Raw genomic sequence first — 66,720 nt, 5'->3', positions numbered from 1 at the left:
GGTGACCCCGCCTCTCGCTCGGAACGTTAGCTGGAGATGGGCACCAGCAACCCTCCCGACCCCACTGAGGGACAAGGGTGAAAGAAAATGGATGGATGGATATATATACTGCTCAAAAAAATAAAGGGAACAATTAAACAGCACAATATAACTCCAAGTAAATCAAACTTCTGTGAAATCAATCTGTCCACTTAGGAAGCAACACTGCTTGACCCGACGAGGGTCCCCGTTGTGTTGCTTCCTAAGTGGACAGATTGATTTCACAGAAGTTKGATTTACTTGGAGTTATATATATATATATTTTTTTTTGTTTGCAAAAGACATTTGCCATGCCCTTTTGGAAATCTGCAAGTTTCATATATTTTGGAAAACATTGTTTTTGGAGCAGTTGCTTTTCATCTGACATCTCCTCATGTTAAACTCAGTTCAGTGACACCAGAGTCCCATCATCTCACAGCTGCTTTCACACATCCTGGCCATTTTTTTTCCTTCCAAAGCAGGCTGATATTAAGCTTCTAAAATGTCCTTGATATAAACCCTTTTTAGATAGTTTCTGATTAAGCATAAGCAAGAAAGCTTTACAGATGGATCAAACTCCTGGAGGAGAACTATTGGAGCTGGGAAACTAGTTCAGAAAATCTAACTCTTTTAACCTGGGTGAACTGAATTTAGAACCGGGTCTCGATACGTGAACTGGAACAACACCGTCCATAATGAATAATTTGCCGCATATTGGGCAGCCCTGGTGGAAATGTATGGTAGCCTATCTGTATAATTTTAACCAGGTGTGGATTGGAGAAGATCCACAATAAATTCAAACATGGATGTAGAGTCACAAGTCAAAAAGAATGGTCCCAGTGCCTCACTAAAATCCTAAAATCTTGAATATAAAAATCATACTGGTAGCAAGAGAATTTATGTGAAACTTTAGCAAGAGGTCGGCCTCTTATCTGCAAAATTATTGCAAAATCATTGCAAATTGTGCAAAATCAGACATGTGCAGCAGCTGGAAGACATCTTATTAACAACCTCAGAAATCACAACTTTCTCAACGAATGTGTTCTGTTCTTCATGTTTATTGCACAAAACTGCACAAACATGTTACAAAGACAAAAGAAATCACATTTCTCAAACAAGACAGTTTCATTCGCCATCCCTACATAATTAAAAAAAATACAAAATAAATGCATTCTATTATTGCCATAAATGTGAGTAACATAAAGAAGACATAAAAGCTCAACAGAAGTCACCTCAGTGTGCATCATTACATCTCAATGTGGAATACATCAGCACAAACAACGTCAGTGCAGGTTAAGACTTCCTAAAACTTTAAGTAAATTGCATTATAAATATTAACCAACGGTTTTAAAAATGCACAACATATTAGTATTCCTTCCATATTTTAGTGCTCGTAAAGAGTGATGACACTGCAAAAAGAGTGTCATCTGTTCATGTTTGAATCAACCTGCTTGAATTAAATATCAGGAAAACTTTTTACATAAAATGTGCTTTTTTTATTGCAACCAATTCCATCATCTTTTTTTTTTTATCATCCCCAGGGCGAATCACTTTCACTTTTTGCCAGCATTGCAGTAGAGAACCATGGAAACCACCATGGCAGCGATCTGTAAACAAAGAAAATTCATTATTGGTTGATCAAATTCAGTAGCATTCCAAACATTTTTTTAAAAATCTCTACTCGGTACATTTAGAATAAAAAAAAATAGTCACACATTAATCAAATTAAATACTGTAATACTGTACCTCAAGGGCAGCTACTCCTATAGCTACACCAGCAATTATCACAGAGTTTTCCTCCAACAGGTCCACCAGCTTAACAAAGCAACCTTTAATGTTCTGAAAGGGAAACATTGGGTTTCACATGAGGAACAGACCTGAGAGGTAGATCTCCTTTGTATTTGAATAAGAAGCTGAAACAGAAATGAGTTGGTCTCATACCAAGAGTTTTGCAGCAGGTGCAATGCATGGTGATTTGCCAGAACAGCATGGTGGGGGGTAAATATCTCCTCCATTGATGTTAAAAGGGGAGCCATAAAAATCTGTGTAGTTCTTGTAACCACAGCAACGAAACTGAAGATACATAAAAAATTTAAAAAAATTACACATCTCCTTCATTGCCTCAGTGGAACATATTTTACCATAATAAATACATGGCTGATTAAAGGAATAAATTCAGTACCTGCTCCATGGTTGAATCCCAGATTTCGGTTATTTCTGTATCTTGTCCATAGTGTGCTTGAATGTCTGTCCTTACGTCATTCTCTAAATTGTTGAAGATTTCATCAACCTGAGAATGAAAGATAAAAAGTAACACATTGTTGTTATTTGCTTTAAAAAAAAAGATCTGATCTGTAAAACGTAAGACCAGGAACGTCCTGGTTTACGTTCCACAATCTCTTACCTCGTCGTTGAAGACGAACAGCACCACACCCCCTGCAACCTCCACGATGAAGATGATCAGCACAAGACTGAAGAACTAAAAGGGGGGCAAACAATATAACATGTTTTAGAGAAATTAGCGAATATGATTTGTTTTACATATTATAAATCTTTTTCTTTACAGCAGTTACATTTAAATTCTATGTTAGTGTGATAACAGTAAGGATTACCCACCGTCAGCAGCATACACTTGCTCTCTCTGATGGCGCCGCAGCATCCCAGAAAGCCAATGATCACAAGCACGGCGCCCACTCCGATCAGCATATAGCCTATATAGTTCAGCTTGAAGATCTCATCTGGCAACTTGACCACTTTCTCCACCAAACTCATCAAAGAGTCGCTGTCCACCGTCACCCATATACCAACTCCCAAAATGGCCGCACCTGCCAACTGAACGAGCAAAGAGAAGCAAGAGCATTAGAGGAGCAGAAACAAGCAAACAGTGAGAGAACATGTAAATGATGATCATCCTCCTGGACATGCTGGGAAAAACAAACTATTTTAAATTATTACTCAATAATTATTCTTATCAAATGTGGTATTTGTTTGAGGATTTTAATGGCAGGATTTGTCATGTTTTCTCTTCAGCATACCACCTCATTTTGTGGAAAAGCACATTTTTAACTTCTCAACCAGATCAGATTACGATGAATATCTTCCACAGGATGAAATACGAAAACGATGGTAAAATGATGCTGTATAATAGTGTTGGTGTCATTCGCTACAGTTTACACAAGAGAAGAAGTTTCACAGAAAAGAAGTAAGAATTTTCTCTTTTCCCAACTTACAAAGATGCCACCGTTGAAGATGAACATCATGACTTTAAGGAAACCTTTGCAACACATCTTGGCTGATTTTGGCTGGTGAAAAGAAGAGGAAAACAAAAACAAAAAAAGATTAGTATGAACAGAACAGATATATATATATTTTTACTTGAAATGAACAGAGTGAGGCACAGGTGGAAACAGAAAGCGTCAAATAGGATTACACTCTGTCAAACATTAATCCCGACAAACTACAAAAAAACAGAGAGGGGTGTTCTAATCTTCTTTAAATATTGCAAGTTTTTCCTTCTCGCATGGGGCACGGTTTCGGTTTAAGCATTAAGCTGAATAATCAATGCTTTATTTTAAGTCACTTGACTGTAAATGGTGCACGTTAAGCCTGGATTTACCACAGCATGTAAAATTTACCTGCAGCCCTTTATGTCTAAACACATTCTCCATATTGCATATATAACTTCCTAGTGTGCCAGTGTAATTTATGGAAGCATATAAAGGTGACGGCTCATTTTCTCTTCAGTGTAGAAAGCGTTGCCATGATTTCTCAGAGTTGATGACTGACATTAACTTTGTCTAATTAACTGTTTCCAAGGGTTTATGGGTCTAAATGGCACTTTGTTCTAACAAAAAAAGCTTTGATATCTTCCCGGAACAAAAGCACCATAAAAAGAAAAACGCACATTCACCTTTGAACCTAACATTGCCCAATTTATTCCTCTGCCTATTCCCGGTTGAGCTTAGTTTTATGGTTGTTGTAGTTTTTTTTTTTTTTGCCCTTCCTTATCAAAACAGGCAATAAAATGCTCAGGTGACAGCAGGAAAACCAAAGCTTGCCTGACTGCCTTCAGTGGAGACAAGAGGACAGTTTTATCCAGTGTACATACTATATTATTATCATTTCTTTTTAACATAAATGTAAAAGTTTGATAATTCTCTTGTTTTTTTTCTTGTGTTTTCTATTAAGAGAACAGCATTGGACTTTGGATCTTCAGTTGGTTGGGACTAAATAGCATAAAAAAAAGAGAGAAAATAATAAAAAGAACAACTACGACTGAAAAGCACAATCTTGCATCAAATGATCAAACTATGGGACAAAATATTGGCTACGGCTAAAATATTGGTAGAATTCTTCACTTCTTTGACTTTTTAGACAAAAATGTACCTACATTTTCTTAAAAATGTCAAATCTGTCCAGGTTCTGCCCAGATAAGTATTTTGGCAAAAGGTGCAATAAAGCATAAGATCGTACCTGTACTGCTGAGATGACTGTGTGTCCGTTGAGGTCTGATACTTCAGGAGTGTGTACTCAGCGAGGCTTGTGGTCGTCCTTTTATCGTTCACACGGACACACGTAAGCTGGAGTTCGTGCCCTATATGTCATCAGGAAATGTTTTTAATCTGATAGGATGACAAAGATTGAGGATGGACCAAAGTCCATCCTCAATATGCTTTTATGATCAAACTAACTTCAAACAGCATGTTGAGCAACTCTAACATTTAAGACAACTTGATTTCGACTTAAAACTTAATGTTGACATAAACTCCAATGAATGAAAACTAGAGACCCTTTAGGAAAAAGTCATATGACTTGACAACTTGTTTTATCAGAAGTTAATTAGTGATGTGGATACGTCATGGAAACATTTGGTAATAAATGAAGGGCTCGATTGATTGTTTTATTTCACGCAAAGATAAACGATAAATGAAACTGCAACCAGAGCAGTGAACAAAGTGGAGAAATGAGACCGAGATATCTCACAGAAGTATAACGCTTACGACTGTTTGACCGAACACGTTTAGTGTTGGTAAAATGCCTCAAACTAAAACAAATAAGACAATATGCAATTGTGAAGTGGAAGGAAAATTTATCACAAAATAAAAATCTGAAATGTGTGACGTACGTTCATATTTGCTCTGATAGCTCTAAATGAAATCTAGAGAAATCCACCGTCTTCAGAAATCACCTGAACGGAGTCTGACTGTCAATAATTTCATCCCTGTATAAACGTGGCTGTTCTGTGAAGGCCTCAGAGTTTTGATCATGAAGACCACAAAGTTCTGGAGACGTTCAGAGCAAAGTTATGTCATAAAACATTGGCCCAAGCTAAGAGCATCTAGTGGAGTATTGTTCAAACAAATGCAAACCTGTATTTAACACACATGGCCTTTAAAGAAGAACATGTCGGAGAAAGCCATTGTTGAGAGAAAGTCAAAAGAGATGGTGTTTACAGTTTATCACAAGACATGTAGAGGACACGGCAAACACGTGGAAGAAGGAGCTCTGCTCAGATGAGGCCAGTATTAAATCTCATGCTGCGTGGTGGAAATCTAACACTGTAAATCTCCTTGAACACACCATGATGCTTTTCTTAAGCTGGGGCAAGAAGTCTGACTAGACGTAAAGAAAAGATGGAGGGAGATTAATACAGATTGATTTTGGAAGAAAACCTTTAAGTCTCACTGTCACTAATCTGGAAGTGAAATTAAATGACTTTAAATTTGACACAAAAGTCAAATCTGTAGTAAAGAAAAAAAATCTCAATTGCTAAAATCTACAGACAAAATTTTGAAAACATGATTTATGCTTTTATTCACACATTGTATTTTGGTGACAGAAAGGATTTCCTCTCTTGTCTTCAGCTTGTCCAAAAGGCAGGTCAGTCACACGTCCCTTCTGTCCTGCTCTGTACTAGCTTCCTGCGTACTACAAAGCTCATTTTAAAATCTGTTGCTTTGTTTTTAGATGTGCTTCAAGGTCTCCAACGTCAGCAGACCAGCTGCTCTAGATTGTTCCAAAGACATTACTGAAGTTCAGAGGCGACTGGGTTTTTGCCGTTGGTTGTTAAAAAAAACTAGTTTCAATGTAGTACAGGTTCCTTCACTGTCTTTTCTTACATTTGTTTTGAACACTTATGTTTTCACACTGTTGTTCACCACAGCATGAATCATTTACGAGTTGTGCCGTCGACCAGTTTTACACCCGTTTGCACTTATTTAGTAATTTTATTTATTCTTAATGTACAGCATCAGTTCAGAAAATGTTGCGTAATTTCTCTATGCATTACAAGGTCTTCTTAGACAACTAGCAGCTTCAGAATATATTTTTTTCCCTGGTTTGGGGGTCAATTTTAAACTATTTCAGATCATTTTAGCCACTTTCCTGTTGACAAAAAGTATGGCAGTACTTCACAAAAGTAAAACTAAGACATGATGCACAGATAGATTTTTTTAATGTCAACTTTAGGAGGCTACAAACCCGACAAATGAAACAGTAGAGTGGAAATTATTAAACACACATGACAAAAATAAGTTAGAGGCAGATGATGGCATCTTTTCAAAGCAAAGAGTTACATGCTTTTTACACAACGAGCACACCTGTTATAATGACATCCATATACAAGTTTGACCTCAACTTTCAGGAATGTTGGGGCTTTTCAGTGATGCATTTACACAAAACGGCCACAGGAGGGCAACGCAACACAACTAAATCCATGCTGATCTGGTTCGCTTCCTCCACTGCAACAGGTGCCGTCACCTACAGGAAACTGTTAAAGCAGGGATGTTATGAACAAAGGCAGAGAGGAAGCTCTTTGGCTTTATTGGATAACAGTCTGAGGAAATTATGAGGGATCTCTCGAACCGCCTCAAGGAGGAGGAGAAAAATCCAGTGAAGTTCATCTGCTTGGGTGTGTGAAGTGGAACCGGTCGAGAGGACTGCTCCTGTTAGCGCCGATCGGCTATCAGCAAGCACAGCCTCTCTGACTCGTGTCAGGCTTATCCTTCAAGGTGTCCCCCTTCTGAGTGACTGGCTGGCTGGTGTAACCGTTGACACTCTCGTTCATCTTCTCACAGATAAGGTCCACCAGCTTGTCGAAGACCTGCTTCACGTTGATGTTGTCTTTGGCGCTGGCTTCGAAGAACTGAAAACCTGTGGACAAATAAAGACAAAGGGGCGATGAATCAAAACTCATCAAGCGACAGACGGGTGATCTGAGTGCTCTTGCAAGATTAGATAAAAACAAATACAACGTGTGTGTGCGCGCATGTTTGCGTGTGTGTGTGTGTTATTACCAAGCTCTGTAGCCACTCTTTGGGCATCTGCTTTGGGGACTTGTCTGTCGTCTTCCAAGTCCAGCTTGTTGCCCACCATCACGACCTGAGCGCTGTCCCAGGAGTAGGTCTTGATCTGGGTTGCCCTGGGAAACAGCCAGAACATTTTCACAATTATTCTACTGCTGACCCAACATGGACACTCAAGAAAAGCGGATTTCAAACAATGAGACAATGTGGTTTTATTTGAGAACTATTTAAATCTGCCAATGAACAGAGTAACTAAGGGTCGCTAATCATTTATTTAGGAAGTAAGGCCCAATTTAATAGCACTTGCACCGATATCTGCTTCACCTACCTTAAAATTAATTTAACACCAGCTAGAAGGAAAAGTTACTGCAGACATATATTGGCATTTATGTATAAAAAGTCTGAAAATAAATTTGTTAATTCATTTAAAGTCATCAGTGTCACCATTGTTGGTACCTGTGATGTTAATACAAAGTACTGTTACTAAGAAATCATCATAGTCTTTTGTAGCATTTTACAAGGTTGGAGCGTGCAGAGAAATTGACCTTTGACCCTTCCTCTATGCCCGTAGTGTTTCTCAAAAGGATTTAGGCAATGAAAAAAAGAAGTTTTTGTCTGTCAAAACATTTTCAGTGTTCTGGAAATGTCAGTCAGTTTGTTTTTTATTTTAATCTGCTGGTATTTTAAAGAGTTTGCAATGCTATGATCTGCTGCAGGTTTCCAAGGGCTTTGGAAGAAAAACGGTCCCACAGCATCACAGAACCTCCACTGTATTTAACAGTGGGAATGAAACAAACATCCAAAACAAACATCCTTTGTTTTGTTTCCTCTGTCCATTTAAAATCAAATCTTATTTTTACACATCTGTAAAACATATGTGGGTGTTACTAATTTATTTATTTTCCATACCCAAAATCTGACATCCCAAGAAGACTCGTTATAAACCGAACATAAAATGAGTGATTGTAACCGGATTTAAGTGGGCAAATGCTAACAAGTTATGTTCATAAACATACAGGGATGTGTTCATTTTGAAACATTTCATTAGTTTCCTTAAAAATACCTTTGGACAATTACAAGGGGCCAACAGAATTGGGGACTGAAGTAAAAGTTAAAAAATCTAACAACCTAAGCTGCCGGTAACTCAGAACATAACGAGACATGTTGTGATTTTTAGCTCCATTTAATCACACTAATTTGTGTACAATAAATTTCTATTGCTATTTTTAGCACAATTTGACATCAACTAGGATGAGTTAACTGTGAACAGTCGTTTCACTTTTTTTTTTTTTTAGAAGGCATGGGGTTAATCAAAGAGTCGCTGTTTTAGCTTTAGACTATTATTGGTCTTCAATTTATAACAACCCTACGTTCTAAATTAATGAGATTAGAAGACTTTTGAGATAAGTTAGCAGAAGGTGAGTTATCAGTGACAGTGGAGCTGAATTTCCTTGGTAGGGTGGAAATACAGGGTACTTCTGCACATCTGTGCAAACTCAGTTACAGCTGGTTGATTTATAAAGTTATAGAAAAACTGTAGGTTTCCATCTTTTTCCATCTGTTCATCTGGAAATAACATTTCAAACCAGATTTTGTATGCATTATAGCTGCCTGTCGAACTGCTTTTCACTCGCCAAAAACAACAGGAGCATTTCCAAACAGCAGCAGCTGAGCAGCTGTAATCATTTATCAGTCTAGCATGGAACATAAACTCTGGTGTCCAGGCATTATTGGGAGCCTTGCACCTGCACCAATAAGCATGTTGTTATTAATGTCAATACAAGCAGGTGTTTGTTTCAAGATTGTTTTTTTATTTATTTTTTTTTAATGAAAATTATTACTCGGTCGATTTCTCTCTTGGTATTGTTAACGTGGCATAATTTCAACGAGTTATAAACATCAATTTAAAAAAAATAAAATAACTGAACTTTAATTTTTGAGATGCATTTCACTTAACGTCAATTTGCGTGATACATGTCGTACATAAAGGTACAAAAGGTGTGTGTGCAAAGCAAAGAAATTAATTATCCCAAAGGTCATCTAACTTGAAAAACATGTTCATCAGCAGAAACTAATGTACCCAGTGGCGCAACTACACATTATTCAGGTGGACGCAAAAACATAGATCGGCAATAAAATGCTGTGGTCTCATGTGAAAGTATAGTGTGTTAGTATTGTTTCTTTTGGCTAGAAACATGGCTGGTTTGAGTTGTTTTATATCGTTAAATTCAGCTAAAACAGGGGTTTTACCTGTCAATTTAAAAAAATTAAGAAAAATCTAACTATCCCGGAAAGAAGTCCTTACCAGTCCTGAACGGCACAGAAGGACTCCTGGCTCGTGATGTCATACATGAGCAGGAATCCCATGGCTCCCCTGTAGTACGCTGTGGTGATGGTCCTGTAGCGCTCCTGACCCGCCGTGTCCTGCAAACACAGGGTTTATTGGTAAGAATCGAGAATTTCATTTAAATAAAATACCAACAATCGCACCATCGCATCCCTCTGATTTCAGGACAAAAATACAATAAAAGCGACACAGAAAACAACGGTTAGCTGGTAAATAAAAGTTTGGATATTGATTTGGTGTTGCGTCACTGCTGCAAAAAGCGTTATTTCTGCTGAACTTTCCTTTTGTCAGAGGAAAGTATAACACCCAGAACAGAAGATTTAGCGCAGTTATCAGACGGGAGTCCTTGCCTTCCGCTAGCATTCAGTAATAGATCTGTCCCCGGTGTCAGTCTGCGCAGTAAGCACATTGGGCTCCGGCAGCTCAAACCCATGCATCTTTCATGAAGCCTGCCGTCTGGGGACAATGTTAAACATCAACTGTCATTAGCTCTGGAGCGCGAGAAATTACTTTAAATTCATGACAGGCAGCGACACACAAGAGGGCAAACAATGGGAAGCTCTACTTGTTCTGCTATTCCGTCTGCAGAGACTGACGAATAAAAAAAAGAAAAACTTCTCACCCACAGGTAAGTGCCATTAATTATCTCAAGTAAATTACAGTTTTGACACTCCAGAGACAGCTGCTTTTTGTGTCCCGTTTTGCTGACACAGAGACTGACAATCTTGTTGTCTTTTAAACAAGATATTTTTATGTCATAAATAAGAAGAAAAAAAAACGCTTTCTGAGAATCCAAGCCGCAGCTGTTCTTTCAGGGCTCATTGCTTAGCCTAATGTGAACATGAAATGCACATTTACACAGTAAAATATACACCAAACATGTAAAATAATCTCTTTCTAATGTAGACAGCAATGTTTTAATGGGCAGCATAATTGCAAAAATAAATTCAGAGTCCAGACTTCAGGAATAGTTTTTTTTTTGGCAATTCATATAAAAGCTCAACAATATTGAAGAATTAATCTAACACTAGGAGACAGTGGAATTGCTTGACATGCACTTGATGCATATAAAGAAATGATGATGAAGTAATCAAGTACATCACCTGATGTTCATTTGTCATAGATGTAGTTTACCCTTATCTACAGAAAAGAAAAGGCAAAGAGACACAGAACTGAAGAAAAATGGAGAAATGTTTGGCTGGGCCTGGAAAGCACTTCTAGACAGAGAATAAAATATTGGTTTAATATTTCCAGTTACTACCTGCAGGATCCAAGTCTCTTCACAAAATGATCCAAACAAATCCACTATAGTCATTAAACTGTCATTCTTCTTTTATGTTGTTTGAGAACCTCGCTACAAAATGCCCTCACTGCCTCAAACTTGTCAATGCCCACTTGCCATCAAAGGTACAAACTGGTAGAAAATGGCACAGTTGCGCTTTAATTTGTCAAGCTACCGGGTCGGTGCGGCTCAGTAAGCTGCAATATTGTCCGGTTTATTCGGGAGTTAATTAATTAAACTCTGTCTGGCCAGGCGGGGTTAAACCCAAACCTTAAAGGCGGCAATTTGGTAGTGCGGTGACAAAAGTGACGCGCCAGGACGTCAAACCTGCTTGTCGCAAGCACAACTGAAGGGGGTCCAGGATGGCGCCATAGGGATCGGCTGTTCGACGCGCTTTATACATGGGCCAACCTGTGTCACAATGCCGAGCGCAGTTACAACACTCTTCAGTGCAGAGCTTGTAACTGGGTGAAGAAGGCTTTAGTTAGCCATTTTCAGTGTTAGTACAGTGTTTAAAATCAATTCAGAGGAAGCATTGATATTTGAGAAGCTATTAAATAAAAAGATACTGTTTTCCACAGCATGTCCACAGTTCACTCTGGCAGGAAAAAAAAAAAAAACGAGAAACAGCAAAGAGACGGGAAGAAGAAAAAGGTGCTCTTTGTTACCCTTTTCAGCTTTCAGTCTCTGTTAGGGATCATGCTGGAAAACTCAGTTTTGACAAAGATCTACATTTTCTAGGGAAGAGTTGAAGTGTTTAGTACTATTAGTCGCGCCCAATTCTAATAAAATAGAATTTGTCACATTAACTCCATAATCATTTTGTTTTAAAATGACAGAAAACTCCCCCATTACAGCAAATGCTCTCTCGCTCAGCAGGTGACGACGCCTCTGCCCTGAATGTAAATCTTTAATGAGGATTCGCAGCAGGAGGACTAGGAAAAACATTATTTTATCTTGTATGCTGTATTTTTATACCTTGTTATATTATAGTTCATAAAGAGAAATTGAGTAACATATCTACAAAGCTTTGCAAAAATGAAAATTACCCCCCCCAAAAAAAGAAAAATTAAATAATACTGCTTTGACAGTATAAACTAGACCACAAAATTTGTGTCACTGTCTATATAAAAACCCATCCGTACACGTTGTTAAAATAAAGTTGTTCACTTTTTCTCAGAACTAAAACTGAAGTGAATGCAACAGGAGGGGAAAAAACCAAGAGAAACATTCCCCAGGAAAACCAATATTTTTTCCTGAAACCGTTTCTAGCATGTCAAAATCTTGAAGCAGCATTCTTGTTTTGTTGAGTTTTGACTCTTACCTCTAATGTCAGTGCATCAGCTTCGTACATGTTTTAGTTGATGTACTTTAGGTTTGCATTCTGCGTTTTTGCTTGGATGAGATATTTTAGAAACACTGCTGAATAAATGTTTTCACAACACATCTAATAAAAAGCAGTGTTCAGTCTCTATTTGAATTTTTCTTTTTAATTTCTGCAGGGAAGAAAAAAGAAAAAAAAAACACTTTCCCTTGAAATGAAACAATGTAAAACGGGATTTGGTGTTCCAACATTTAATTAATTTGAAATAGTTTGAATCAAATCCTCTTCAAACTTGAAGAGGAAAAAAATAAACATTTATTTGTCGTTTCTTCGTGCAGTTACTCAAGAGCTTCTGCACCTGGTTTTGTAAATAGTATGAAGGGATCGACAAGGAGGTGAAGCATTGAAAAGGAGAAAGAAATTAAAAATGTAGCAAAATGGATGTGTAATTTTTTTTTTGCACGTTAAAATGAGTCGTCCTACTATTCCTTCTAACACATAACAGGCAACTGATAACCAAAGGCAATTTCTAGGGCCTTTACTTCATCATCTCACCCAGATCTGGAGCTTGACCCTCTTGTCGTTCCTGTAAATTGTCTTGACTTTAAAGTCGATGCCCACTGTGCTCACAAACGCCGAGGTGAAGGAGTCGTCTGCATAGCGAAACAGGAAGGAGGTCTTTCCCACGCTGCTGTTGCCGATGATCAGCACCTTGAACATGTAGTCAAAGTTCTGGTCGGCCGCGTCCCCCTGCTCCTGGCCGACCCCGGGGTCCCGGGCTAGCGCCATCTGCTGAACGACAGCAAAATGAGGACAATCCCACATTTGCCAGCAGGATACAGATATGTTCATGGTCACCTTGGTTAAGTTTCCATGGCTCGTCAGCTGCAAAACAAGCCCTAATCAACACTTACACAACTCTCTGCAAGACGGCTGAAATGAGAAAAAATTTTCAGCTGCTGCACCGTTTGTTTTTGCACCACAAGCTGTCAAAACGTCTTACCTAGCGGGGCTCAAACCTGCTGATGATCAGGTAATCAAGTGCTTTTAATTGGCAGCACCTGTCAGCTACTTGCCTTATTAATTACTCTGAAAGCCTTTGTTCCCATTTTTTTTTTTACCTTTTTGGAAATTTTTGTCACATAAAAGACAGATTTTGGCATGTTTTGGCAGAATTTAATGTAATAGAGCGACACAAATTGCAGTTGGTGAGTAAGAGTAAAATACTGTTTTTTTTGTGTTTTTTTTGCTTTTATATAAAATAAAATCTGAAAAGAGAAGACGGCATTTGTATTAGGAATGCACCAATGTAGACATTTGACCTAATATCGATACTAAAAATTACTATTGCCTTTAGAGCCAATAACAGATATTTAAAGATATTATATACATTTCCCTACCCTTCTGAGATCATGGAAAAAAAAAAACACATCTAACATTTCACAGAGCTCCGTTTAATCTAAAAAAATGACACTGCTCAACTATAAACCTACCAAGATGTTGCTGTGAACCTGAACTCACCGGTCAGATAAAAGGATCATTAATAAGTGCAGCTGCAAAGAGACCCATGCTAACTCTGAAGGATCTCCAGCAATCAACAACTCAAGTGGATTGAGGATTGCTGGTGAAAGGAGACGTGCGCTCCACAAATTTGGCCTTCATTGAACAGTGCCAGGAAAAAGCTTTTTTTTTTTTTTTTTTTTTTAAAGCTGTAAGAAATCTCATTTGCAGTTTGTCACAGCAAACATGTGCTCTGGTCAAATGAAACTAACATGAAACATTTTCTTCTATATGAAAAACAGCATGTTCACACCATCCCCAAATTAAAACCTGGGGGTGGCAGCATCATGCTGTGAGGATGCCTTTCTTTAGGAAGAACAGAGAAACTAGTCATTTATTAATGACAACAGCTGGATCTAGATCCAGATTTGCTCCATAAAGAAAAGACAAGAATTGTGAAAATGTCCTTAAAAGTCTTGATTCGTTATCCTTTATAGCTGATATGTTGTGCGCTGAGGTTTCGGCAATCTTCTATTTGAGAATCACCTTGCTGGTGGCAAGAAGGCGTTTCATATCTACCCAACTGTTCTTTGGTATTTTTCCAGATTTAGCTAAAGCAATTGGAGCAAACTGAGACAGGTCGTTAGTGAAAAAGATCCTTTTAAGATAGCCTATCTGACTGGCTGTCAGTTATGCGTAGACAACACTGGATCATCTCTCTGTGGCGTTGTAATGTGTAAGGGATCCATAGTGCAAAAAACTCCTCTAGAAAAGATGTTATACTGGTGTAAAAATGGGAGAAACTGGAGCGAGTGTTAAAAGAAAAACTTTGAGAGATCTTCAGAAAATCTGAAGGAACATCGTTAATAGTTTTCTAAAAAAAAAGAAGACAAAAGCACACTGTAAGCATAGCAGTAAAATAACAGCATTAAATTATCATGGTATTTTGCTGTATAGAAATACTAAACATGACATAACATTTAGGAGAAAAACTACTAAAAGTCTCACATTTCCATTGTCAATGGGAGAAAAATAAGCCAGAGGAATCCCAAAAACTATGGGAGTACTGAAAAAAACCATTTTCCACTGAGCCACATGTCAGCAGATCAAAAGCTGAGGAGTTTTTGAGGTTATACATTCAGGTTTATCCAATAGGAACAGCTTGTTTCTGCAGCAGAGCTGTGTCATTCTTTCTCACTCATACATTGTGATGCAGCTTCTGGCTCTTTAATAAATAATCAAACACATTTTTTGTTTTTTACTTTTTCAAAATATATTTTAAATATTAACTGTCAAAGACGCACTGATTTAAATTTATGACACGCCCAAAAAGTTTCTTTTTAAAAACACAATGACAAAATGTAGGAACAATATTTAGAAAAATTTAAAGCCAACCTTCTTTGCGACCTCATTAGTAAGTTAAAGGGGTAGTATGTATTTTCCCATTTCATAGAATGACCAAGTAACTATGCTACTTTCAGTTAGTATAAAAAATGCTGCATGAATCAAACTTTTAAAAAAATGACTTTACAATTTGATGCCTTGAAATTGGCCTCTGTCTCTTTAAGAAGCTCCTACTCTTACCGACACTCCGCTTTAGCACATCACCACGACAATGCTTCTCATTATACCGTTAACAGCTGCTCTTAGAGCTAGACCGAGAAGCAGTTTGTACGCTGAGCTCAGCAGACTCACAGTTCCACCAGGTGTTTTCTAGTGCTGCTGCTGCTAGTCTGATGGAGCTGAGCAGGGAAGTGCTCAGCTCAGCTGGGTACTGCAGCTCCAAGGAGGAGCTTTGTGATAGCAAGCATTTAGGCAATCTTGAACATAATACCCTCCCTTTAAGAGGAGAGATAAAGTCAGTTGTGGTCAGCGCCCCCTGGAAGTAACTTTCGTAAAATATGCTCATTGATCAGAATGACATCAGAGTTTTCAGTTTCCAACAAATAGCTCACCGGTCAAAGCCTATCAAGAAGAAAATTGCCTACACAAGCTGATTTTCTCTAAAAAAAATGACTGGAATTGCAAACTTTTATATCTGCAGTTCCAAAGCATTACCAAAAAACAGAGATTTGCCAAGAAACACTGGACATTTGAAAGTCTGTGCATTGAGGAAGAGCTCTCTGAGAAGTTTTTTTTTTTTTTTTTTGGATGCGAGTAACAAGTCTTGTTTGGCAGTGCCCACTTTGCGGCTTTGGACCGACTCGATACGGGCAAAGTTAATGACTGGTGGAATAAATGTCTGTCTGTCTTCCTGCTTTTCCTTTCTGAGAGATCATCACTGGGCTGTAAATCACATCCAGGGCGTGCTCCCTCCACAGTACCTCTCATTATCAGTCACCCGCCGCTCCCTCCGTCCATTTGTCACATGAAGTCACCACATAAACTTATAGCATCTGTAGGCACTGAGTGGTGTGCTGTGGGCAACACATCCTCTTAACCTCTGTGTGCATTTCATCCATCACCCACTGACATTCCCACTCAAACCTATACACAAACACACACCCACTGTCATCCATCTCCCTTAACTTGGCCATATTCATCCATCTATGCATCCCCTCCTTGTCATAAGCCACCCATATCTCACCCACTCTCTCCTCCCCTCATCCCTCTGCATCATAATGAGGCTGAACCATCCATTCATCAGCAGCCCACCCCCTCCTTCGTCCCAGAGGAACAGGATGCTAGTGCTCCTCCCTGGCTGGCTGCTGATGGGATCTCTGGAGACCAGCTCAGCATTACCACTTCCAAGATCCTGGAGGAGGCGGATGGGCAGCGTGCTGCTGCTGCTGCGCACACACACTCAGCAAAACACCCCGTGCCCACGCATGCGCCTACACATCAATGAGCAGCAAACTGTTGGAAGGACGGTTTTTGCAGTTAGTTTAGTACAAAGAAGGCAAGTCTTTCCGCATGAAAGCAAACATGCCACACCGAAGCCGCTTTAGATGGTAAATCTAAAGAAACTGCTCTAACGAGAGCAACTTATCCCACTTTCTAACTTTTAAACGACTACAAATGTCCCCGATTTTCTACAAGTTAAATCCGCAAAAAGTTATCATTAAGTCGAAACACGTCTCGTGGCTATGCTTCATCTAGTCTGGCTGCAACAGAGCACCATATGGTATGGTAGCACTACAAAAACAAACAACAAAACACCTCGACTGCATCCCCGACTCGCTGAAACACACGTGAACGCAACTTTACCTTGGATGTCGTTTATGATCTGCACTTCTCCGTCCTTCTCCACAAGCCGCCACCCGAGAGCCGAAAGTTGCGTGCTGCTATCGGCCGCTCCAGCTCAGGTGCTCGCCTCCCGGATCGCCACCCCGGTGCCTGTGCCTGACACTGGGGCATCCACTGTGTAACGTGTCAAGTTAGACAAAGAAAAAAAAAAAAAAGAGAAGAAACACTTCCGGTTGGAGCTCACAAAAATAAAAGGCTTGATCAAAGAGGATAACAAATGTTTTCTACGAATGAAAAACTGCACATATCTTAACATCACACACACGTTTTCCAAATTTGTCTCTGTTCTTCAGAGAAAAATATCTTGCTATAAATTGAGATCCAAGTTATGTCTAAAAGGTAGGTGGGCCACGCCTGAAGAGAAGGGAACAAAAGGATACCAGATAGCTCCAGATCTGGGTAGACCACCCCAAAATTATACTTGGATAAGAAGTATAATATCACTCAAGTAAAAGAAAGCACAGTGTAGTAAAACTATTTCTAAAAGGTTTTTTTTATATATAAAAGGTTGCTCAAGTAAATATAACTATACCCATCACTGTATAGGTCAACTGTTATGTTTGTCCTCTTTGCCTACTGCTTGAAAGAAAGCAGGTAAAGGGTTAGGAAGCTCTTTTTAGTCAGCAACCATATGGAGTGTCCAAAGTTGCTGAATCAGCACATGTCCAGTTAAACTGGCCTACTCTCCATGGAAGTCCAAAGGTGCTGCAGTTCATAAAACAGATAAAATATAATTTTTTTTGTTATTGATCAACAGCAATTTTAAAGAAATATATCAGTAGTTTATTAAACGAATATCCATTTTCTGTCGCTTATCCAGGGTCGGGTCGCGGGGGCAGCAGCTTCAGAGGGGAGGCCCAGACTTCCCTCTCCCCAGCCACTTCTTCCAGCTGCTCCAGGGGAACCCCAAATTAAATAAATATTCAAGTGGATATGTCAAGCTCTGAGAACTACTTCTTATTGTAAATAAGTGGCATTTTTTTTATTTTTTTTTATTTTCTGTTTTAACAGCAGCATATGGGAGGTTCTTTTTTCACTACAGTATACCATTTATGGTCTGAGTCAAGTATTTTTGGGTGAATCCACTATTATAACATTTCTTATTAACTGTAATCCAAATCCAAGATAAAATCAAGCCACACTAAAGAATGGAAGAAAAATCCACATTTTCAGTCATTGTCATCGACATATGTGGTCAACATTTGTTTTGAAGGTGCTCTCTTGGTACATGACATTTAGTAAACTTCAACATTGTTGAGCAGCAACCTTTACCCACACCCATGACCTTTCTGTTAAGCCGACGGAGCCTGACAGAGCAGTGGTTTTAGAAAATTACCGCTGCAAGGATGTCAATATTTAAGACATGATCTTTAAAATACAAAAAGTAGGACAAGCAGATTCTTTCTTTCTTTAAAGTGTTGGCTGAGTGAGGACAAGCAGAGTCAGGAAAAGTCAAATGTTTCATGTTTAAACAAGGTCCCCTCTACACATTGAAAATCCACGAGCAATGGTGCACACAAACAATTCGGAACAACATAAAACACGTTACAGCGACAGCAAAAAAATCAACTGCACCTGGTAGAAAAATGATGCAAGACTGCTGCACCGAGCCTCCAGTCAAAACACAATAAACGTACATTTTTTACAGCCAGCGCAACTCAGTGCTGAACATATATGAAGGTTTCCATAAAAACAATAAACCAACTAGTATCCACAGTTGTATTAAATATACAGCAGAATGCTATCACATAAAAAACCTCAGCTCTTAGATTGTCAGATCCAAGAGCTAAGAAAAAATTAAACGTGTGACATGGTATAAAAGTATAAAAAAAATTGTAGTTAAATCAACAGCATATATTTATCTATATTGAAACAATAGGGATTCAGTTTATTGGTGAAAACATTGTTTTAGAATACTGGAACACCATCTGTAAACTAGTCCATTGGTTAATACCTAAACTGAATTGTTTTTCAGCGACAACAAAAAAAAAAAAATACTAAAACAATCCACAACAAACTGTAAAGTAAATGCTGACTGAATGAGTCTAATTCCCTTCAGAGTTTCTCAAAATCATTTTAACTTGACCGAGTTAAAATGAACTTGACTCAGTGAACTTAAAAGTAAACACACCAAGAAAAGATCTACAGGGTAAGCTGAATAAACAAATTTTGCTCACACATCTCCATCTGTCAGTGAAACATCACGGCTAATCACTTATTAGCGCTTATAGGATAGGGCTGGATCATTAAGCGCCCATATCTGGTTGAACTCCTTGATGAAGGGTTGAACCAACTTTGCCTCCTCCGTGATGATGATGTTCTCCATGTTGCTCTGCACTGCTGTCAGCGTCCAGTTGAGGGAGCCGGTGATGAGCAGGCGGCCATCCACCACTGCAAACTTGTGGTGCATGTGCACAGAGCCAGCGTCACATCGCACGCAGACGCCTACGGCGAGAATGTTGGACAAGGGAGAAAGCCACGGAACGTGAGGGAAACCTTTCATATTTGCATTCGTCACATGCACAGTTGTGATGTACAGTTGTGACAGTTTGGATTTGTGTTTTCAGTCATTGAGATTGGCTGTGCAGTTTTTTTGATTACTCAATTATTGTATCAATTATTCCACATAAACCTATACTTTAATGTTAACCACGTAGTTAATAGTAGCACACGTAGTATATATCTGCAAGCCCTTAGAAAAGACCAAACACAAAAAACACAACTAAAATCTGAATGGGTTGAATTCAAATCAAATTCAGCTCGATTGGACTAAATTTTCGTAAATTTGGAAGATCTCTGATTGGCTGACATTTCCATTTAAAACCAAATTCGTCCACTACTCGCATGTACCTTCGGAAAGGTCTGAAAATTAACAAGTCCAATGGACCCTTTCTCTTAGGACTGCGGGATGGTTAAAAAGAAATCAGTATTGTTCAAAAATCCTAATCAGTAGATCAAGCTTTTTAAAGATAAACTGCACTTGCTGCTTCCCTGCTTTAGAATATTTGTGCGCTGAGAAGTTTATGGCTCTCTGGCTGCAACAGTAACCCAAGTCATTACCCTTCTACCACCAAACTTTATGAGGCTCTGCTGTTTGAGTTTCATTGAAAAGGCCTCTGTGTGTTATCAATACCAGAAGTGTGGAATCAGCAGTGTGTTGATTCACAAAGAGCAGATTTCATACCAAAACCCCAGATAGTAAAGAGTTTGTACTTTCTATTTGTCATGACTGTATTTTGACAAACACCAGACTACTTCAATCAAACTGCTACTGCAAAATGAATGACCTTATGGTGGACCCAGTGGCATTCAGCGAGAATAAACAGCTTTTGCAAAACAAAATATGGAACAAGAGCTTAATTTTCCTCGAGCCAACTTAATTTTCCTGACGTTTGCATTCAACATTCACTTAGGCACACACAAACACACACTCAGAAACACTTTGCCTAATAACATTTGCTGTCTGGTTGCCAGCTTTGTACTTACTTAATTCTAACCCGACCATATGCAGTGACAGTGATTTATTAAATGCAGAAGGGGCTGAGAGACAGAGTGAGACAGCATGAGTCACACATGTGATACAAATCCTTCAAAGCACTATTAATCTGAGTCATTGAAGGGCTTGTAGAGGCAACCTCAACTAACCCCAACACCCCCATTATCTCACTGCTCGCCATTATAGATCATGTGGGACTTACTGACAATGATACTTCAGGTCTGAAAGCCTGGAGCGAGCTCCTGTTATTGAGTAAGACTAGCGTCATGCTTGCTGTATCGTCAACTAAATGTGTCTATAATGGTGTTAAATAGGTTCAGAGCAACCTTTTATTATACGTCTAAAATGTTTCTACAAGGGTGTCATGACTCTATATACACAACATTTCTAACATTTTGTGGTGGGAGGACCCTTGGCCACAATTCATTTCAATTTTTATAGCAACAGTTTACAATAAACTGAAGCACAGAAAAGACAATTCTATTTGTATACACTTAAGTTTATATTAATCAAGTAAAGTATACATTCATACTTTATTGATCGGGGTTACGAGAGAAATCTCTTGTTAAAATTCCAAACTTTCCAGATTCTAATAAGCCGAGTTTCCTGTTCCAAGTACAAAAGTTAAACGTGAATTCCCAGAAGATTTTTGCTACCGAGTTCACACTTCCAACAAGATACTTGCAAAACTACAGGACCGGCAGATGGATGGAAAAGTTAACAAATACAACTTATTTTTAGCTTTTATTCGGAAATGGAAACCAAAATAAATTGAGCAAATAATTCTAAAGGATAAGTTACTACATGGAAAATAAATTTGATCATAATACAAACAAAAAAAAGAGTGTAAAAACAGTGTTTCTCTTACCAGCCTTGCGAAGAACTCCTATTTGTGAACCTGTGATGGCAGAATAGTCCTTGTCACTAAGGACTCGGATAGTTACGCCCTTGCTGTGTAACAGGAGCACGGCTCTGCTCATATCCATGTTTGAAAAAGAAAAAACACACAGGTCCAGTGAGGAGGAGGCAGAGAGGATGTGGCGGAGGAGACAAGAGAAAGACGTCTCTACACCGTGTGGCAGTGGACAGAAACATGAGCTGGAGCAGAAACAAAGAAGCAAGTCAGAGGCCTGTGCTAATCCATACATCTCCTGCTACATGCAAATGCACTGACGTGACAACATAGGTTTTCAGAACTGTGAAACTCTCAAAACTTAAAATTCACCAAAATGGCTTCAAAAAGTCAAATGTTGAGAGTAAATTATGAAAATCTAATGTATTCTTCATATGTTCAGCTTGTGAGATAACACTAATTTCGTCACGTTGGTCTTACCAAGCAGAATTTTCGCTAAACAGGTGCTCCACACAAGACACCTTTGAGGGGAAGAAGAGGACCTTGTTGAGGGTTCTTCTGCGCCTGCAGCGACCAAAGACCCAGCCAAGCAGCTCCAGACTGAGAGAGAGGGCCACCACTCCCAGGCCAACAACCTTCACACTCCACATCAGTGACATCTAACTCACATAAAAAAAATTCAGTTAAGTCCAGTCATCTTCTATTAATCTTCTTTAATCAGGATAACAAACATCTGGTATAAGAATATAACTGTTTTTTTTTTGCTGTGCATTACAAATAGTATTTTCAAATATAGTTGAATAAACTGTAGAAATTGCAAATGTACTTCTGTAGAAGAATTACAAAGGAGCCCTTTTAGTAAGATTCTCTCAGTTAACAGCACAGTGGTTGGAAACCTTTTTTTTTTTCCTTCACATTTTGTCATGTTACAACCAAAAATTGAGTGTATTTTATTGGGATTTTATGTGGTAAATCAACGCAAAGTAGTGCATAATGGTGTGTTATAAGGAAACAGATTTTTCTTTTTTTGTCAACAAGAAAATTGCTATGTGTGGCGAAAAACCGACGCTGCACATTACCCTGAATATGCTAATGATGAAAAATAGCGGTGGCATTATCATGCTGTGCGGATGCTGAAAACATGGCAGCAAAAGACTTGAGACCGGGCAGAGGTTCAATTTTGAGCAGGAAAATGGTCCTAAACAAACAACCAGAGCGGCAGTAAAATGGTCTAGAACAAAGCACATGAATCAGAATGGCAACATCAAAGTCCAGACACATAAATCAAAGCGGGAACATGTGAAAAGACACAATTTCCATTAAATCTAACTGGCTTGAGCTATATTAGGAAGAGAAAAATGTCAGTCTGTAGATGTGCAAAGCTCATAGAGATATGCTCTATAGTAATTGCAGCTGTAATTGCAACAAGTTGTCATCGCAATGGCTGACTTGAGGGGACTTGTCAATTTAAATATTTGTATTTTTTCCTTATAATTCACAAACATACACTGCATTGTCCATTTTAATCACATAAAATCCCATTAAAACATTGACATTTGTGGCTGTAATATGAACAACTATGAAGGTTTAAGGGTGTAAGCATTTTGTAAGACTTTGAATCTTCTCACAAAGGTTTTCTAATATTTTATTTCTCTACTATTATGCAGTTTAAATACATATTTAAACATTAATAATTTAAATAAACTAGTTCTTATTATAACAGCATAATTGAAACACAGCTGATATAGAACACCTTGATGAACGCTAAATGTATTTACAACACAATTACTGATTTGTCAGTTAGCTAAGCTAGCTGACAAAAGCTAAATGATAAACTGATTACGGTAAAGCAGGAAGTTTCTAAACAGCGCAATATGGCAAGGTCAGTGTGACGGGAAAGTTATAAAAACGGAGACCTTGTGGAACAAGTAAGGGTTTAGCAACAGTTTCAAGTCAAAACAAGAAACAAACCAAACCTGCTAGAGTTTCTGTCGCCACCATGCGGGAGAAAGACTTGTCAGGTGCTGCCAATCGATGTGACTGTCGTCTCAGACAGCCAATGGGAGATCGTGACGTAAACGCTATCCTCCAATCACTTCAATCGAACCGTTGTTGGTACGGTGACTAAAGGAACTGTTTTGCTGAGCTCTCCAACGTGTATATTCAGCCTGAACTCAGGTAAATACGATTAAACTTACTCTAGTTAAATTGTAACTGTCACGCAGTGTTCCGTTGTTGTTAGTAAATGAAAGCACTGGAAAAGTAATTTTCTTTGAAAAACATAGTCGACGTGTCTTTTATCCTGAGGTGAATAAAGTTGTCAAGTCAACAAACATGCTAATGCTAGCCTGCTAAGTTAACAGCATGGAGTATTGAAATTATTTGGGGCCCGTTGTAGTCATTAATAAGGTTGTATGTTCTCTCATATTTGGAGATATCTTCTTTGAACCTTTTTTGTTTTGTGTTGCTCGCACAGACTTTATAAAGCTTGTGTAAAATGGGTCGACGCAAGTCTAAAAGAAAGCCTCCTCCAAAGAAGAAGATGACAGGGGATCTGGAAACTCAGTTCACCTGCCCCTTCTGCAACCACGAGAAGTCATGTGATGTCAAAATGTAAAACACTATACGTTCATCTGATCTGAAGTTCTTTTGATTTGTTTCGGCTGGGTTCTAACTTGTCTCATTGTTACAGGGAGAGAAGCAGGAACACTGGAGTAATATCATGCTCTGTCTGTTTGGAGGAGTTCCAGACTCCCATTACCTGTATCCTTTTCACCAAGTGGATTATAGCTTGGTTGTTATGGTCCTCTTCTTAAAAAGAAACAAAACAGTAGTGATTTGAAGAACCACTGCTGACTTTAATGTGTTTTTTCATTTTATAGTGATGGGAAATTTGACTCGTTTAAGAGACCTGGTTCTTGTGCTTTGGCTCTTTAAAAAAAGCCATCGTTTTCTATTCCCATATGGATCCTCAATTTTTTTTGTTTTGTTTTGTTCTTAAATTAACATCTTATTTTAAAAAAAAATAACATTAAATAAATTACTCATTTACAAAACATTCATTCTATTCAGTGTTTGTTATTTTTTAAATTGATTATTATACTCCATGGAACACAGTGCTGCAGAAAATACATTCTAGAAGAGGCAGCTTGAGATTTTAACCTTGTATACTCTACAGTCTGCTTTTGCTAATGACGCAATTTAAATAGCATCTAAATTTAACATCTTCCTCATATTTCTAATTTTCTCACTTTTCCAGCTTGTTGTCTTTTATTCATTGTTCTGTCTCACTCCATAGCATCTCCCTCCCGCCTGTTTGCTTCTCTCTTTGTGTGTGTGCTGTGTCTGTAGCCCGCTGCCCCTCCCATTCCTGCTCAGAGAGGCCACATATCTGCTGTTTGTGATAAATATTACAAGGAAGGGGGGGGGGGAGGAAAAACAGCAGCTCTGATCCTTTTCTACATATGCAGAACTGGTTCTTTGAGTTGGTTTGTTTATGATCTGCTTGAAGATTGGTTTGTTTTAATGCGGGAAGAGGTCTGAAAAAGGGTTGTTGTTTTGTTTTTTATGTTGTTGTTGAAAAATTCATTTAGTTCAGCCCTTCACTGGTTATTGCCTCCGTCTATCCACCTCGTGGCTGGAACCCGTCAGTCTGCTCTAAACCCACCAAGCATCGAGTAAACCTTTGGATTTTGCGACAGGTTGTCAGTTGTCCTCCTCCATCAAAGATGGTGGATTGCTTTTCTGGTGCCTTGGTTTTATGAAGCAGGTTTAGCCTTTTTCGGTTTTCTTAGAGATCTTGCTGAAGATTGTGCTCAAACGGTTCAATGAAGCTAGCTAATCAAGTCAGTAAATCAACCCGGGGTTACTGACGGTGGATATCTGTTCGCCATATAAAACAGGTGGAGCTGCAGTAAAAAGGACTTAACCAATGTAGCCGCCGTATCATTAAAGCGTGAAACCTTCTACCATTTTGTCAGGAATTTTATCATTGCTGTAAAAACAATCCCAACTGCTTTAAACCTCCCTTTGCACTAAATGATCTATCAAGGTGGAAATGTTTAAATCGAGCAGGTGGAGATACTATAAATGCCCAAGACTAAAGCATGCTGTGGTTGTTTTGTGACGTTAAACAGTTGTTAAAAGTTATAAGTACAAACACAAGTGTAGTAACACATGATAAACTCCAGCTCATGATGAATGAGATCTTTAAAGACGGAGGCATTTTAATTGATTGCTGGTTTTTAATCCTCAGCTTCCAGCATAAACTTTCAAAAAAATCATCCTCAGTTTTTGGTACATTTCAAAACGGCATCACTCGTTGAGGAGAAGAATAAAGGAGCGTAAGCAGTTTGTGTTCATGCACAAACTGCTTGTCATTGTTCTCTTTTTAAATGTACATTCTGAGGAGACTCATTGGTGGGAGAGCCGGTCCTTTTGTTTCTAATTCGGAAAGCTAACTTGCTCTATTGTTTAATTTAGATGAGCCCAAGTCCAGCCCTCAAAAGCTACTATCCTGCAACTTTTAGATACAAGTGGCTGAAATTGTCTCATCAGAATATCATTCAGCTCTGCAGAGGCCCAGTAATGAGGCATTCATTTGATTCAGGTGTAGAGGAGGCATGCCTCTAAAAGTTTCAGGATAGTAGCTATTGAGTAAGTTACCATGGTAACAGATCTAGATAAGCTGTTGACCAATTCAAGCAGAACATGAGTTTATCTTGATAAACCACTTTCCCTGCTTTGTAGCTTAGACCTCTGATCTTGTAGTTAGGAAATTATTATTGGCTGAATCGCGATCGCCTCATAACAGCTGGCAGCCTCTGACAAAGTGATCGTAATAACATCTACCCCACAATAACACTGAGTTCCCCACTTATTCTGTAATTTAACATTCTTCTACTTCAGGTGAGGGAATTATTCCTGCTGATATTTTTCCAGCCTTAATTAAAATAACGTGTGTTTTAATCAATTTTATAAAGATAAGTAATTAAATATTTGTACGTTTCCTGCATAATTTCTGCTAATTTCATTCCATATTATTTTCCAGTTGCTTTCTAACACGCGCACGCACACACACACACACACACACACACACACACACACACTCCATTTTGATTCTGATTTAGACCTGTTGACTATCTCTGGGTTATGACAAATTATGACCCTGATCACATCAAAACAACCCCAACACCTCCTGCTTTTTCTTTTTTTGTGTCATTTAAGCACATTTCTCTGCAGCAGAGGCCGCTTATAAAAGGGGAGTTCTTAGGCTATTAAAGCTGCTATGAAATATTCCTCTGTCCACTATCAATAAGTGTAAACTTGTATGTTTTTTTTGTTGTTGTTTTTTTTTATATACTGAAATAAAGAGTAAATCTGCAGCTAGATGGTACTCTCTGACATCTGTTCACAGATTCAGAATAATTAGAATTCTATCGATAATTAAGCATGTTCTACTTTTAAAGCCTAAGAAATGGCTTGGAAGCAGAAGTACTTTAAAATATTTTAATTGCAGTATTTCTTGTCATATGTTTAGCACTTTGTAGAATTATCTTTTCCTTAATCAGATTCTTCTCAGATCTGTCGGAGCCTGTAGATGTGTACAGTGACTGGATAGATGCCTGTGAAGTAGCCAATCAGTAGTCCTCGTGGAGCTGGACGCGCCTCAGGAAGCTGGAGAGGTTGAACACGCGTTAATAGGGCCGCGCCTATTCAGATCATGCTGCTTCAAGGATACAGTTGAAACGTTGAACCGTGATGTTTTGTGAATTTTTATGGTCAGTAAAGACATACAGCTCTGGTAGCAGCGGCCTCGCTTCAGACTCTTCAGCATAAACCTTGTTTGAGAAAAACAACTTTCATTCTGATCAAGTTTATTGTAAGATAGCCTACGACTTTAGCTTTAAATTAGATTTTATATAATTTTTCTGTGCAGGGTACCTTGGCTTTTCCTTGATACGGCAGGGCGGTTTTGTTTTTAAATGTAATATTTGGTGGCCCTGAAACAAATGTTTGCTTTTTAGATATTAAATTTTGAAATAAAGTAGGAATCGAGACATTTACTTTATCCTAACTGCTAGATATTGCAGATTCATAGTTTATGCAAAAAGTGCATAATTTGAAGAGGTCAAGTCCTTGCATTTAATTGTGAGATCAAAAAGTACTGGATGAAGTGTACTAAATTAACTCGCAACGATCAATTTATGCAAAGGTTTAAAAATTCAAGCTCTGCAGCTTTTTCATCTTAATCCCTCTGCAGGATCTCTTTGAATTGCAACATTGTCTTATTTACTGTATTAAAACTTGGAGCAGGTGGGAACTTAAAATGGATTTAGATGGAATTTAGATAAATGATGCTTTGAATTGGTAATTTTTGTCTTAAATGCTGCAGATTGCCAGTTAGTTTTTGTATAAATAAAGTAACCCATCATTACCTCTCGAGAGAGCATGATATCACCAGTTTTCTTCGCCAACACGACACAACACTGTTACAACACTCTGCCTCATCTTAAAGTACTGCAGGTTTAGGTCATCCAAACACAATAAAATGACTAAATGCAGAATAAAACCAGTTAAGAGGTAATTAGTTAAAGGTTCCTTATCCTTCACTTCATTGTTTTTGCTGGTTAGATGAAAGAATCTTGCCCTAAAATAGGGAAATTCAGAAAAGAGTATTTTTGCTTTGCTGAAATCTGTAATGCTGGTTGATTTTAAATGAATTTAATTGTAATGTTTTCAACTGTGATCAGTGAAATAAAGACTTCTTACTTGATGATATTCTGGTGTTTACTTTTACACGGAATCAACAAGATTTTGCGCATTCGAGCTGTTATTTTGTTGAGGTGAAATGATCGTACAGCTTTTAAGTTTAAAAATATTAAAGCACAACTTAGAACTTTATGGAAATGTTTTCTGATCCACACAAGTTAAAAAAAAAAAAAATATATATATATATAAACCATCACTAAAATTTGGATAAATGTCCTTGAGCAAGTAGCTGAGGAACCACTTGACTTTTTGCGTCCATGAGCATTATAAAAACTGAATATTTAACCACTCTTCCGGTCAGGACTGGCAGACCTTATTTACATTGGCACAAATAGGTTTTTAAGCAAAGTCTATAAATTTCCAAAAGCGCTGAGCTCAGGTCATTAGGGAAGCCTTCCAAAACTAACTGATTTGTTTTTAGGATCTTTGCCCTGTTGAAACACCAAACTGTGTCCATGTTTAGCCCCACATGACCTGAACTGTAACATTCAGGACGAGGTAAGTCACCTTTACAATCCAAAGAGCCAGAATTGTACATATTCCTACTAAAATATATAAATTCTATTTTGACCTTATAAACCTCTGACTTAAAACTTTACTTAAATGGAATATTCCATAGTTTTAGTAAGATAAGAACATAGCTTGCAACAGGTTGATAAAAGAATGTTCTCCATCAGCACTGTTCTTCTGTTGTGGGATTTTTATGTCAAGATTAAATGAAAGTGCCTTTTTTGTTTAATATTTCAGGATATCGCTCAGCTCTGTCTTGTTTCTGGCCAATCTTAGTCTGAGCCACATGTAACTCCAGAGCAGCAGGTTTCAGACGTCTGCCCGAGATCAAAGATGGTCTTTTAGGATTTTAACAAACAACCCGAGAACCACCAAAAGTCAAGTTGATCATAAACTGTGAGACACTATAATGGAAGCGTCATCACTGTTGACAGTGAATCAGACCTAGAAAAAAAAGCACTTGCTCCAAAATAAACACCTTGAAACCGCACATTTACAGCCACATTTAAGGTCAGATAAAACACAAATTGAGCTATTTGGTAACGATAACCAGAAGGTGTCTAGGCAAGGCTTTTATGCTTTACTTTTCTTTTTTTTACTTAGTACCATCTTTTTATATGATGATGGCACACCTGGGTGTTTCAGCAGGACAATCATCCAAAACACACATCAAATCTGTGTTACTGCTGATGTCTGGGATGTCCCAGACCTCAGCTCTATTAAAAATGTACTGAGGTTGAAAACCTGAGCCATGCAGGGAACCCGATCGGTTTAAATCGACCGCATCAGTTCTTCCAAACAGAAAAGTTAAATATCCAGAAATCCTGCCAAACCTTGTTGATGGCTTCAAATTTTGTTGGTTTGCCTGTGACTTACTAAGTACATTTAACAAAAAAATGTTTGTGGAGGTGTATGTACTGTACATATTTAAGCCTACATGCAGAATTTTTAACCTTTGCGGATTACAGAAAGTCGACCTAAAATTCAAACATTACACCGTTTCTTTTAAATCCCCACTTAGTTTCATTATTCTTCCCAAAAAAGCAACAATTCAAATGCTTCATTAAAAATCCAAATTTAATACATTCAGAGAAGAAGATGGCTGTGGGTAAACTTCTGACCTGAACTGATAAAGACAACAAAACTCAGTCCTGTTAATACCATTCAGTTTAAATCTGTCATGCACTTCAGACATAAAAACGCCTCTTTTTTTTTCTTCTTTCTTTTTCTTTCTAGTAAAACAACATCTGCACAATGGAGGCTGTCTTGACTCCATGATCTAGAATAGAAAACGTAGAAAAAACACATCTTCCAACAGCTACATGCTGATGTTACATTTCAATATGCTAAAGGAGGTCTTTGAATGCCAATCTACTGTCCTGAGGCATCTGTGACTGTTGCACGTTTTCAGGAGCCCATTCATCCCCACGGAGCACAGAATGTAGCAGAAATGAAAGAAGGCAGTGTAGTGGGGTTGTGCACCAGACAGGCCTGAGTGATAATAGATGAGATGTTGAGTGCTTGCCTGGGCTCTCCACCCAGGAGGAGTGTGTCCATGCATGCATGCGCTGCGGCGTGCATTGTGTTCGATGATGGACCCCAGCTGGAGAGGTATTGACAGCGCCTTATGAAACATGCTGGAGGATGATTACAATGGAGAATGATTATCACTCAGCTTCTCCTGCTCCCTCCCCCTCTCTCCTCCTCCGTCTCTCGCTCCTTCTTTTCGCCTCTCCCATTCAGCACGCGAGGTCAAGTGTCACTCTGTCTCCCTGTTGTCAAGGCTGCCAATCAACCCACACAGCGAGTCCGGGGCAACTGTTGCCAGGGAAACAGAGCGATTTTGGTTGCTAGGCACCTGGAGCTGTGCTCACAATAGTCATTTTGTTGCTTGGGAGCAACATACACGCGCTTGCATAAACACACACATAGCCACGGAAAGCGCTCTCCCCTAATCAACAAGTTCACGGAGCGTCAGAGGGAAATTTGCGTTAATTATGATTACATACTGTCACAGATTTGCTTACACATTGGAAAGAAATCATGCAAGTGTATTTGACGGGAGCGTAATCTATCCTCAGGCTGATGCTGACAAATTGCTGAATTTGCAAACGGATGCTGATCTTCTAATTTATAATACTTTAGCAATAATGCTAATGCTCCGAAAATGTTATTCCGGATGTTTTATTCCACCATCTCAGCCGCCTGATTAATCAGCGAGCCCAAACGTCCCAAGAATTCTTCAAACCCACACCCTGGACCTGATCAATAAAAGACATAAACATCCATCACTGTGACCAAAAATAGTTACCCATAAAAGCAGTCAATCCCTCAAACCCCCCTCCGCCCTCCAGGCGTACGGACCCAGTGAACCTTCACGCAGCATCGCATGTGTGCTGAAATGGACGGGATCTATCCATGTGCCTGTTGTCATGAGCCTCCATCAAACCCCGCTGTTTCCCTGCTGGCATGTAGATCCCGTGTTTGTGTCAGCGCGAGTCTGATTCTGCATCATGACAGCCAGTCGACTGAGTCAAAATGCTGAAATGTCAGCCACGGGTGCAAGCTTTACATGTCCTCATGTGTTACTGTCTCCTGTTGCTGCAGCTACTGGCATCAAACTAGCACTTTTTTTATTTATTTTTTTTACTCCTTTAATAAGATTTGAGCTGGAGAGTGAGGTGGGGGGGGATGGACGGGGGGATCGAAGAGCAGGGAGGGGGGTGGTGTGGATGGGCTCGTGGCTGAGCAAAATTCTCAGGGACCGTGTCTGGAAATTTAAAGCGTTCTTGTTTGGAATGAATATGGACATAAAAACGACAAAAGGCAGCTATTAAATGGTGAGACTATGACATCGCTTGTGAATGACAAGAGTAGATAATCAAAAGATTTAATGTGCAATGGTGAAGACTTTTTGAGATAAGCTCCCAGAACGGCCTGGGTTTTAGCTCAGCAGCGGGGTGCAAAGCTTCTGATGAGGGAGCTGCTGAACGCACCAGCTCCACAGGTGGACAGAGTGACATGGCGGATAACACCTCGTCAGTGGCTGAATTCAATTGAGACTCCTGGCAAGCCCCGATTGCTTCTTACTTTGCCTTGCAAAAGTAATCACTTCCGTTTAACTTTTGTGTCACATTTTGTCACATTACAGCCACAAAGCTCATTGTATCTTCTTGGCTAGTTTTGGCTTGTGTTTCTCAGAAGGATGTGCAGCGCTAGCTTTCAGATACACCTGGGATTTTTCTTGAATGCCAGAAAGTTTTAGTCTCATCTGATCAAAACGCCTTCTGCCACGTTTTTTTTTTTTTTTTTTTGCTGTGTTCCCCTACATGGCTTGAGGCGAACCGGACTTGTTCTGGTTCTTATGGCCAACAAATCATATCGACACATCATCGACAGATTTTCCTGACTGGGCTGTGAATCTCTGCTGCTCCTCCAGAGTTACAATGATTCTGCTTCTCTGATCTTGAATGAATGAACCAAAGTTTATTTAGGGGTGTCGGAGCAAAAGCACGGCCCACTTCTCGGAATTTTAATTGTGAAAATGTTAACGTTTTTATAAAATGTCTCCCTTCACTTCACAATTATGCACTAGTTTGTGCATAATTGGGCACAAAGTACACAGTCGTTGGGATTTTATAAGAGATCCCAATAATAATCCCAATAAACCTAATTGAAGTTTGTGGCTACAATGTGACAAAATGCAGAAAACCTCAAGGTGTACGAGTACTCCTACAAGGCAAGGTAATTCAAAAACCTGATTGACCAAACATTTCCATTCGTTCCTTCCCTTATATGTTTGGACTCTGCAGCGCTACAGAACAGATCTCCGCATCAGATCCAGTGTTGATGATAAAGCTTCCCCTCGACTACGCGTATTCTCAAGCAATAACATCCACATCTGTATTATCAACCCAAGAATACCCGTGGTCGAGACCGGAGCACAAAATGCCCGCCTCCACCCACGCTTCCACTCCTTTCTCACTCCATTCAGCTCCTTTATTTTTTTCTTCCTCTTCTGTATTATCCTTTCAGCTCCTGAATCAGATTACATCGTAGAGGCGAATCTTTAAGGACAGCACCTGTGATAAAAGGAGACAAAAGAGATGATATTTAGCCTTGAGTGGCAATGCAGCAGCAGCAGCATTCACAACTTAAGCCCACTGCTAGAGTACTAATTAGATTGTACGCTTTATGTATGTCCACACACATTAAGAGATCACACTGCCATCAGCTCTTCCTCACATCAAGCCACCGTTTAGCCAAGCACTCGGGGAGAGGACAGGATCACCAATTATCTGCAAGGTGTCAGGAATTGCTACTCTCCAGTGAGGGGGAGGGAGCGATTACCAACAGCGGATGATGTACATAACAGATGCTCAGCCCTCACCTATTGTCTTCCTTCTTTCCCAACTTCCAGCTCCTTTCCAGGAAAAAAAAAAATCCACAATCCTTCTGCCTTCCTTACTCCGTCCCATGGAGAATAAGCCAGACTCTTCCCAATCCACACTTGCCAATTAGAGACACAGTAGCTGTCAGCTGAGGAGGAGAAAAGATGGGAGGAGGAGAGGCACTGGAAAAAGAGAGGAAGGGAGTTTGCATCAGCACCACAGTCAGCTCCTCCTGGAAAACTCCAGCCTCAGTTTACAAACAGGGCATGACGGTCTTCCTCCTTTATTCCCCCACTCCTTCTCACTTTTCCTCTTAACCTTTCCCCTCTAATCACGCTGATCCGTCTGCCGCCTCTTTCCCGCCCCTGCCCCGTGTTTGCTCTCTCATCGTCTGGACGGCTGCTTGTTTATCCGTCCAGACACATCCAGCACATCCCCTTCACGCTATCAGGAAGCCTGACTCTCCTGCAAAAATTCCTCTGAGACCCTTAACTTGCTGTCACTTAGAAGACCTCAACGTCTCGCTCATTACCTATAGCCCCCTTGGTCTTCCTCTCCTCATCTCCCTTCCCTCTTTCTTGCCTCTTCCTCCGCCCCAACTGTCCACGTCCGGCCTGCCGGTGATGGCAACTCGTGTGGACGTGTCTTCTGTTCTCACCACGAGCTGTGAAGAGATGTAGGGAGGTGTCACAGATCTGGTGTAAAAATACACCCCGCTGCTGCCCGGCTCACCCCGCAGGAGCGGCCGTGTGTCTGCTCTGTGTCACCGGGAACGTCTCGGTCTGATCTGCAAACACTTTCCAGTGTGGTACATCGAGGTTAAGCTATGATAACATGACACTCACGTGGGCGTGCCTGGAGCAGCAGTTCTGACACATTCACGCAAGCTGATCATGTACCCACATATTTATGATTCTCTACCTTCTTCCTCACCCACCCCAATAATATATTTATAGACTGGTAAGAAGTTTATTTGATGCCGAAAGACATCTGGTTTGCATCTATAAGAAAATCCATTTCCTGAATTGACTTGATTGAAAGCGAACTGGCTCCAGCTGGAGGGCCTAATGAAAGAAAATCGGTCTGTGTTTCATATTTATGTCTGACGCAAACAGACTTATCAATCATTTTATGTACCTGGTATTTGGAGTAGGACGCAGAATTACAAGTGACTGAGCCTGGAGGCAAAGACGAGACGGGCTTGTGATGGAAACAGAAGCAGAGCGGATGCTGGGCCTGCTGCTTGCACATTATTGCTTAATTGTTTGGAACTAAAGGCCCTGTTATGAGCATGTTTATGCTTTTGCCTGCAACAGCAAATCCTTCCGGTCATTTCTGCCACGCTGTTGAGTCTAATAGTCACTACATATAAAAAATAAAATAAAAAATAAGTGACCCATTCGTAGCTGTTCTAATGAATTTATGCTGGAGTCCAGAATTAGCAGATCCTCTCTACATTTACCAAACTTCGGACTGCAGAACCCCAGATTTAGGAGAAGCACTCCACCTGGGAAACCGTCACTTTTGATTCCCCACCCAGAGCTTGCTATATTAAAAAGCTGCCATATTTTTTGAACAAATCAAAATCCATCTCAAGGACGGAACTTCCTGTTAGAAATAACATCTGCCTCCACCTGGCAAAGCAAATATGAGATTTTATTATCATCCTCAGAAATGAAGGTGTGTGCTTTAAGCTTAACACCCTGTTGTATTTATGCCTGAGGCTCATTTTTTTGATCATGAAAAGGGATGCAGTTCTTCGGTTGTTCCCTTGCACTGTTGACAGAGCCAGCTAAAAAGTATGGACAACACTTGGTTACAAAAGTGCTAAAGATTGTTTGTGTAATACAATATTGAGGACAGTAAGCGCTGACAAAATACGACCATTAACCGTTAGCCACGAGGGAGCAAACATTAGCTTGCAGTGTTCAGCTAACAGCTAATAAAAGGGCAATTTACGTTTCATTTTAATAATAATTAAACTGATTATTTCTATGTGAAACAGAGATTTTTTAAAAGCATAGTTTGAGATGAACAAATCCTTTATTCTCTAACAGCGAGACATTCAGGAGCATTTTCTATGCATTTCTGTCAGAAGCTCCACCTTAAAATTAGACAAGCATAAGTAACATAATATATAAACTGGTAAAATTCTTATCATTCTGCACTGTTTAACAGTCCTTTATTACATAGTTTATTTGAATTGAGAAACCTTTATCCTATTTGTGAAAAACTAATCAGGTGAAATCACATCTTGTCTTGTTTTCTTGAGCAGAGTATTGAATATCATCTCATCTAATGGCCTGGATGCATCATGGCCACAAATTGCATTGAAACTGCTTCGGATAATTATCTAGTCGACAAATTAACGACAAAGTGTACATACAGGCCTCGTCTACATGAAAATAGAGGTTTTATGGTATTTTTTTTTCCTTTTTGAAAACTTAATTTTAAGAACAGCGTGCTTGAATCAAGACACGTCTTCATTCAGACAAAAGTTGCATGTCAGAAAATCAATGCAAGTTGCTTTAGTGCTAACAGCTGTTAGCAATACCAGCTAATAACAATGTATTACTCTCTCTTCTATTACTCTATTGTGTTTGTTTGCAGAGTTAAGAAGCAATAGAAGCTGTATTGTTCTATGTGTGGCTTAATGTAATATGAGTTGCAAGAATTACAAATAAACTATATGATTCTGCAAATGTTTGGGCTCTAAGATCTGGTTTGTATTTGTGAATTCATTGCCTTAAAACAGTCAGACATGTAAATCACAGGGATATGGGCTATGAAGTGAAGCAAACATTTATTTAAAAGCTAAAAAGAAAAAGAAAAAAAAAGCTATTTTGAGGCCCCCCATGAAAGGCCACCACCAGGCTTCTGCCCCAGTGAGCCCTTGTTAAAGTCCGGCCCTGCCAGTACAGATGACTCCAAGTTGGCCTACTGGCCCAGATAACCAAACAACCACACACTGTAAAATCGCACATAGCCAGCAGCACCTGTTTTCTACGTGACATGCGTGGGTTATCAAGCTTTCTTTGTTTGTAAATACATCCGCTCCCACTGACAAGGAGATCCCAGTTCAGATGCCATGGTGGCAGGCGTGGACTGAATCCCTAACCCTTCAGCAGGAGAGTGTGAACGGGATTCAAAACCAACATGCTTTCCATCCAGCAGGCTACAGAAAGGAAGAAGACGCGCTGCGGTGAAACACTGAGAGCTGGAAGCAGGTGTATCTCCCTGCAAGACGCTTGATAGGCATTTTGGTGGGGATGCTGCTGGGACCAACCTGTTTAGTTATCAAACCACAAAGCGTGCCAGCATCCCACTGATCACTGATAGGGCGTCAGTGCCGCGATTTAAACGGTTTCATCCGTAATCTTTAAATCTAGTTTCTTCACTTCCACGATTATAGAGAAAGGCTGTTTAGTCACGATTACAACATCCTAAAGTGCTGGAATCCACGCTTATCAGCTGAGGCAAAATCTGATTTTATGAAAGGGGAGAAGAAAAAAAAAATCATCACTTACCGCTTGGTCCACGTTTACGCTGCTCCCGCGGAGAAGCCGTTCTTAATGCCACGCACTGTTTCCACGCTGAAGTCAGAGAATAGGTTATACTGTGCAGGGAAACGCCCCCCGCCACCCCCTTCTCCCACCACCACACCTCCACCCCTTCCTCTCCTCTCCATCCATGCTATTCCTTTCTTCACTGTGCGCGTCTCCTCCCGCTAGTGGGAGAATCACATAACCACTCCTTTTTTTTTTTCGTTCCTCTTTTTTTTTTTTTCCCGCGGAATGGAAGGGATGAATGGAGCGATGACGACTCTGCAGGTGCTGTAGCAACAGCAGCATCCTTTGCAATGCAACTCATCTGCAACCTCTCACCTCTCTCCTCCCCCGCCTCTACTCTAATCACACTCTCATCCTCTCTCTCTCTCTCTCTCTCTCTCTCTCTCTCTCTCTCTCTCTCTCTCTCTCTCTCTGGTCCATCCCAGTAGAGCGTGGTCCTATAGCGCAGCGGCGGCAGCTCCAGAGGTGGGGTTTGGCTACTTCCAAGTCATGATGGAGTATAGGCTAACACAGAGTTCAGGGTTAATACAATGAATGCACCTCTGCGGATGGGTGATTAATTTGTCTCACTGACCACACACACACACACACACACAGAGAGAGAGAGAGAGAGAGAGAGAGCAACAGAACACTGTCCTTTTTTTTCCAACTGGAGAGCATTTCAGGACATGAATGTTTTTTTTTTTCTTCACACAAAATGCTAAGGATTTATTTTATAGCCCCACATTATAACCTTTGTTGCATTAGTCACAGTTGACAGAGCTTTAAATTACTAAGCAATTACATAAAGCGCTGTAAGTTAAGGATGCAGAGCTGTGAAAAAGTATTTGTACCATTACCAATTTGTTTGCTGTTTGTCACACTGAAGCATTTCAGATTATCAAATCATTTTTAACATAAACCCAACCAAAAAGTAGGAGCTATCCTAACATACCTTGTGTAAATAGGATTCCTTCCGCACACAGTCCAAAAACATGACTCTCCAAAGTGCTATTAGGTATCAGCGTTTGTGTGTATTGTGTGTCTCTGTTGCTCGGGATAGAAAATGGATGGATGGAAATTCATACTCAGCAACAATGTTTGGAATATCATCTGTCCATTGTGACTTTATAATCTATTATTGGAGTCAGGATGTGAAGGATTAATATAACTGCACTAGTTTGAATTTACTATTTAGCAGCTCAAAGGCTAATGTTATCTTTAGTGGACAAACTTGTTCTCTTGCCTGACTCAGTGGAATCAACATGTTTAAACAGCAACATCTTACCATCTTATAATTTATTATGATCTTCTGGAATGGTTCAGTGAGGAGGTCTCATCAGGTCGCAGTTTAATTCAAAATGGCGGTCTGTGAATAATGATAAAGTCTTCATGTGTCTTTTGTCACTCAACAACCTGCATCACAATTTTGACTCAAACTCTGTAGCTTGTGGTACAAAAGTATAAACCACACATTTGAATAAAACATAAAAGCCGGCAAGTTTTACAGTGCAGACTTCAGATATTGGCGAGTTCTTATGAGTGTGAATTATGCGTGCATAAAAGACTTTGAAGCTCAAGGGATGATGTTATATATTTTTTAAAATTTAGATTATATGCCTCTTCTTATGGCAGAGGCATATAACCACTGAGTCAGAGAACAGCTTGAGCACCTAGAACAAAACAAAGCAATAAAACAAAAGTTATCTGTCAGGTTTGCAACAAGTATCCATTGTGTGTAAATGCTGGGTCTCCATGTGTTATGGAAAGTGTGCATACTCTTTAAAGAACATGGCTGCTGACACATAAGTTTGTATATAATTATAAAATTATATTCTGCACTAATTGAAAGGTTTTGATGCACATTCCATTTTTTTTCAGACATGAATTGCATTTGATCCTCCAATTCAAAATCTAAAAACTCTGTTTGAACTCTGAACTGGGAGATACTCACTTAGCATAAATTCTTCGATAATATCAGAATCTTTATTTTTATTTTTTTGCCTGAAATTACTAAAATGAACACATTTGTTAAATTTGCAAAGCTAGTTTTGCATCAAGACCACCAGAGACAAGCTCGAAAACTGCATTGTACAGATGGCAAAAAGAAATATTCTTCTATCTTCTTTGGTTATGTCTAATCGATCCATGAAACACAACACAGGTGAACAGCTGACATTTTGGCAACATTCCCGATATTTGAGTTTCCTCGGTTTAAAGGTAACGACTGAACTCTTGCCATGCAGTAGCAGACTTCCACTGTCTATAAAAAAAATCCAGTCTCAGCAACTTTATAGCAGTTTATGCAAAAGCTATTTTATGAATCTTCAATTTATCATGATGTTTGCATTGGCCTGTGTGAAATGTGCTGAGAATGGAACACGTGGACTTCGAGAGCAGGTGGATTGACTGCTTATAAACCTGTAAGAAAACATACTTTCAAAAAAACAAAAAAACAGACCTATCTCTGTATGAAAGTGTCCATCTGCTGTAGTTTTTGACACCTGACACTTTTTTCTAAGCCAATATTGCATAATGTGCTGTCATTGTGTTGTACTGGAGATGAAATGAATAAAAATGCAGCCAAATTTAAAAAATAATATTAAAAGACCTTCAAGAAGCATAGGCAGCTAGTGACCTAGACACCCACATATAGGATCATAAAAAACAGTTTTATGACGGTAAAACTGTCATAACACCCTGAGTGATGCAGTATGGGTGTCGTGCCAATTTTTCTTTTTTTTTTTTTCTTTCACTCAGGTTTTTGTATATAGATTCATGTTAGAAAGGGTTTAGTTATTCTGTGTGGTAATGGGATGTAACACACATGGTGCTGAAATCATAATGACCATGTCTTTAAGGATGTTTCCTGCTCAGTTAAATTTCCTGAGGTATATATGTCTGTGTGTGTGTGTGTGTGTGTATGTACATGTGTGTTCCTACTCCTGCTCCTACATCTAATGGGGTCTGTGCATTCGATTGATGGTCCTCCTTAGCAGACATGCTGCATAGGACTAGTGGCTTAATGCCTTTTATATTCCTCCCTTCATTCGGTGGCCTGTAACGGAGCGACCCCTGAAAACCTTGTTTGCGTTCGAGTTCTGAAAGCTGGACGAAAACCCACAAAAGGAGTCAAACTAGCTTTGTGCATGCAGAGAAACCATCTCCTTTGCAGCCACAGACGAGCAGACGGGGAGCAAACATGTAGGCTTGATGTTTTACAGCCTGCAGCGCTAACGCAAGCACAGGAGCTGTGGGGCCATAAAATAAATTACAACATTTCCTCAAATCAGCAACCATAGATTCTCTCGCTGTCTTTTGCCTTCTCTGACTGTGTCACACACACACACACACACGCACACGCACACACACACACACACACACACACACACACACATATGCATACGCACGCACACGCATACATACGCATACACACACGCGCGCGCACACAGTGTTAATGGCTTCATAATTGTCGGAGGCAGACCACTGAGCATAATCAGGAGACTGCAGAAAGGCAAAAACCACTATTAGTAATTTACTATGACAGACAGTACATTTTTATTACCCAGCTGCCTCTGCTTTGTTTTGGGATGCGATGAACCACTCTCTCTCTTCAGCTTTCATTTGAGCTTTTTCTTTCTCTCTCACTTTTTTTTTCTTTATTTTCCTCTTCTTTTCTCTTTCTTTCTTTTTCTCTCTTTATTTTTTTCTTGTTCTCTTTCTAGCTACCCTTCTCTCTGCCTTTCTTTTCTTCTGTCATTCTTTCTTTTTTGCATCAGACAGTGTGGCGCAGGGGTCAGATGAATTACGTCAAACCGACAGACACTGAGTCAGGGAGTAAAGTCCAGCTCATCACTGGAAATATCAGGCGTAGTTCTCACACACACATGCACACACACACGCATACACGCACACAGACAGATATTACAGGAAGACAAGCCTATTCTCGGGGATTGCATGCTGGCACAGTTGCTAGCACTGTTGCTTCGCTGCAAAAAGGTCCAGGGTCCAAATCCTGACCTGGGGTCTCCCTGCATGGAGCGTGCATGCTCAAATGCCGAGCTTCCTCCCACAGTTAAAAGCACGTCTGTTAAGTGAAGTGCTGTCTATCAATTGTCCATAGGTGTAAGTGTGTGCATGCATGATTGCTTGTCCTGTGTTGCCCTGCGATGGACTGGTGACCTGTCCACGGTGAATCCTGCCTCTCGCCCAGCGACTGCTGGAAATAGGTTACAGCCTCCCAATAACCCTGCAAGGACAGGTTGATCTAATCAATGGATGGATGGATAGAGAAGCCTATTCTAGTACCAACTGATGCACACAGTTACTTTATTATCAAAAATGTTTTCTCAGCTCTTTGAGTCAATGATATCAGGTGTTGCAGCCACTTCCAATCCCACAGGTGCATAAAACCTGGCATCTAAAACCTGCAGACTGTGTTTGCAAACACTAAAAGCATGGATTGCTCTCAGAAAGTGCTTAGAAATCTGCTAACCATTAAATATTCCACCGTCAGCTGTCAGTGGTATAACAAAGAGGAAAAGATTGGGAATGAAAGCAACCAAGGCACATAGTGGTAGGACACTTAAAAGCACACAGTGGGGTCAGTGGCTGCTCAGGAGCATAGTGCGCTGAGGTCATCAACTTTCTACAGTGTCAATAGTTCATGCAGTGTGACCTTCAGACTTGCTCATAAACAGTGCATATAGAGATTCAGTGAATTGTTTCCATGGATGAGCAGGTGCATCCAAGTCTTACATCACCAAGTGCAACACAAAGCTTTGATCGTAGTTGTGTAGCTGCCAGTGGAGTCGGTGGAGATGTGTTCTCTGGAATGACAAATCACGCCTTTCTGTCTGGCAATTCAATGGATGAGTCTGGGTTTGGCAGTTGCCATGAGAACAGCACTTACCTGACTGCATTTTGTCAAGTGTAATGTGTGGTGCAGACTGGATTATGGTGTGGGGCTGTTTTTCAGGAGATGAGCTCTCACTGCTTCAGTGTACCAAGACACACCTAGTTTGAGAATGGTCCCTTGCTGATTTAACATGGCTTTGCTCACGTCCACAAAAAAAGAGTCGGTAAAACGCAGATAAGCGAGTTTCATATGGTCTGCACAGAGTCTTGACCTCAACCTGATAGAACAGTTTCGGGATGAATTAGTGCAACAAAAGAAAAATATGCAAAACAGGCCGTCTCTGCCTTCGTCAATGTCTGGTCTCACAGATACACCCTCTGGAAGAATTATCTAAAAACTCAACCTTTAGCCTTGTGGGAAGCCACACAGGGTGAAAGGATTTCATATAAATGTATTTACATATCTGCCAAAAGGTCAGTAACCCAATACTTCAGGCAATTTAGTATCCAAAAAATCTTAGCAAGGTTTAGCTTCTGATATGTTTTAGGAACAAAAAAAAAAATCCAGGGGTAAGTTTTCGTGGCAGCCTAAATTGATTTGTGCTGCTTTTGTTGTGCTATAGCTCAACCTCCATCGAATAAAATCAAGACCAACATTTTCAGTCTCTCCACAGATTCTTAAATAGATTGAGGTCAGGAGTTTGACTGGGCTGCACGTGTATTTGAAAATACTTTAAGTTAAACTTTTCCATTTTAGCTCTGTTGTTTTGTGTGGCTGTTCTGTTAGAATGAGAACCCTCCATACCAGCTGCAAGTCTTTAGCATAAACAGCTATGAATAATATTTGATTGACAGTGTCCACATGCAAATTTCACCAGTGGAAATGCCTTGGTCGTGGTTCCGTTTGTTGCATTGAGGTTCTGTGAAGTTACTGTTAGTATTTGGAGAAGAAAAATTGGCAAATGGCAGGGAAATCCTCAAAATGGGGGGAAGCTAGAAGCACGTCACACCTGGGTTGAGCCAGTTTTTGCCATTTGAACTAATTTCAACTAAAGCATTTTCATATTTGTAGGACATGACACTGAGTGGATGTTAATCATTTACATGTTCACAAAGAACTGCCGCTGAGATAGTTCCTGCTTTCTCAGCCATAGTACATCGGTGGTTCCACAAGAGCTTACATAGGTGAAAGCTGTAAGCTGTATCAGACGGAGTCATGAGTCCTGCCAGCCAGGGGCGGTTCTAAAGAGGGGCCAACAGGGCTCAGTGCCCTTGTAGAACAGATCTGGAGCCATTTTACAGGAGTCAGTTGTCGTGATTCTGAATCACATTTTACATCTTCTAGATTGGTTAAGTGCCCCCATGAAAAAAACCTTCCCACTGGTAAATTCATTCCAGAACCACCTTTGCCACCAGCCAGTGGCACAAACCACAACCTGACACAAAACTTCAAAAGTTCACGCCAATCTACGCAGACTGATGAGTCACAGGCAGTGAGTGACCTAATCCAACAAAACTGCAGGGCAGTGCCATGAACAAAGTTCGGTTGAGATAATGGTCACAAAGCTAATATTGTTTAAAGTGTAAACTTTAATTATCCTGCCCTATACAGGTACCCACCCATCCATCCATCCATCCATTTTCTTTCTTCTTAGTGGGGTCGGGAGGGTTGCTGGTGCTCATCTCCAGCTAGTGTACCGGGCGAGAGGTGGGGTCACCCTGGACAGGTCGCCAGTCTGTTGCAGGGCATCACAGAGACACACAGGACAAACAACCATGCACACACACACTCACACCTAGGGGCAATTTGGAGAGGCCAATTAACCTGACAGTCATGTTTTTGGACTGTGGGAGGAAACCAGAGTACCTGGGGAAAACCAACGCATGCACAGGGAGAACATGCAAACTCCATGCAGAAAGACAGGGGCCGGGAATCGAACCCAGAGCCTTCTTGCTGCAAGGCAACAGCTCTACATAAATACTGAACCAACCAGCCACTGTGCAGCCCCCTCTACAGGTACATTACAGTGAATTAAAAATTAAAATGGTCAGATTAGAAAATAGTTAAAGGTAAAGGTAATTTTATTTATGTACCACATTTTCAGCAACAAGGAAATACAAAGTGCTTTACAGGAATTAAGAGGAAATACAAACAAAATTGCAAACCAAATGAAAGAGCAAAAGAAGAAAAATAATCTAATGTTGATCTAAAGTAAATAAAATAGATCAACTATACACTCCTATTCAGGGTTGGTAGATAAGTATAAGTAAGTATCCTCTGGTCTAATTCCTTTTCTGGTTTGGAAGAACAGGAGTCTAAAATGCAGTTCATAAGGTAGTTTTTCTGGATTCCAAGTTTGTTCTAATCCCTGTTCTGGGTGGCTAGAAGAGTATAAGTAAGCATTCTCTGGACTTTCTAAGTGTGCTATAAATTGGTAAAAGTAATGATCATTACTTTTACAAATTTAGTAAGTAATAATAAAAACTAAATGTTCCTGGTCTGGAAGAATTTTTCTGGATTCTACGTTTGTTCTAATTCCTCTTCTGGGTTGCAATAATAGGAGTCTCTCTGCATCTAAACAGTGAGTATTCTACAGTTTCTAAACAATAAGCTAAAGAGTGACTAATAAACTAGAATCTTCTGAGTTAAAAGTGAGTACTTCACAGTTTCTAACAAAATAAAATAAAAAAGAGGAAATGACACATTAGGGCACATGGGAACATTCAGACAAAACAAAGGGCAAAACAAAGACACAAGTGAAGGCGGTTACACCACAGGGCCTTGAAACCGCGTTGCTCAGCCTCCCGGCAGAAGTCCGACAAGATGTTGTTATCGAGGAATGTCCTTGGGAACGCTCAGCTTCAAGAAGATTGGAAATATGCAGTCCTTCCAAGGCAGCACATGAAAGCCAATTCAGATACAGAATGTCTTAGGTCAGGTAGATTATAAATTTCAATCTTCCCTAAAGTCTCTCATCTCAGTTCCCAATTATCCAAATTAGTTTGGTCGTCCCACTGAACCGAAACTAGCAACTTCTCCAAGATCGATTCCAACTCGTCAGTGAGCTTTAGAGTCCTCAGCTGGACTGCGAGTCTCAGCAAGACTCGCATCCAACTTGCGTCTCTGTCCACAACAACAATCTGAGTGTTCGCCAGTTCGGCCAAGTCCGTCACAGATTTGTCGATAAGCCAGGAATCCGCAAGCTCCAACCAGCAGAAATCCTGTTATCATGAATAAATCCAGGGTGAATCCCGCCGACACACCCGGCGTGTAGCCTTTCAGCAGGTATTAAACATACTAGAAGTATGTTTAATACTTCAAGTATTGAGTCCTCAATAAGTCCTCAGTTCTGTATTATTAATGAATTTTGGTTTGATGCAATCTGCAAGTGCAAAAACATAATATTTAACAGAATTAAAGGCTTTAAAAAAATCAATCTGGGTGTAAATAATCTATAAGGCAGGCCATGCTAAGCCATGCAGTCTTCAGGCCCTGCATGGCTTAGCTCCGTCTTTGGTTCAACACACCTGAATCAAATGATGGCTCGTTAGCAGGCCACTGCAGAAGTTGATGAAGGAAATAAATTAACTTTTCAATAATGTTGTAATTCATTAAAATGCAAATCTATAGATGTCATTTTTTGAATTGTTGTACATTATTAAAATCAGCCTAAATAAGGGTTTCTGTCTGACCTTTCCACAAACTGTATGACATCTACCGCAAAACAATTACTGACAATTACTTCCAAGAACCTCACTTAAAAAAAAAGAACCAACCTTTAAGATCCTTCTCTTAGTAAGCAAAGGAGCACCTTCGTTGTTTTCGTGAAACAACATGCCTTTAGCATGTTTTCCAAGACACCTGACATTAAATGTTATTACATCAATTAAATATATACTAAATTTATTCTTCATTAAGGATGAAGTGCCGCCTGTTGACTCTGGTGACTTGGCAAATTATGAATTATTTTGTTTATTTAACCTGAGAGACGGAGAATTATTTATGTCCCAAACAGGGGACCTAAAAATCACGAGGCATTAGAATAACACACGCAAATAATTAAATTGAGTGGTTTGCACTCCGAGGTGGAACCCAAAGATGTGAAAGATTTATACTCTAATTGGAGTGGAAATGTGTTTATTAGGCTCAGCAGTTAGTTTATAGGATTGGGAATGAGGATGCTGGCAATCAGGATAGAAAAAAGAAAATTTGTGTGTATGCATGTGTGCGTGTGTGTCAGTGTTAACAAGAGAGACAAATAGGACACACAAACAGGAACGGAGAGACAGAGAGAGGCAGGTGCATCACTAATGGCTTTTTAAAAAGGTTACAGCATAGAGCTCTTCTTTTCTAATGGGGCTCTGGCTGTGCTTGAGAAGCAATTTCCGGAAAAGATAATGTTGTCGAGAGTCCAGAGAGTTCTGTCTGAGTGTGTGTGCTTGCGTGTGTGTGTGTGTGTGTGTGTGTGTGTGTACATACGTCTTGTCGTTAACAAGACTGACAACCACAAATTCAGAGGAACACAAAGAGGAGGTGGGACAAGATCGGGGCAGTTGTGAGACAGACTGACAAAGAGAGAAATGTTCTGTTTCTGCCATTAAATTGCTTCATTAGATTGATGACTAATGTCTGTTATGGTCCATCAGAGGCCTCAGTTAGAGAAGATACACAGATTTGGGATTCTTCACATTTTAGCGTCCTAATTTGTTGTTTATTACCAGAAGCTTTCAACCTAGTGATTTTTTTTTTTTTTCCTGAAAGCCTTCTTCTTATTAAGCACAGTTAAACAGCACCACCCTGTGCTCATGGTGGCCTACTGCAACAATTAGGATATTTATGAGCAGGCATTTTAGTGAAGATTTAAGGAAAACATTTTCAGTTTTATTGTGATTGGAATATAAAGGTCTGACCTTAATGATTTTGAGCATTTAAGACGAGATATCTGTGGCAGGAAACCAACAATAAAAAAAAAATGGAAGTGGAATGAGAGGCCTCACCAAAGGTGTATTATGAGCTATACCAATTCATAAGGTACTTATTTATATTAATGTATTAATATTCAATTTGATAGTCTTTTAAAAAGTTTTAAATCTTTAAAAAGTCTTTATGTCTGAGGGGTAAATTATCTGTCATGTAACCTAAATTGCACACTTCTAAGGAAGGATTCTGAAAACATATTTATACTTGCGATCAAAAAAGTAACTTTTCAATGTAAATCTATTTGATTATATTTGATCTATCACACATAATATATTTTGACAATCTCAGGGGCAGATTTTTTTTTGTCAGAATGTAAAATATGTCCATCATTGTGTGGGAATTTATGTTCAAATAATAATTAATAATGCCAGTTAGTTGAGGTAAGACAGTGTACTGTATGTACAGTATGCGCTGTACATACAGTGTACAGTGCATACAGTACACTGTATGCACTGTACTGTGCATTCAGTGGATGTTTTGATCAGGGAAAATCAACAAAATCATCAAAGTTGTTTGTCATCTACACTCGGATAAGAACAGTTTAAATAAATCCTTATACAATTTGACCTTCATGCCAATAACGACTGCATGTAAACTTCTGACCTGAACCGTATTCGTGTTCTATCATTTCTGCAAGCTGCCTACCTGTATGTGTAATGGACTAATGTACATGGACTAAGGAAACATTTGATCTAGATCACAGCAACTAGAGGGGAAATCTTTCTTTTACGGCAGCCTGAATCAAAACTCAGACAATCAGAGGCAAGAACAGCCTGAAATTGTATTTGTTTAGGGAAGTTCAAAGGGATTGCAATCTAATCTCCCTTTTTTGACTGATGTTGAAAGACTAATGTCCTGTGGGACTTTCTTTGTGTGCACAATCCTGAGGAATAGTAAGAAGTCAAATGAAAAAATGATATTTATTGTGGTGTTTATGCTAAACTGTGTGAAATTAGAGCAGTGCAGCATCGACATTTTCATGTGACATGCAATGCAACAACAACAAGAAAAAAATATATATTTCCACTTTAGTTCTTACCGAGGCTCCTAAATAACAGACTTATTGTTGATGTCACATGGAAATGGGGATGTGAGTGGCTGTGGCACAAGATGAGGAGCGTTTTCTCTGCCAAATGGAAGCTCCGTGGTTTGATCTCTCACTTCTCTGGTTTACATATTCTCCTTGGGCCAGGCAATGAAAGCCACAGTAACCTCGATGCTTTCATCAGCAGTAGTGTGGAAACAGAAAAAAGCAACGCATACAGGCTAGGAGTCTGTAAAAGGTAAGTGATCTATAATAGCAACAGCTGCATAAATAGTAGAAATGCATTTACAGCGCCTTGCAAAAATATCCATAACACATTTTAAGACAATACAGCCAGAGCTTTTAGTAGGATTTTAGACTAGCAACAAGTAGCGCATAATTATGAATATGAAAAGTATGGTGTCCATTTGTGAACTCTGATGCAACCAAACTGCCTTTGTCGACCGAGTCCATTTGTTTGTGATTTTATGTCATGTTAAACGAAGGTGTGCTGTGACGGCCTTAGAGGTTTGTTAGAGAACATAAGTGAACAAGCAGCAACGTGAAGAGAAGACTGAGGAACACAACAGCCTGTTGCTGAGAAGTTCAAAACAGGGTTAGACTTTAAAACAACATCTCGTGCTTGGAACATCTAAAAAAATAACAGTTCAATCCAGTATCCAGAAATAATATGGGGAGCAAACATGTCAGCATATAGATGTGCAAATCTGGCAGAGATATCCCTAAATGACTTGCAGCTCTACACAAAGAATAATGTGGCTCTACAAAGTATTGACTCTGTAGGTGCATATGCAAATGGATGCTGCGCTTTTCAGATTTTTATTTGTAAAAAAAAAAAAAAAAAAAATTAAAACCATACATAATTTGTCTTTGAATTCACAATAAAATCACAATAAAAGGCAGCCAAGATGTCAGAGAATGCAAATATTCTTGCAAGGCACTGTGAATTTACATTTAATGTTTTAAGGCTCTTGTTGGAGCCATACCTGGTGGTAAAACGTCAAATCTGCATCTGTATAAAAGAATCTTACTTCACTAAGTGGTAATTGCAGTTTATTTTGGTAAATAAATACAAAACAGAGACTTTAACATGAAAATAACGTTATCTCGCCAGAGGGGGGATGTAGTCACTTTTTTTTTTTCTTAAAAAAAAGAAGAAAATAAAAACAGACTTACAATACTGTAGGTAATCTCAAAGCTATAATGAGCACCTTCTGCTTTAACCGGCATTGTTAGGACGCCTTGGCAGGGGTCCTTCGGAGGCCTGCAGTTACAAACGAGTGTGAGTGTGTAATTATAGCAGCTACTTTTGACAGTTTAACTTAAGAAAAACAGGCTGCCAAATTAACAGTTGTCCTGCCTTACAATGTGCTCATTATAAATACGCACACACACACAGACACGCACACGCAGATCTAAATAAGTCCAAACACACACACACGCACCCCCACGCACATACACACAGCAAGCGCACACACATAAGAAACCCATTAGGACGTCTTTTGTATATAACACACTTTCTTCTTACTTTAAGAACCTGCAGTTTCCTTTTAAACTGAGCAGAGCTGAGCCAGCTGTGAGCCATGCAACGCATCGACTGCAGGCTGGCTTGGTTTTAAACTCTTTAAACTCTTCCTGCTTTACAGCCGTCCGCCATGCCGCAAGAACGTTTTAGGTAGCTTCACATTATCAGAACCATACAAACTGGATGATAACATCATATATGTTTTGAAGAAACCTAAGCACTGTACAATACTCTACCAAAGTCAGAGGTCTCAATGCCGCCAATAAACTCAGTCAGTGTGAGGAAAACATGTTGAAGAGAAGCCTTTGAATGACTGGACCAGATAGATTCAGTCAAATTAGGCTTGGGCTGCTCACAGGTATCAAGGTATTACGAGGATTTAAAAAAAAAAAAGTTAAAATTGTCAAATGTTTCTGTCATGGAATTTTTATGGCTTGAAGGATTTTTTTTAATGAGATGACAAATAAAGTGCTTGAGTGACTGGAGATTTATTATTCTGGGGCACAGAAGAGATGCACTCCCCCTAACAACATGCTGCATTCACTCTCCAAGGAATAAAAGAGAAATTTAGCTGGAAATATTTTTGGTAGAATGAAATACGGACAGTTAAGGAGTCTTGCCAGAATATCAACACGGTGTTTGAGTCCTTATTGTTTCTGGATAAGAGACAAATTGTTCTTAGTGGGAAAACTGCTGATTTCTTATTTCTTCAAAAGAAGCTTTGATGTTTTGTTTCTTCTTCTACTACTTCTACTCTGACACATCTGCCACCTAGTGGCTAGAGTTATAATCAATTGAGCTTCATTTTGCTAATTTAGATATCAAATAGCTACATTTGTATCTACTCTATGTGCTTTATTCAATTTAAAAAAATATTCTTTATTTAGCACCTGTATCAAAAATGAAACAAACATAATTGGCTTTTTACGTAATTCTAAGTAAATTCAGGTAGCAAGGGATTAAACCTCTGAATGAAACAAGAAAGGCAATAAATATCTTAGCCAAGATAATATCAGTGTTATCATTTTAGCAGCAGCAGGTATAATCGTTAGTTTTCTATTTACGAACAATTTTCAGCCGCTCAAATTTAACATTACTTAAAACATTTTTAAAATTATTGGGGATTATTATTATTATTATGCAAGGTCGGTCCATCTGAATCACTTATTTACAATGACAGGAATTCTGCTCACCTTACAATGCAAGTGAAAAATAACTTAAGTTTGAGGGTTTTTTCATTCTTGTTTTACTTTGGCGTGTATGTTACTTCACTTCATCACTTTCTTACTCCTTCTTACTCAGTACACAGAAAACTTTTTGTCAATGGTAGCTGGCAGTCTTTGGCCAACGATCAAAGACTGCTTTTAAGCCAAACCTTGTTAAGCAAACACCTTGTTAAGCAAACAGGAGCTGGCAGTGGATACGGTAGCTAGAACTATTTAATTTTAGTTACCTAAGCAAATTAAAATGTAGAAAATTTCAGAGCAAAATTTGATTTAGTTTGAGAGTTTGGTGATAATTCATTCCTACGAAGCTGTTGGCTGTCCTCCATTTTGCTAAATTCCTCAGCCACCAAACAGAACGAATCAGTGCTGCCAATACATTAGTAAAACAAACAAAATGACAAAAAAAAACATTTCACAGATGAAGCAGGAAGGAACAAATGTAGAAATTTAAGACGTAAAAAGTGGAATGTGAGGCCTCGAGTGGAAAATCTTGATGTAGGCTTAATTATCAGATTTCTTTCCTTCAAATTCAAAAATACTTTATTAATCTCAAAAGGAAATTAAATGTTGTTGTAGCTAATTAATTCAGATTGTTGATTATTACTGACTTACACCTGACAGGCTTTAATAACATCTGATTTTTTAAATATTTATTTTGTATTTAAAATTTTGTATCATGTTTTGTTTCATGTAACCAAAAGCCCAAGTATGTGCTGACAGTACAAATAGTAACATTTATGATCTTTGTTAATACCATATCATAGTAATTTCAAGTCAGTGTATTTAAAAATCATATATGGGTTAAATTTACATTTTAAAAACCCTATAGTTTAAATAGAAGCAATTAGATCATATTGCACGTTTCTTAAACTCATTTAAATACCTTGATACTGTGACACTGTGGGGTTTTTACTCAGGGTCATCATAATGTGAAAATATTATTCTACTCCATGCCTAATTCAAACAGCAGCCAGCTTTTCTCTTTAAAATCCAGTTCATGTATTTGTAACTGATTTTAGATGTAAGTACCACCATATTGTTGCCATGTATTTAGATGTGCATCAACAGAGAAAACATGAGACATAAATTTGGTTAATAGATTATGTGAAGTACTAAAAGAGTAATGCGTTTTACTTCAAGTGAACAATAAAAACTCCACATGGAGATTTTGCACAGCATGGACATCAAACTAACAGACATCTGAAACACACTGCAACATTAATGTTATAGTTTTGAAAAGTTGATGACAATCCGATTCAGGAGTGAATAAACAAAAGAAAAACCGGTATCAAAAGCAAAGCCCTAGTGTGTATAAACCGCTCTTCTATCACGTTGCACAATTAAAATCAAAACTGAAAGTTACAACATTGTTTACTGAGTTTTAAACTGGTTCATCTGTGCTATAATTTACAAAAGTGCTTCCCTCGACGACAACATCTCTCCTTGTGTACAGAACCAAAAATCTGCACCATGTCACTCAACGGTACCGGCATTATTACATAAAGGTCTTCTTTCAGCTGTTTCCCCTAATTGTCCTGAGTATAACAAAATGATCTTGAGGAAAATCCACTTGTGACCCTCAGCTCAGCTGAGTTTTTTTTTTTTTTTTTTTYTWTTTGATTGGAAATATCAAGTCATCACCAGCCAACAGTCTTTAGAGTCACCGTTGAATCTTTGTGGAAAACCGCAAGGAAACAGGACACAGTATTGCTTTAACAGCTCTGGCCTTAAAGAGTCTTTTCATGGATCTGTTACACCCAAGAGAAAAGGGCGGCCATCTTGAAGGACAAAACAGAGCATCGCAGGGAGAGGGGGCGACAGGTCTTTGTTTCCCCGCTGGCTCCAGGCTTTGTCCTCGGTGATTAGTGAAGCCTCACACCTGCGTGGATTTGACTCGCCTCAGAGGTTTTCGTCCTTCAGGGTGGGCGGGGCAGGGCGGGGGGATTTCACGGGGCAGGTCTAGACTGAGCTGGTGAGGCAACGTCTTGAGGGGAGGAGCACATCGGGCGGGGCGGGGGGCAGGGTTGGCTGATGGTCATGTGATCTCAGAATATGGTAGCCCTGGAGCCTAAGAAGGAGAAAGATAAAAAAAAAAAAAAAAAAATTAGGAAAACTTTTAAAACATTTGGGAATTTACAGTGTCAACATGAGGCTAAAAAAATCCAAACCATTCAAGAATCAGATTCAAAGAGGCAACCAAGAATTCAAGTCATTCTGGTTTAATACTCTTAATACACCTCACCCCTTACCTGGAAGCCACTTAACTTTTCGAGTGGACTCTCCACGCGGGGCAGGCTGATCAGAGGCAGGCTGATGGGGGCTTCAGGGCGCTGTGGAGGGGTAGGGGGAGGCGGAGTCGGCGCTGCTAGCTTAGTTGGTTTGAAATTGTTGATCACGCAGGACACCTGATGGAGAGGAGACAAGAAATGAGTAGAAAGTATTAAAAAAATATGTTCTCTCTTTTTCAACAGCAGCTTTCTAATGGACAAAGTTTAGCTCCAAGTATGTCCCCATCTCTCCTTTCTGCTGGGATCAATCAGTACAACTTCACACTACCTCTGTTCTGAAACATGTTAACAAACAGAGATCCACGGATCAATAAATGAGAACTTGAAAATGAGCAAAATTATTAATGTATCAACCAGCGTCATACAGTTTTTTTAAAAGTAAATTATTAAATACAGGTAAGTTACACATCTTTCAAAGCATAATATTGTAATTTTATGTTGGATTACAGACTACTATGTGTCATAAGTTTTTTAGAGTCAGAATTAGTGGGTCACTCATCAAAGCAAAACAGGAAGTCTGTATCCGTAAAAAAAAAAAAAAAGGCAGATCTCAGATATCAACACTCCCTGATACCATAACAATCATTTAAGAACATTCTTGAATCAAACTTCATTTGGTAAAAACATATATAAAGGCAAGTAAATACTTTAAAGCTACAATGGAAGAAAGATGCACAAGGAGATCGACTGAAATTGGACAATTTTCACTTTAACTGAATTTGACTACCACTGAAAAATCTTGAATGCACCATATCTGCATGCTTTTATAGACTGAAATCTGAAGAAACAAAAAAAGTGAAAGAAGCTATTCCAAAGGAAACTGTATTTTCAGTAAAATTTGTGAGGGAGAAACAGAGAAGGAAGGATGCATGTATTACAGAAAAGTTGTTCTGTTTTATCCTTGTAAGCTTTCAACCTCTGGTTGTCACAAAACATGCTGGATTTTTAAAGGACAACAGCCTTCAAGAAATCCCAGAGTTAGGATAAGGATCTACATTCTAGAGGGAAATCAGATAAAGAATGCCGCTTCAGTAATGTCAGCTCCACTAACTGCATTAATCTCCAATATGAGATGTTACACTCTATAATCATTTGTTTTTCTTATTTTAAAATGTCAGTAACACCCTGTTTTGTATGCTTGCTCTCTTTCAAACACAACTTAATGTTGCCTCTGCTACTAATATAAATAATTTATGACAGTTGATGGAATAAAATGCAAGAAAAACAACAACTATTTAATAGTTCTTAAAGAGAAATTTGAATGACTTGAAACTGGCAGGATAAATATCACCTGATTAGAAACTGATTACAAACATCTGACTGGTGCATCTCCAAGATAATCACCTTAAATCTGTTGATTTTTCCCATATTTTAAATTCTTATTTCTGACTGAAAAAGAAGTTTGGACAAAATATGGTGCAAATTAAGCCAAATAAATGACTGAAACTGGTGTGCAGCATATTTTTTTGTTTACAGAAGATTATTAGAGTCCTCAAACTCACTATTCAAAGTTATGCTTTTTTTTTTAACTAAAATACAAAGGAGCAAGTTGCTCTCTACAAACTAGAGTTTCAGTTAGGCCTGTATTAAAGTAGATACACTTTAAATGGGAGAAAACCATTCAACAGGTGGATGTATTTATGCTTAACTGTGTTAATGAAATCTGCAATGACAAAAACACGCCTACTAAATTGCCCATGGGGTGACTTATGGTGCAACACTGGTGGTAAAAACCCCACGGTGAGTATGGCCACCTGTAGTGCATAAGAAGTGCATCAGAATATTATCTAGTTTATTTTTAACACCCTGATTCCACATTAACTTTATTTTTTATGCACAAACAAAGCCAAAGGAGACACTATTTGGAACAAAAACAGGTACAATTTTGCTGCTTCCAAAGGATTTGGCAGGAACAGAAGAAGCCAGCTTCTGCTAATGAAGCACATCAATGACTGATTATTCACTGCAGCAGTAGTTTACCATTTTGGACCATTCATTTGCATCATTATACAGTTTGTAGGATTTTTCCTAAATGAAAAAAAATGTAAGACAGTTGTTAACCTTCTCAGGAGGTGTTCAACTCTGTTGTTCAGACTGTACAATGCACTGCAGAATCTATAATGGAGGCAGCAGAATCTCTCCATTATAACCTCCACAAACCTCATTAGCATGTGAAAAATTAAAGAGGCGGTATTATGCATATGCAGTTTTAAAGCACAATTAACTAACTAAAGTAGCTTTCAGCTGATATAAAAATGCTTTATATATCAAACATCACTTCCAAGAAATTTGATTTTGCAATTTGATACCTTTAAATTTGCCTCTGTCTCTTTAAGAATCTCCTATTCTTTCTGACACTGACACAGTGAAGCAATCTGTCTGTGTTTGATGGTTTGATGTAGGCTCAATCAAGAAACATACAACAGAATGGCCGATAAAGAAGGTTGCAAAGGCCTAGTCAAACACAGACCTGAACCTAATTGAAAAGCTATTGCGGGATCCTAAGAGATCTGTCAAAATTTCTCAACAACATTTGAAGTAAGAGCTTCATATTTTTGAAGGTGTTAAAGACCAGATCCGCAGGTTAGCTGCATTGCTTGTCAAATTTAAGGAGAAATGTTACACCATCCATCCATTTTCTTACACCCTTGTCCCATAGTGGGGAGGGTTGCTGGTGCCCATCTCCAGCTAACGTTCCAGGTGAGAGGTGGGGTTCATCCTGGACAGATCGCCAGTCTGTCGCAGGGCAACACAGAGACACACAGGACAAACAACCATGTACACACACTGAGGGAGAATTTAGAGAGACCAATGAACCTGACAGTCATGTTTTTGGACTGTGGGAGGAAGCTGGAATACCCAGAGAAAACCCATGCATGCACAGGGAGAACATGCAAACTCCATGCAGAAAGACCAGGGCTGGGAATCGAACCCAGAACCTTCTTGTTGCAAGGCAACAGCTCTATCAACTGCGCCAATGTGCAGCCAGAAATGTTACACTTTTTTTTTTGCAACCGTCTCTCCTTTTGCTCCCTCACCAGGAATGCAGCGATGGCCCCTCCTGTGACAAAACCGGCCAGGACGTCGTTCCAGTGGTTCCTGTGCTCCGTCACTCTCACCACGCCGACCAGCACCGCCAGAGACAGCAGCACCAGGCACAGGGTGGGCTTCATCAGACGGGTTCCTTTGGTCCGAAACATCAACGTCACATACATCTGTATAACAAACATAGTCACAAGAATATGTAAGAATAGAAAAAAAAACAACATTTTTTATATTTAGATTTAGGTGCTTGAGGCATCCAGCTGAGACGATGCAGACGGTGCCGCCGCAGTCTTACTGACTCGGCAGGATGTGCATCTTGTTCAGGCCACAAGAGGACGCAATCTGCAGTCATTTTGCAGCCGCTCAGCGGTTTCACACAAACCGATATAAAATCATTTTCATTCTGCCAAATAGGAAAGAAGACAAGCCTCTCTCAAAAGATAATAAAACAATGTAAAAGGGGAAAACACATGTTTTAGAATTTACATCTTATCTAAAAAGGCTCTAAAATATCTCTGCCCTCCTCAATAATCTTTTACTGAGCAGCATTTTGCGTACTCCCACTAGTTTATTGATTCATCTTTGATGATGAGCTCTGTTCGGTTTGATACATTGTGGTAAGGCTACGATGACTACTGATAATACATATACACCATATTTGATTTAATCCAGTTCTTTATTAATCTCAAAGGGAAATAAAAACCTTGGCATGTGGGGCAGAAGTTTTGGATGATTTTTTTTAAACAGATCTAGTTTTCATGAAGGAAGACACTGAAAAATGTATACCTATTGAAAAACCTGCATTAAGCCCAGAACATGCCATGGGAATGGCAGAGCTCCCTTAAGAAAAAGGCCAGGACATGTTAAAGTTGATTAACAGTTGCTTATCCAAAAATTACTGACATTTTTACTTCTTGCCGTTTTGTTTTAAGCACTGCTTCAAGTCTTAAACCAGCCAGTTGTAATAACTGCTGCTTTTATAGAGGTATTCAGACTTGATGATGAGGTCAGTGAGTGCAACTGGCTGTTACTAACATTGTAAAATTTTATGGAAACAGTAAGGAATAGACCTGGGCTCTCACACACTTAAGTGTTAGTTAAATAATAAATGACATAGTAGTTGTACAGCAGAGGTTACCCTAAAATTGATCAACTGTGCCTGCTTCAATCCACCTGATAGATCTGGATTAGAGCTTCCTTTTGTTGTGCTGTGCCTTTAATATTAAAATGTAAAAATGTCTGGAAATTTATATAAATTGTTACAAACAACATTATTGAGATGTTCTTTAGTATTTTCAATAGTCAGTTATTGCTAATGTCTGAGCATTTAGTATTTATAAAGTATTGTTGATGGGCCACATGCAAAGGATATGCATATATTTGATTGATTATAGGAATAACTGATTATCATTACTGAGCCTTTTATTCTGTATACCCAGTAAACTATAGTAATGCTTACCTAACAGATGATAAACTTATTGTCTTCAAAAATACAGTTTATCAGGACAAAGACAGTGTTGTCTGGTATTCTTCCTCAGCAGAATTAAATTCAACATGATAACAGAAAAAATATGCATAATAAGACTTAAAACCAACTTAACCTGGGACTTTATTGAGGAAGCTCTGCATTACTCACACTTGCAAAGAAAAGGTTTTCCTGATCCTCTGTGTATTAACTCCTTTTTCTTTTTTGCTAATCTGTCATTTCATGCCAGATTTTTCAGATGGTGAGTCTACAAGGATCGTATTCCTAAAAGCCGGAGCTCTTCTGATTGGCAGAGACTTTGAGGAAGCCGAGGTGCAGCTCTGTAATTATGGAGCTGTTGGCAGCCTCTGAAAGCAAACTGAAAACCCACTGGCAAGAAAATATGTCTAAGGATTCTCATGGAAATGTGTAAAACTACCCAGGAAAATGAAGAGCATCCTGTAACTGCCAAGGATGACACAACGCATGCAGAACTTTGATGGAAATCTTTCTATATTCAATAGGACCATTCAGAACTTTAGCATGTAATAAATGCAGTACAATAAAAATATTTTTTTAATAAATTGTCTTCTAAAATAAATGTATTAACTAAATATCTCTTTGTTTACTTTTAGGCATTTCCGCATCAGGGTATTATCTACTTTTTAGGCAAACTACCGTCTAACAGTCGTATCTGAACTACCACTCAGAAATCATCCATCTGTGATACAGTTGCAACTTACTGAAAGGCAAACTAACTTTTTGGAGAACTTTAGAATGACTGATTGTATTTTTCTACATTACAAACCTAAGCTTAACACATTTCTCCCTGCTGTCATTGAGGAGCTCTTCATTCAGGCGTAAACAAAAGATTCAACGCACACTGTTGGGGAGAAAGTTTAGCTAGAGTGCTAAAAAAGGCATTTGCCCCCTTCAGTTTGCTTTTGTTTTTCCTTTTTTCTATCCCATTTTAATACCTGAGATCAACTAGCAAATCTTTCATGGCAAATGATAATTTCATTTATTAAGGGAAAAAGCTTCTAAAAGTACAAGTCTTACATATAAAAAGAAAAAAAGATATTGTGTTCTGGAATGGCCTAGCCAAAGTCTCAATATAAAATCCAAATCCTTTCAAATGAGAAAACTCTCCAGAGGAACATCACTGAATAAACTACAATTTTATGTGTTAAACTGTAAAAACCTACAGATTTTGCATATTTTATTTCAGCTCCCATGTTTGATTGTTATTGTGTGGACACTACTCCCCGTAGTCAGGGAGTCTCAAGGTGTGTTTGGAAGCACAGCAGAGGAGAGCAGAGCAATGAAATTGAATCTTCAACCACACTAATCGGCAGATCATCTCATCACCTGCATGTTCCTTCAAACTTTGCATTGTATGAAATATTTAGCTTGAACCAGAACTAGTTAATATTTTGAATGTGAATTCAGTCCTTGTAGGTGGTAAACTGTGAACATGAATAAATTCAGTTTTAACCTGTGAGCTGAATCTAAAACAAGTTCTTGTTAAGAATGAACGAACTTGCACAACAGCAAAGGCCGAAGAAAAAAAAGAAGAAAAAAAAGAAACCTCTTTATGGTGTTACATTCAAGGAAGATTCTTCATTTTCAAATTTGTTCCCGCCACTGAGTTCCTCCCCGTCACCAATTCCCTGACATTTGATTTCTTACCACTGTGTAGATGGCTGAATAAAAGCTGAGCGCTGCATCTTTGGACGGGAAGGATTTGCGAGCGGACACCACCAGGAAAGGGTTTCCCGTGCAGGCTCGGTTCTCTGTGATGTACTGCAGAGGAGACTGGCAGCCCAGAGCTGTGTAGTTTGGTCTGCAGGCGGACAGGAAGTGAGGCGTCTGGTTTCCTGTCACCACCTGACCGGCATTGGCAAAGATGGTGGTGGCAAAGAGACCAAAGGAGTAGACACCTGGGAAAACAAGAGAGGAAATGAGTAAAGATAAGAGGATAAGTGGCAAAACTAAGGATCAGAAACAAGCCGTTGGAGAGTAAAAAAATAAATAAAAAAAATTGCTGCTTTGTGCTACATACACAAAAATATTCATACCGCTTAACATTTTTCATATTTTGTCACATAACTTCTGCAACTGTCCGTATATTTTATTGGAATCTATGCAATAAACTAATACAAAGTAGTGCATAATTATAAAGATGAATAAAAACAATGGATGGTTTTCAAAATATTTATTTAAATAATATTGACTAGTGATTAGTAAAAACTGTATTGACATCAAACCCTTCTTATAATTGCTGATCAGCTTTTTTGCTTCATCTTCTATGATGTAAAATTTACATCTGGAATTCTGCTGGACTGATTCTGATGTGTCTGAACGTCAACATGTTATTACGTTAAGTCAAAATTAAAAGACTTTAAAGAGTTAAAGCAAAATCTACTGAGGAGACAGATAATTAGGGGCTTAACTGTATGTATTATTGTTATACTACTGTACATTTTTGCACAAATCTGGGTTGGTCTATCACAGAATATCCCAATAAAACACATTGAAGGCAATGCATAAGCAGCAGGACTGAGACTGACCTAGAAAGCGTACGATCCTTCGGAGGAGAGGGTTGAAGTAACAGCAGTCAGCGGTCACTATGGTCTTCTCCTGAGATCCCTCCGTCTTCACAAAGAAGCTCGTCACTTCCCCGATCAGAATCTGGGACGCAACGAGCAAAGCGGAGTCAAACACTTTTAGCAAGAAGCTAAAACAGCATGGTTGAGGGCTGATCAGCTTCTATGAATATTCTGCCTGTTAAATATGGTGCGCAGCAAAATTATTCATGAGTTTTTCTCCCTCAGATGTGCCGTGATAAGAAAAATTTTCCCCCCAGAATGTGGCCGCTTTTCTGTTCCTTTATGAATTAACAACGTCAACACCTTCAGTTTGCTGCAATCAGTGGGAGACCTGTTATTTGTTTCACTTTTAATGCACAATTTTATGGTGCTCCGTTAAACAATGGTTTACCTTTATTGTATAGCACTGAAAAATAACAGTGTCCACTGACACCAAGCATTGCTTATATAATTCAGATAAAATATCCCAAGTGTTTAATGTTTTAGCTCACCCACATAGCCACAGTTTTACTAATAGAGCCTGAACACATTTGGAGCAGCCATTTAAATATCCGCCCCTAGCGTTTGGCAGCCGTTTGAAAAGCAGCATGAAATGTTTCAAGCTAAATCAGCAGGACCTTGATTTATTCTGACAGGGGAATAAACTGACTGAACACCGAGTCACACATTCGCGAACACCATTACGGTCCGCTTATGGATTTTGTCTCGTCAGGGGACGTCGGCTGACAGAGGCGTGGATGGATGTAGGTTACATGCTCATACAATATGGATGGCTCTGCGCGAGGAGCGTGGGATGATGCTAATGCACCGAGGCTCCTTGCCCTCAGTGCGACAGATGTTATGAACTAAAAGCCGCCAGCGGAAGGTTCATTGATGCTTATTGGGCGTGCGTAGCGTTAGTTATGGCGTCTTCAGTATTTAAGAGGTGACCCTAAAGGTACAAGAAGCGCTGTAAGGCGATAATTATGCGTGTTAGAGAAATTAATGATGTTTACAGTACTTTGATGTGTCTGACTGTGATTCTTATCCCACAAGAGTTCAACATTTTCCCTGAAAATGCTGCATTATAATTTCTTTGCAACCTGGAAAGCATTACTGCGGTTGCAACATCAAAATTGTTTCTATCAGAAAGAACAAGAACACCACAAGAGTCCTCTCTTTTAACATGTCACAAGATTTAATTAGATGGAAATGAGATGGCTATAGGCATGTACTGCCAACCTAACATTTGGGCTTTTATGTATTTTTACTTTTATGTAGTTATGGCCATTGTCTGTTGTTGTATTGTATTGTTCTTATTGCTGTACAGCAGCCTTGTCACTGTATCAAGGCAAATTTCTCCTATGGGAAACTAATAAATGATCTTATCTTAATAAATCTTAGACAATTTTTCTTTGGAAGGTTCAGTCTTTCATCTTCTCTTCTGCTCCTCAGCTCTCCACATAAATGCTCTTTAGGGTTTACGTCTTTTGACTAAGACGGCTGTAAAAAAAGATTGATTATTTGTATAATAACCAAGATTTTGAATATTTTGCTGAAGGGCCCAAATACTTTTTTTTTTGTTCTGGCACAATTCACCTTTTTATCTAATTATTTCATTATTAGATATTTTAGATATATAAATATTTCATTATTTCAAAAACTTAAAAAAACATTACCAGGACCTGTTGAATTTGCACGTTTTTTACTTGACAGAATTTGAATGTGATAAAGGAATTATAATACAATTCCTTTATTTACATCACACTCTGCATGAGGTCACACTCTGCATGACCTCACTGACACCAATAAATGTACTTCTGATAAAAAAAATAGCTTTCTTTTTTAATATAATAGTTTTACAGAATGACATCATGCAACTGCACTGGAAATAATGTTATTTTAAGACTTTCTACACATTCAGATAAATGAGGAGGCTGCTCTGTGTCAGTGGTTCAGCTTTGTAGGGGACCGATAGATCACAGGGCCACTGCAGAGCAGCTATATTGAGCCTTCTATCTTTGTTTCCGCTTAACTCCAAATTGAAATATTTTCCCTGCGACAGACTGGCGACCTGTCCAGGGTGACCCCGCCTCTCGCCCGGAACGTTAGCTGGAGATAGGCACCAGCAACCCTCCCGACCCCACTGAGGAACAAGGGTGTCAAGAAAATGGATGGATGGATGGATAAAATATTTCCCCATACCTCAGAAGTGTTGATTGTTGTATTTTGCTGTGTTAATTACAATAAATTCTTGTTAAAATCGCTCACCTTATTTAAAATCAAAGTAACCTGTCAATCCAGGATTATTGCATTTTTCAACAATGAACAGTTCCTTCTACTTGAAGTCGTTGTATTTGATATTTTACGTACAGGAAGAACACAACATAGCATATTTAAAAATTTTTCCCTATGTGCCACTGAATGTACAGAAAGCCAACACTTCCGGACTTCCTATGTATTAGCAAGCTTCTAAAAACGTTACCATAAACAAATTAAATCATAGCGAACCCCTTCGGTTTGCAGCGCCAGTACGTCAATATGTGAAGTAAAACATGATATTGACTTTGGAACCTTGTGGACACTTGATGAGTTGCTTTAACCCAGCTCAATGCACCACTCACAAGGACAGATCGATACCAGATGTCTGAGGCTGAACTGCAGGGGGTGGAAGAAAATTTAAATCATTTTGGCGTCCGACTATTTTTGTATCATTTTGGTGCAGAGGTGTTCCTCCCTCAGATTGAGGTGTATTTTGGACAGATAGCAGGACTTTTAGATGAATATTTTCCACACAACACTGTACACGTGGAAAGTTTTGTGAGTTTTGTGATTTGAAATAATGTACTTGTGTAGCCAATAATACTCTAGAGATCTCAATTAACATTTTTCCGTCTGTCCATCAATCATCAAAATCATTTTAAGCTTGCAGGGTCAGAGGAGAGCTGGACAGGTTGCCAGTCCATCACAGGACAACATAGACACATGACACTGATATCCATGCAAACACTGATAGGAAGAGCAAAACTTCATCACATAAGCAGAAAAGTCCATGTATGATGATGTGGAAGCAGCCAGTGTTATGACAACACTTTAATTTTATCCTCTCCCACATTTGACTTATTTGTTTCTACAAGAAGATTTGCTCAGGGGGGATGAGTCAGCCTCAAATCCTTATCGTTGAAGCTGGAAGTGGTGTGGTATTATGCTGCAGGCACTTTGGCTGAACTTGTGGTTGCCAGAGATAAAACAGCTGGATCACATATTCTCCTCCAAGCTACTTCACAGTGTTATTACTGTCTGTATATAAGGAAAATGACTCCATACTGTGGAAGTAAAATATCACTGCATTGTCAGAGTGTGTAATGTTAACATCACACAGGACTGTGATATTGCACGGCTACTATAATCCAAGTCTTATGAGCTCATACGACACACTTTGCACGCCAATGTGAGATTCAGCCTGTTGAATGGAGTCTCACACCTGACACAGAAAGATCCTCCCAAAACACTAAACGTTTGCATTTATCACAACTGATATCACTGTGGTTGTAGTTACCAATAAAATTGCAATCACACAGTTTTCTAACACCATGCAGCCATTTAACCTAAAAATCATGATGTCTGTGGACAGTGGGAGGAAGCCGGAGTACCCGGAGAGAACCCACACATAAACAGGGAGAGTTTTCAAACTCCATTTAGAAAGACACAGGCTGGGATTTGAATCCAGGAACAAGGCTACCAACTGCAGCAAAATGCAGCTCTTTGTTTTCTTCATGAACTTTGGAAAGAAACTAAGCTAAGAAGGTGTTATTAATTTCAGCTGTTCTGTTAATCTTGCAGTAAAACTGTAAACATGTATGCAAGTCATTTCTCAGAGATCGTGAGATGAACAATAAGGACAAATTTAGTCAGAAAACCACCTTTTCTTTTGATAGTTAATTCTGCTGAATATTTTATGTAAACAAACACATGACAATGTCTTAGACTAAAATATGATAATAGTTATATAAGGTAACATTAAGAGGCAGCAACATTTGCAGCAATCAGAGTAAGGTTGGATTTCTTGTGGCTTTCTGAACTGATCAACCGGGGCTCCAGTCCCATGAACTTTTATTGTTTCGTAACAATGGCAGTTGTGGTAACAGGAATATGAAGGTGATTGGAGATGGTTTCCTATATTTTACCTTCAACGGGAGTAAGCATAAAGAGTTTTCCGAGGTCCCCGGGCAGCTCTCACCTTTGCTTTCGCTGCTTGATGCTCAGTGTGGCGCATTGAGTGATGCTGAACTACTGTTTGTTTCATTTAAACAAGCTGAATGGTTGATGAGAAGCTCGAAGGCATCTGTGACACTAATGAAAACAAAAAACTAATAGCCTCCTAATGTCTATCAGCATATATGTTCGCACTGTTTGAATCTCATTGTAAAATAAACCGAAAATCATTTAATTTCACAAATTACATGAAAGTATGCATTAACTAATGATAATTTCCATTCACTTTTTAGGAGTAGGAGAAATGAGGTCTCAATGAGATATGAGGTTAACTACAAATACCCCCTCATCTTTTACAAGATGACAAACATTGTACTGGTACTACACACATATACAAGACCATGAGCTCTTCTAAAGAATACAACAAAAGAAGGAAGAACTTTCTATGGGTTAGCTGAAAACTGTCAGATGTGCACAAAGGCTGCTGCAAAACTTTGTTGTGCAGGAAAGAAAGCAGTCTCCTTTTTATTATTTGGACCTATATGTAGTTTTTAGAATCCTAAAATAACACAGTAACAGACTTGAGCATTAGAAAGGAAAAAAATCTATCCCAACATCACCAAGTTGTCTAAGGCTAATGGTGTACTTTCTAAATTGGTTTCAGCATTTTGTCAAAGCAGAGCAAACAAAAGGAACTTTAGTTATTAGCAACCGGCGGATGTTTTCCCCAAGTCTCTGTGTTGTAAGAAAAAAAAATAAGGCTGGAACAATGCTTCTGAAGAGTAATCTCTGCAGGGCACCAGGATGCAAAACCAGCATGAGTGCAAGACACGGGTGCGGAAAACATTCAAATACAAAATGTGGCTAGCAAGTACACAAAGATGCCAAATCTAACTCATTTTGTTTTTGCTTGTTTGTAAGGGCTCATTTAAAGCAACGTTTTCTGACAGAACATCTGGCACCTGTATTTTAACATTTCTAGGTATCTGTTGGTGCTCAAGTGTTGATGTTTCTGTTAATGTTCTGCCAGCCTGGCTTTGAGATTGTAAACGCAAACCATCCCAGTCAATTTTGTCAATTTTCATGCATCTATTTCCAAACAGCTCTATAAGGATACAGTTTCTTGGATCCAATGTCTTAGTCAGTCAGAGAGACGTGAAGTGTAGGAGAACTGACAGAACTGTGCTCATCTGTATATTCATGTCTAGTGCAGTGTTTCTCAGTCCTGGCCCTAAGGGATCACTGCCCTGCATGTTTTAGGTGTTTCCCTCCTTTCACACACAAGGACCAGGATTAAGAGACATCGGTCTAGTGATTACATAGTAACCAGCTGAAACATGAACGGTGTCTATGTTAACAGTAAAGGTGACAGTAATGAAACTCTTAATACATTAATCTTTTATGCAGTAGTAAATAGGCGCTGAAGCAACCTGTAGACTTTTACACCAGTCGAGTCTGTGCTCTTAAATTATGCAAACATAACTTGGATGGTTTGAGTTACGTCAGTAATTAATTTCCCTTTGGAATCAATCAAGTGTCAATGAATTGAACAGAAATTAGCTTTAATAAATGTAGGGTTTGGTTTCAAGGTTTGGAACTATCAATGCTTTTGAGACAGGGTCAAGTCAAGGTCTAAGGATTTGAAAAGACACATTTTTACTTTCACAAACGCTTCTGCAGCAATTTTGTTTGACCTTCTTTCAGTCTAGTAAAGTCAATATTAAACGTATTTCAAAGACTCAAATCAAGTTTATGCAAAGTGTCAGAATTTAAACAGATTTCTTGGCATAACGTACATCATCTTCAGATCAAAGTTCGGACTGATGGTGACCCATTTGTGCTTTGTCAGTTCTCAGCTGTTTTGTTCGCTCTCTTGCTTGGAAAACACAGTTTCAGTGAGAAAATCTCGGAGGATTTTCCTGGTCACAGGATCAATGTTTTGATCTCTCAGAAAATTGGTTTCTATGTTTACACTGTGAAGTGGAAATAATTTATTTTTCTATACTCATCAACACATGAAAGATACTTTAATCTAATTCCTGATTTTACAAGCCTTTCCAGACTGGGTACAAATGTGTGTGTGCATGTGTGTGCGCGTGTGTGTGTCTTCACAGCAGAGAATGGGAGCAGCTCTGGAGTCATTTTAAGTGCAACTTCTAAAGTCTGACAAGTATATATACATATATATAAGCTGAGGGGATATTCAGGGAAACAGGTAGCACCAGAGGCTCTAATTGGCTCCCTTTTATTTTCTACTTTTGTGACAGGATGGCAGTTCAATCTTGCATGTGCCTCTGCCTTTGAGAGAGGAGACACTGCGGATATTTTCTACTTACAAAGCTGAAGAACAAACTCAAACGAAAAGAAAAAAAAAAAACAGGAGCTCATCAAACTAAGCTAGAAACATTTTACCCCCCCAAAAAAAGTCTGGGGGGTACAGGGCACCAGGATGCCCTGTACCCCCCATTCACTTTTTAGGAGTAGGAGAAATGAGGTCTCAATGAGATATGAGGTTTGTACAAGTGACAAATCTGCAAAAAAGCAAAGGCATATAAAATGGTAAATGGACTGAACTTATATAGCGCTTTATCCAATCATTTTTGACCACTCAAAGCGCTTTACACTAGAGTCACATTCACCCATTCGCACTCACAGACGCTCACACATTTATACACCGATACGCAGCTTGGTAGGCAATTTGGGGTTAAGTGCCTTGCCCAAGGGCATATCAACACGTGGCAGGAGGAAGCTGGAAACGAACCTACAACCTTGCTATCGCACAGAGCCACAGTCGCCCCATATAAAGTGAGAAACAGACAGTGATAGGAACACAGAATATCTCCCACTGCATCTTGGAAGAGCATAATATACACACAGCGGGCACTGTGAGTAATT

The 66,720-nt window shown here is 39.1% G+C and overlaps 5 protein-coding genes and 1 long non-coding RNA gene across 14 annotated transcripts in view; 1 reads left to right on the top strand and 5 right to left on the bottom strand.

The window, feature by feature from the left end:
- Positions 1 to 1,056: 1,056 nt before the first annotated feature.
- LOC103468475 (tetraspanin-1-like) lies at positions 1,057 to 4,582 on the bottom strand. Its single transcript, XM_008415589.2, has 8 exons — positions 4,492 to 4,582; positions 3,249 to 3,320; positions 2,635 to 2,850; positions 2,423 to 2,497; positions 2,201 to 2,308; positions 1,960 to 2,091; positions 1,765 to 1,857; positions 1,057 to 1,625 (listed from the first exon to the last, which is right to left on the bottom strand). Exons 2-8 carry the CDS (start codon positions 3,303 to 3,305, stop codon positions 1,572 to 1,574), a joined length of 735 nt encoding a protein of 244 aa, XP_008413811.1. The 5' UTR covers positions 3,306 to 3,320; positions 4,492 to 4,582; the 3' UTR covers positions 1,057 to 1,571.
- Positions 4,583 to 6,453: 1,871 nt separating this feature from the next.
- rab3da (RAB3D, member RAS oncogene family, a) lies at positions 6,454 to 17,119 on the bottom strand. Of its 3 annotated transcripts, none has more exons than XM_008415637.2 (5): positions 16,983 to 17,119; positions 12,831 to 13,067; positions 9,628 to 9,746; positions 7,314 to 7,438; positions 6,454 to 7,170 (listed from the first exon to the last, which is right to left on the bottom strand). In XM_008415637.2, the coding sequence occupies exons 2-5, from the start codon at positions 13,062 to 13,064 to the stop codon at positions 6,983 to 6,985; spliced, it is 666 nt and encodes a 221-aa protein (XP_008413859.1). In that variant the 5' UTR covers positions 13,065 to 13,067; positions 16,983 to 17,119; the 3' UTR covers positions 6,454 to 6,982. The 3 variants fall into 3 exon arrangements, with proteins under 3 accessions (XP_008413859.1, XP_008413852.1, XP_008413866.1); XM_008415630.2 differs by having other exon boundaries at positions 12,831 to 13,064; positions 16,983 to 17,118; XM_008415644.2 differs by lacking the exon at positions 16,983 to 17,119 and adding an exon at positions 13,134 to 13,155 and having other exon boundaries at positions 12,831 to 13,064.
- pld6 (phospholipase D family, member 6) lies at positions 17,047 to 23,436 on the bottom strand. Of its 2 annotated transcripts, XM_008415620.2 has the most exons (5): positions 23,347 to 23,436; positions 21,851 to 22,029; positions 21,386 to 21,615; positions 19,199 to 19,466; positions 17,047 to 17,135 (listed from the first exon to the last, which is right to left on the bottom strand). In XM_008415620.2, exons 2-4 carry the CDS (start codon positions 22,027 to 22,029, stop codon positions 19,240 to 19,242), a joined length of 636 nt encoding a protein of 211 aa, XP_008413842.1. In that variant the 5' UTR covers positions 23,347 to 23,436; the 3' UTR covers positions 17,047 to 17,135; positions 19,199 to 19,239. The 2 variants fall into 2 exon arrangements, with proteins under 2 accessions (XP_008413842.1, XP_008413835.1); XM_008415613.2 differs by lacking the exon at positions 17,047 to 17,135 and having other exon boundaries at positions 18,464 to 19,466.
- Positions 23,437 to 23,456: 20 nt separating this feature from the next.
- On the top strand, positions 23,457 to 28,146 carry LOC103468483 (transcription elongation factor 1 homolog). Its single transcript, XM_008415601.2, has 4 exons — positions 23,457 to 23,548; positions 23,847 to 23,983; positions 24,063 to 24,133; positions 26,952 to 28,146. Exons 2-4 carry the CDS (start codon positions 23,868 to 23,870, stop codon positions 27,014 to 27,016), a joined length of 252 nt encoding a protein of 83 aa, XP_008413823.1. The 5' UTR covers positions 23,457 to 23,548; positions 23,847 to 23,867; the 3' UTR covers positions 27,017 to 28,146.
- A 1,564-nt stretch (positions 28,147 to 29,710) lies between these two features.
- Positions 29,711 to 36,952, bottom strand: LOC103468532 (uncharacterized). 3 transcript variants are annotated; one of them, XR_534229.2, is made up of 4 exons: positions 36,570 to 36,952; positions 33,575 to 33,706; positions 33,042 to 33,224; positions 29,711 to 32,733 (listed from the first exon to the last, which is right to left on the bottom strand). It is a non-coding gene; the product is annotated as an uncharacterized LOC103468532 (long non-coding RNA). The 3 variants fall into 3 exon arrangements; XR_001777378.1 differs by lacking the exon at positions 33,042 to 33,224; XR_001777237.1 differs by lacking the exons at positions 33,042 to 33,224; positions 33,575 to 33,706.
- An 11,556-nt stretch (positions 36,953 to 48,508) lies between these two features.
- Positions 48,509 to 66,720, bottom strand: part of plppr2b (phospholipid phosphatase related 2b) — a 58,285-nt gene continuing 40,073 nt past the window's right edge. For 3 of the 4 annotated variants that reach the window (XM_017306457.1, XM_008415665.2, XM_008415679.2), the window contains 5 exons: positions 59,593 to 59,713; positions 58,712 to 58,962; positions 55,551 to 55,727; positions 52,490 to 52,629; positions 48,509 to 52,292 (listed from right to left, as the gene is read on the bottom strand). In XM_017306457.1, the coding sequence (XP_017161946.1) occupies positions 52,184 to 52,292; positions 52,490 to 52,629; positions 55,551 to 55,727; positions 58,712 to 58,962; positions 59,593 to 59,713 (798 nt within the window). In that variant the 3' untranslated portion in view covers positions 48,509 to 52,183. Of the gene's footprint in view, positions 52,293 to 52,473; positions 52,630 to 55,550; positions 55,728 to 58,711; positions 58,963 to 59,592; positions 59,714 to 66,720 lie in introns of all 4 variants that reach the window. The other variant, XM_017306459.1, reaches the window with a different exon arrangement.

This window comes from Poecilia reticulata, linkage group LG1 (assembly GCF_000633615.1).
Source record: "Poecilia reticulata strain Guanapo linkage group LG1, Guppy_female_1.0+MT, whole genome shotgun sequence".
NCBI classification, from domain to species: domain Eukaryota; kingdom Metazoa; phylum Chordata; class Actinopteri; order Cyprinodontiformes; family Poeciliidae; genus Poecilia; species Poecilia reticulata.
Note: the sequence above shows the minus strand (reverse complement) of the source record. Positions and strands in the feature narration are given on the sequence as shown.

What these genes read in the sequence shown, in the direction of transcription:
- pld6 (XM_008415620.2), bottom strand. Translation starts at nt 22,029, where the DNA reads ATGTCACTGATGTGGAGTGTGAAGGTTGTTGGCCTGGGAGTGGTGGCC. An exon ending in TTTAGCGAAAATTCTGCTTG is followed by an intron (nt 21,616 to 21,850) that starts GTAAGACCAACG and finishes TTTCTGCTCCAG; the next exon opens with CTCATGTTTCTGTCCACTGC. An exon ending in AGGAGTTCTTCGCAAGGCTG is followed by an intron (nt 19,467 to 21,385) that starts GTAAGAGAAACA and finishes TTCTCGCCGTAG; the next exon opens with GCGTCTGCGTGCGATGTGAC.
- LOC103468475 (XM_008415589.2), bottom strand. Translation starts at nt 3,305, where the DNA reads ATGTGTTGCAAAGGTTTCCTTAAAGTCATGATGTTCATCTTCAACGGT. An exon ending in GCAAGTGTATGCTGCTGACG is followed by an intron (nt 2,498 to 2,634) that starts GTGGGTAATCCT and finishes CCCCCCTTTTAG; the next exon opens with TTCTTCAGTCTTGTGCTGAT. An exon ending in GGGATTCAACCATGGAGCAG is followed by an intron (nt 2,092 to 2,200) that starts GTACTGAATTTA and finishes ATGTATCTTCAG; the next exon opens with TTTCGTTGCTGTGGTTACAA.
- rab3da (XM_008415637.2), bottom strand. Translation starts at nt 13,064, where the DNA reads ATGGCGCTAGCCCGGGACCCCGGGGTCGGCCAGGAGCAGGGGGACGCG. An exon ending in TTCTGTGCCGTTCAGGACTG is followed by an intron (nt 7,439 to 9,627) that starts GTAAGGACTTCT and finishes GCTGTTTCCCAG; the next exon opens with GGCAACCCAGATCAAGACCT. An exon ending in AAGAGTGGCTACAGAGCTTG is followed by an intron (nt 7,171 to 7,313) that starts GTAATAACACAC and finishes ATTTGTCCACAG; the next exon opens with GTTTTCAGTTCTTCGAAGCC.
- LOC103468483 (XM_008415601.2), top strand. Translation starts at nt 23,868, where the DNA reads ATGGGTCGACGCAAGTCTAAAAGAAAGCCTCCTCCAAAGAAGAAGATG. An exon ending in AAGTCATGTGATGTCAAAAT is followed by an intron (nt 23,984 to 24,062) that starts GTAAAACACTAT and finishes TCATTGTTACAG; the next exon opens with GGAGAGAAGCAGGAACACTG. An exon ending in GTTCCAGACTCCCATTACCT is followed by an intron (nt 24,134 to 26,951) that starts GTATCCTTTTCA and finishes GATTCTTCTCAG; the next exon opens with ATCTGTCGGAGCCTGTAGAT.